This window comes from Myotis nattereri (assembly GCF_964212035.1).
Source record: "Myotis nattereri genome assembly, chromosome: 3".
Taxonomy (NCBI): domain Eukaryota; kingdom Metazoa; phylum Chordata; class Mammalia; order Chiroptera; family Vespertilionidae; genus Myotis; species Myotis nattereri.
The window spans coordinates 99,720,841-99,792,929 of NC_138077.1; positions in this window are offsets into that span (position 1 = coordinate 99,720,841).

The following is a 72,089-nucleotide window of genomic DNA, read 5'->3' on the forward strand; positions in this document are numbered from 1 at the left end:
TAACCAAAAGTCCACATAAGTTATTTTGCAGCCAAAGCCAACCTTAAATATCTTTTAAAGACAGAATCTGATCTGACAAAAATTCATGGTGTATACCTGTTTCCTTTGTTGTAGGTTGATTTAAGTGATGCCATCAGAACCATAGGAAACATGAGAGCTGTCAGATGCTACATTGCCCATGCTGCACTTGGAAGAAGCCAGCCTTTAATACTTCCATTTTCACATGTCCCACAATTCTGAAGTTGACCATTAAGTCAATTTTTATTGAATGTGCATTTAAAAAAAAATCTTTATTGTTGAGAGTATTATAGATATCTACCTTTTTTCCCTCATTGTCCCCCTCTACCCGGTTCCCACCCCACCTCAAGCCTTCACCACCCTATTGTCTGAGTCCATAGGAAATGCATATATACATATCAGATGTTTGGTTAATCTCTTCTTGTCTGTGAATCTCCCTTCCCTCTGAGATTTGTCAGTCTGGTTCATGTTTCCATGTCTCTGTTTCTATTTTATTTACCAGTTTATTTTGTTCATTTAGATTCCTTGTTCTTTTATTTTGCTTTTTATTGATAGATATGTATTTATTGCCATTTTATTGTTCACATTCACATTTTTTATCTTCTTCTTCTTGTTCCTCTTCCTCTTCCTCTTCTTAAAGAATACCCTCCAATATTTCATGTAATACTAAAATGGGGTGGTGATGAACTCCAGTTTGTTCTTGTCTGTGAATCTCAATTCAAAATGATAGCTTTGTTGGGTAGCTTGTTTGTAGGTCCTTGCTATTCATCACTGAATATTTCTTGCCACTTTCTTCTGGCCAGCAAATGTTTCTGTTGAGAAATCTTTGACAGTTGTATGGATGTTCCTTTGTAGGTAAATAAGTGCTTTTTTTCTTTCTGTTTTTAAGATTCTCTCTTTGTCTTTAACCCTTATCATTTTAATTATGATGTGCCTAGGGTGGGCCTCTTTGGGTTCCACTTGTTTTAGAACTCTCTGGGCTCCCCAGACTTGTAAATTTATTTTTTTCACCAGGTATGGGAAGTTTTCTGTTATTCGTTCTTCAAATAAGTTTTTAATATCTTGCTCTTTCTCTTCTCCTGGCACCCTCATAATGTGAATGTTGGTACAGTTGAAGTTATCCCAAAGGTTCCTTATAATATCATCATATTTTTGGATTATTTTTTCTATTTGCTCTTCTGATTGGATTTATTTGTTTAGTCATATTCCAAATCATTGATTTGATTCTTGGAATCCTTTATTCTACTATTGAATCCCTGTAAATTATTCTTTATTTCAGTTTAGTATATGCTTAATTTCTGACTGGTCCTTTTTCATGTCTGTAAAATTCTAAGATCCTTAATAGTCTCACTAAGTCCCTTGAAGCTCTCATTAATACAGGCAGTCCTTGGGTTACATCAGACTTGACGTACGTCGTTTGTGGTTACGTTGCCATCTCCCATTTATTTATAAAAAAAAAGTTCCAAGTTCCATCATTTCGATGTATGTACATATGTGCTTTATGTTTTTTTTATTATTTATTTACCACAAGTAAAGGTCAGGAATTATCTTTCTTTTAAATATTTTTTTTACTGTTTCACTTCATTACTGCTGTATATGTGCTCCATGTGAGTGACATAAGTGCTTAGGTAGGTGAGTTCTGATTTATGGCGAAAATCGCGTTACGTCGTGCTGTAGGAACGGATCTCCGATGTAACCCAAGGACCTACTGTATCCTTGAGCAACCTTATAACCATTGTTTTGAACCCTTTATCCAATAGTATGCTTGCTTCCACTCATTTTTTTTTTCTGGAGATTTCTTTTGTTCTTTCATTTGTGACGTGTTTCTTGGTTTCCACATGTTGGCAGCTTCCCAGTGTTTGTTTCTATGTACAGTGGGGCCTTGACTTACGAGTGTCCCGACTAATGAGTTTTTCAAGATACGAGCCATCTCTCTGCTGATTTTTTGCTTTGAGTTGTGAGCTAAAATTCGGGTTATGAGCCAGCTTCAGATACCCTACCGCTAGTTGGCACAGCGAACGTCACAGTGAACGCCACAACATCAGCCCAGCATCATGTATCTCACTTGTTCACTTTAAGATTTGACATACGAGTAATTTGAGTTACGAGCTTCATGACGGAATGAATTAAACTCATAAGTCAAGGTTCCACTGTATTAGGTAGTATGCTATATCTCCTGGAATTTGTAGAATGACCTTGGGTGGTAGTTGTTCTGTAGGGTCTAGTGGCTCAGCCTCCCCAGTCACCTGACCTGGGCACTCCAGGTGTGCCCCTGTGTGGGCTGTGTGTACAGTCTTCTTATAGTTGAGCCTTGATTGCTGTTGGCATCACTGGGAGGAGTTGACCTCCAGGCCCATTGGCTGTGAGGTCAAGCTGTGACTATGGTGGAAGAGCTAATGTGCAGAAGGCACCCTTATGGAGCAGGACTTGCTTCAGTGGGGCTTTGGTGCTCACTAAGCCGGCCCCTTGAATGTGTTGCTCATGGATGTATAGAGCTGTAATCTGGTATTGTCTAAAGCTGTTCACCAGGTATATTGGCTCTGGGACCTCCCAGAAGATGCAAAGTCAGTCACTGCCTGGGGCCACCCAGCAGGAGCTACCTAGTAGAGAGTAATCAGCAAATGGCTGCTACTTGCTACTTGTATTGGTTTTGGAAGTGCCCAGGCAAGGCCAAGTTGTGGAGCAAGGCAGGCTGGTACTTATGCTGGATCTTAAGCCTTTTATTGATAGGTATGGGGTGCATTGATGCTGCCAGCTGATGCTTGTTTGAGAGATTTTTTAGGAGAGTCTGAAGCCTGAGCCAGGACAGGACATTCATATGGAAACGCTGCTTCAAATAGTTCGGTTGGGGCTATGAGTTGGATGGGGCAGGGTCTCAGGAAATCACCAACACTGAATGAACAGTGTGCTCCAGGATGATGGAAACTCAGAGCCAGTTAGCTCTGAGATGGGGAAGGTCTCAGCACAGGAACAATAACCCTTGCGAGCACCCTCATCTTAGAGAAAGCTGCCCCAGTGTTCCTAACCCACTGTCAGACAATCCAGTTCTTCCCCATATGTCCCTGACTCCCCCAAACTGTTGTCCCAGTGCCGGAGCTCAGAGAAAGTGGAACCATGTAAGTGTGTGTGCTGGCCCTTTAAGAGGAACTGTGTGGGATTCCAGCAGTCTCTGCGTCACTCAACCACAATCCCTACTGGTTTTTACAGCCCCAAGTTCTCTTTCCAGCTTTGGAACCCTGGGCTGGAGGTCTGGTGAGGGGCTGGGACACCTTGCTCCTCATTGGCCTCATAGGAGGTCTCCACAGCCAAGATATCCCTCCCCATTTAAAAAAATGCCACATGTGGGTGTCTGACCAGCCCTTTCCAGGCCTTTGCCCCTCCTACCAGTCTCAGTGTACTTCTTCTTTACTCCTCTAGTTGTAGGACTTACATTCAGCTAATTTTCAGGTGGTTCTGAATGATGGTTGTTCTGTTTTAGTTATAATTTTCTTGTGGTTGTGGGAGGCGGTGAGTACCTGCATTTACCTATGCCACTATCTTGGTTCTCTCCTAAATGTGCATTTTTATTATAGACATACAAGCTTTTTTGTTGCTGTTGGTAGTGGTGGTATTTTTTTCAACAAAAGTATAGCATCAGCTACCTGACCTATAATTTTAACAAAGTTGTCAGATTCAAATTAGATCCTATGAAAAAACTTAATAATCTGGGTCTGAGCCTCTAGTCATTTATTAGACATGGAGGAAAAGGACCTTTTCTTTTTCTGTGTTTAATCAGACTTTTGAAAAATCCTATCTAATAAAAGAGAAACATGGTAATTGGCATACGACCGCTACCCTTCCCATTGGCTAATCAGGGAGATATGCAAATTAACTGCAAACCAAGATGGCGGCTGGCAGCCAGGCAGCTTGAAACTAACATGAGGCTTGCTTGCTTCAGTGACAGAGGACTGCAATGTTCCCCGCATGCTGCTGCAGGCCTCTGAGCTGCAAATCTAAGCAACTATGTAACAAATATAGAAGCTAAACAAAACCCAAGAAACCTGCTTTAGTCACCAGGCTTCAGTCAGCAGGATAGCAACATTATAAGCAAAGGCCAGAAACCTACTTTCAGCAGCGGAGGCCTAAGAGCTGGGGCCAAGCCTCAAAGCTAAAGCTGGCCCAGAATAAAAAAAAGAAAAGAAAGAAAGGAGCAGTTGGGAGCTTCAGTCACCCCCAGCCTGAAAACAGCCCTCAGCCCCTCACCCAGACTGGCCAGGGATCCCAGTGGGGACCCCCACCCTGAAGGGTGTGTGACCAGCTGCAAACAGCCATCATCCCCTCACCCAGGCTGGCCAGGCCCCTGAGTGGGGACCCCCACCCTGATCCAGGACACCCTTCAGGGCAAACCAGCCGGCCCCCACCTGTGTACCAGGCCTCTATCCTATATAGTTAAAGGGTAATATGCCTCCCAGCACCGGGATCAGCGGAGCCGCGAGGCCTCCTGGCACCAGGATCAGCGTGACAGGGGGCAGCGCCCAAACCCCCTGATCGCCCTGTGGCTCTGTGTGTGACAGGGGGCGGGGCCACAACCTCCCTATCTGTCCTGCTCTGTTCGTGACAGGGGAAGGTGCCCCAACCCCCTGATCAGCCCTGCTCTGTGCCTGATAGGGGGGAGCTCCCCAACCCCCTGATCACCCTGCGGCTCTGTGTGTGACAGGGTGCGGCGCCCCGACTCCCCCACCCCATGGGCCCTGCTCTGTGTGTGACGGGGTAGAGCCATAACCTCCCCATCAGCCCTGCCCTGAGTGTGAGAGTGGTGGCGTCCCAACCCCCTGATGGGCCCTGCTCTGTGCTTGACAGGGGACAGTGCCCAACCCCCCGATTGGCCCTGCTCTGTGCATGATAGGGGGTGGCGCCGCAACCTCCCCATCAACCCTGCCTTGAGTGTGACAGGGGACAGTGCCCCAACCCCCAATTGGCCCTACCCTGAGCGTGACTGAGGTGGCATCACAACCTCCTGATCTCCCTGCTCTGTGCATGACAGGAGGCGGTGCCCCAACTCCCCAATCAGCCCTGCTCTGAGCCCGACCAGGGGCTGCACCTAGGGATTGGGCCTGCCCTCTGCCACCCAGGAGCAGGCCTAAGCCAGCAGGTCATTATCTCCCGAGGGGTCCCAGACTGCGAGAGGGCAAAGGCCGGGCTGAGGGCCCCCCCTCCCCCCCCGCCCCGAGTGCACAAATTTTTGTGCACTGGGCATCTAGTATATTATATAATTAATTATTGTACAGATACAAAGTGGCATTTTATCATATCATTTAAATCATGAGAAAGAAGAACAAAGTTGGGGGGATTATAATACCAGATATCAAGTTATACTATAAAACCAGTGTACTTACAACAGTGTGGCACTAGCACAACAACAGATATATAGATCAATGGAACATAACAGAGAACCCAGAAATCAATCCAAGCCATTATGCTCAATTGATATTTGACAAAGGAGACAAGAGCATACAATGAAGTCAAGGCTGTCTCTTCAATGAAAAGTGTTGGGAAAATTGGACAGATAAATGAGAAAAAATGAAAGTAGACAACCAACTTACACCATACAGAAATATAAACTCAAAATGGATAAAAGACTTAAATGTAAGGCGTGAAACCATAAAAATCTTAGAAGAAGCCATAGGCAGCAAAGTTTCAGACATCTCTCATAGCAGTATGTTTACCCATACATCTCTTAGGGCAAAGGAAACTAAGGAGAAAATAATCAAATGGGACTACATCAAAATAAAAGGCTCTGTACAGCAAAAGAAACCACCATTACAATGAAAAGGGAACCCACTGGATGGGAGAACATATTTGCCAATGATACATTTGATAAAGGGTTAATATCCAAAGTATATAAAGTACTTGTACAACTCAACAAAAGAAGACAAACAATCCAATTAAAAAATGGGCAGACCTGAATAGACATTTCTCCAAATTGGTCAAGAGATATATGAAAAAATGCTCAATGTCACTAATCATCAGAAAGATGCAAATTTAAAATGATAATGAGTTATCACCTCACACCTATCAGAAAGGCTATCATCAACAAATCAACAAATGACAAGTGTTGGTGAGGATATGTAGGAAAGGGAACCTTAGTACACTACTGGTGGGAATGCAGACTGGTGCAGCCACAGTGGAAAACAGTATGGAGGTTCCTCAAAAAATTAAAAATGGAACTCCCATTTAATCCAGTGATCCCACTTCTAGGAATATATCCTAAGAAATCTGAAACACCAATCAGAAAGAATATATGCACCCCTATGTTCATAGCAGCATAATTTACAAAAACTAAGATTTGGAAACAGCCAAGAGCCACTAGTCCTCCCAACCCAGTTGATTCTGAGCAAGTAGTGGGAGGGCCCACACAGGAAGGGGGACTCAAAATCTCTGCAAGGAGTTCACAGAAGACAAAACCTTTGCAAAGGCAAAGTCTGCATCTTTGAGAAGCCCTCAAGGCCTCTGGCATGAGAGCTGGTACATGCATCAGTGTGGTTCCCATGCTGAGTGAATTAAAGAGACAGCACCTGAGACAGCAACTGCACTAAACCTGGGACTTATGTTGGGGCTGGGGCAGAGTGAGATACCTGTGCCAAACATTCACTCTTCCCCTCCCATAGTGTGGGTTGTCATGGGGAGGTGGCTTCCCAGATGGGACTACATTTCCCAGCACTCCATGCATCGTGAGTGGATTAAAAAGTGGTAGTGCATTTATACAATGGAATATTATGCAGTTGTAAAAAAGAAAGAACTCATCATTTGCAACAGCATGGATGGACCTGGAGAATATTATGCTAAGCAAAATAAGTCACTCAGAGAAAGATAAGTACCACATGATCTCACTCATTTGAGGAATCAAATGAACAAAATAAACAGATGAACAAAATAGTTTCAGAAACATAGAAGCATAGAACAGGTTGAGGAATTTCAGAGGGAAGATGGAAGTGGGTGGGTGGGGAATAATTAGCCAATTAACTGGGAACTTATATGTGTACTAGAGTCCTGGTGCACAAAATTTGTGCTTGGGTTGGGGGCGTCCCTCAGCCCAGCCTGCACCCTTTCCAATCCCAGACCCCTCGGAGGATGTCTGATGGCCAGTTTAGGCCTGATCTTGCAGGGTATTGCAATCCGGGACCACTGGCTCCTAACCATTCGCCTGCCTGCCTGCCTGATCACTCCAACCACTCTGCCAGCCTTTCTGATGCCCCGAACTGCTCCCCTACCTGCCTGATTGCCTCTAATTGCTTCTGCCTGCCTGCTTGATAGCCCCTAACTGCTCTCCTGCTGGCCTGATCATCCTTAACTGTTCCCCTGCCTGCCTGGTCACCCCTACCACCTCTTCCTGCTGGCCTGGTCACCCCTAACTGCCCTCCCCTGCTGGCCTGGTTGCTCCTAATTGCCCTCCCCTGCCATCCTGGTCGCCCCTAACTGCCCTCCCCTGCTGGCCTAGTCACTCGTAACTGCCCTCCCCTGCCGGCCTGGTCACTCCTAACTGCCCTCCCCTGCCATCCTGGTCGCGCCTAACCTCCTCTGCCTTGGCCCCCGCCACCATAGCTTTGTCTGGAAAGACGTCCAGATGGATGTCTAGAAGATGTCTATTCTAATTAGCATATTACCCTTTTAATAGTATAGATATGGACACAGGCAATAGAGTGGTGAAGGCCTGGGAGGAGTGGGTGCAGGATGGAAGGATCAATGGGAAAAAACAAACAAATAAAGGGGACATCTGTAATACTTTCAACAATAAAGAAAATAATTACTAAATAAACAGATCAAAAGCTTAAAATGTTTCAGGGCTGGTAACAGAAGAAAGAAATAGTGTTTAAAGAGCTTGGGTATCACCTATTGCAAAATAAGGTCGACAAGATGAGGAGTTAAAGCTCTAATATTTTTTGCCTAACAGACACTTTGTGGACACTACAAAGACCATGCCATAGTCCCGAAAAAAGAGCTAACAGACTCTTTGACATAACCATAAATATCCATATTTCAGCTCAGATGCTGGCTCATTGCAAGAAAAATATTTATTAAAAAGTTCTCAAAGTCAGTGCCATTGTCAAGAGAATTGGGTATTATTTGAATGCATATGCGTATTCTACTGCAGTCCAGTGCTAACTTTGGAAAATTGCACTGTGTGGCTATAGCAGAAACTGCTGTCTAAATTCTGAGATATTGGTCTCCAGCAACTGACAGTACTGCGCTACCCTGTGATTGGCCATTAAGATTTCTGTTATGTGAAAGGAGAGCACTGGCTGGATACATGACATTCTCTGGACACTAATGTATGACTTGGTTGGCTTTCTTGGGCACATGTTCTCAGAATTCCCTCTCTCAAAATGAAATTTTTTTAAACTTTCCTCTTCAGTTCTAGCTAGTATCAAAGTTGCTAGTTTTTCAATGGGTTTGAACCATTTTTTAATAATGCTACTTTTAGACACAGAACCATCCTTCCATATCTGAACTGTGATTAAGTCTATTTTTTTATACCCTTTGAACAATTACCTCCTACAGCAAAGACTTCATCTATTTCCTCCCAATGAACATAAGCAGAAGCACCACTTATTATTTTAAAACTTGATGTAGTTGCTAAAAGGAAAAGGCATAAACAGTGTAGAGATAAAAGTTTCCTTTCTAATTTGAAGGCATATTGCAAATTTCTAAACAAGATCATTTTTTCCATGATATAAAACAAAACAAAAGCAAACTTGTGATTATTAAAAGACTTCATTCCTTTAAGGAGAGTAACCTGTTTTCTAATATACTAATTATGCAGTTTTCTGTATATTTTTTCTAAAGTATAGTTTTCTATATTTTCTGAAGTCTTAAATTTTTTACTTTAAAAATTCACAGTTCAAAACCTATCACTTAGAACTATCCTGATTTAATCTGATTAAGCAGAGCCTCATCTATTTGCTTCAATTTATGTTACCACCTTACAATTTTTTTTACCATCATAATCCTGCCTGTAGAATTGTGCTGAAATCCATAGCCAAAGTCCTCCCTTTTGGCTTTCCTAATCTGTGTCCTCAGAGGTGCTGTTTCAGAAGGAAGGGATATTTCTGGTCTGGCTGTCCTTCTCATTGGCTTGGTGATAGGCATCCTCACATTACAGTAGACAGTGTGGCCTCTGCTTGTTACCATGTCACTTCAAATAGTTGGTCCTTTTGGGTAGGTATGGAGATGTTTTTACTAATTAATGATTAATTTATCTTCACAAGTATACTTTATTTTAAAAACAATTAACCTGAAAATTAATTATTCTGTTTCTGGAAAATTTGGAACTGATGTAATGAACACTACAAGCATAGTATTGCTAGACTCACCGTCCTTCTTAATGTCAGACACTGCGGTTACTATGAAACACCTCTTCACCCCCTCTTTATGCAGTTCTAATCCTTATTTTGTTGGAACAGTAATCTGGCCAGTTAAAATCTTGTTTGCCCAGGTTCCGTCCAGGAGACACAAGGGGAAAGCTGGGAATTCTGAAGAAGCTTTTCCTTTCCTGACAAAAAGGAACAGTTGAGGCTGGTAAACCTCCCTGCCCTTTCTTCCTGCTGTGAAAGTGGGTGTGATATCTGGAGCTCCAACTGCCATTTTATGACCATGAAGTGGCAACTATGAGGGAATAATCTACAAAATCATAGAGATGTAGAACCTGACATTGTTGAGCTGCTGAACCAATGCCAGCAGCCACAAACTTCCAGATCTTAAGTTTTATATGGCGTCTAGTTGTGTGCTTAGGCATCTTAATTTCCTCCCCCGCTAGTTCTCGCTGGGTGCATGCATATCTAATTTTCAATGACTCTTTTATTCCCATCTTTTCAAAGTGCTAATAGATATTTCTATCATGCTCTTTCATAGAAATCTGAAATTTAGGTATAAATATAGAGTTATTATCTTCATCTGCTCAAAATTAAAAACAAAATGTCCATATTTTCCTTTTGAGTTAATGGCACCATCATTTACACAACTGCTCAAATGAGAAAGCCAGGATTCACCCTGATTGCCACTGTCCCTGTAATTCACACATCCTATCACTCCCTAAGGCTTGCTGCTTTGATCTAGCCAATATCACTTAGATGCTTGCCCTTCTTCTACTCCTTCTGTCACTAAATCCTTTGGTTGAACATCAAACCGCCACTTTGTCCTCTTATTTCCAATCCCCTCATTTTCACCCACTCATACCTGTTTTATCAGAGTGATTTTTCTAAAACTTGGATATAATCCCACCACTTTCCTCCTTGTAAACTTTCAGGAAATTTCTTTACCTATAAAATAAAGTCAAAATTGCCTGGTATGCATACAAATTCCCATGATCTGTGATGGGTTTTCTGTTCTGCTACATCTTTAGCTAACACCTGATGAAAATGACATGATTTCTGGCTGACAGTCTGCTGTGCTGTTTTTGCTTTACATTTATTATGCAAATAATATATAAATGTATTAAAATAGAGTAAAATTAGAAAGATATTCTTAAACTCTCAATTCCTCTTAACATTCCACTTCCAAGAAATAATCTCTATCAAACACTGAATGCAGGTCCCATCATGTTCGATCTTCCCTCCTCATTGCTATGTTTCTGCTGAGAATGGCTTTCCCCTTTTGTGTAGTGAACATATGGATCTAATAGTCCAGACTCAAAGGTAATTTATTCAAGAGTTTATTTCCTCAACTGTGTGAAAATGTAGGGAAAATACCCTCATGTGTCTCTAGGCTTAGGCTAGTCTAGGCAAAGAAAACTGGAAACTGGGTTAAAGGATATGTCTTGAATGTAAAAGAATGGATGGATAGACAGCAATCTTTAGAGATAGATAGAGATTTATCTTCTCAGAGCTATACATAGGCTTCTATTTTTAAGGAGAAATGAAATCTGAGAGACATCCACTTATATTTCAAATTCAAGTTTACATTACATTTCCAAATAATAAAACATTTGCAATGTAAGGTTTCTCACCCTCTTGAAAGAGAGGATGGTAGCAGCTTTATAGCAGGGCCCATATAAACCTTAAGATTCATAATTATGGAGTTCCTCTCCTGTGGCATAACTCTCTTTGTACACACAGGCATAACCAACAGGCTCTCATCTCTTTGTCTTAGATGGGGGCAGGGTGAGTTTAGGGAAATAGTTTGATATATACATATATATCTTACCTAATAATAGACAAACATGTAAATTAACCATCCCTCTGCTATGCTCACCAGCCAATCAGGAGAGTATGCAAATTAACCCAACAAAGATGGCAGTTAGTTTGCAAACATAGGGGTGAAATGGCCGAGCGAAGGCTGAAGGCTCCGTCCAGAGCCTCAAAGGCTGGAGCGAAGGCCTGGGTCCCAGGTGCCAGAGGAAAACCGGTGCCGGCAGCCAGGGGAAGGGAAGGCCTATTGCACGAATCTCTTTGTGCAATGGGCCTCTAGTATATATATATATATATATATATATATATATATATATATATATATTGATTTTAGTGAGAGGACGGGGAGAGAGAGAGAGAGAGGAGAGAGAGAGAGAGAGAGAGAGAGAGAGAGAGAGAGAGAGAGAGAGAGAGAGAGACTCCTGTACATGCCCTCATCAGGAATGGAAACCATAACATAACCTAGGTATGTGCCCTGACTGGGAATCCAACCTGCAACCTTTTGGTATATGGGACAATGCTCCAACCAACTGATCCACATAATCCAGGGTGGAAATATGCTGTTTTGAACTGGAAACTTATGTTTACTTTGAGGATAATAAAGATAAATATAAATATTAGAAATTTATCAAATTGAGAAAATTAAAGCCTTCTACTCTGTTCTCTCATAAGCACTTATTCATACTTCTAATAATGAACTTAACACATTGGTTTATCAATATATTCATATATATTTTCGTTAATTCTCACCTGAGAATATATTTTTCATTGATTTTTAGAGAGAGTGGAAGGAAAGAGGAGAGACAGAGAGAGAAATATCTATGTGAGACACATTGATTGGTTACCTCCTGCATGTATGTGGGATGGAGCCTGAAACCGAGATATAAGCCCTTGACTGGAATCGAACCCAAGACCCTTCAGTCTGCAGGCTGTCACTCTATTCAGTGAGCCAAACTGGCTAGGACTATCAATATATTTTTTTTAAATATATGTTATCATGTAAATGTTAGTTACAAGATAATAGAAGCTGTCATCTATTTATTTTTGAGTCACTAGTTACTTGCATGTCTTACTTCATTGGAAATAATAAATAATTGAATAATAAAATTATACAAATAACAAATATTTAGGTATAATTTAATTCCTTGGGAATATACTACAATGCTTCCAAATAAAAATAAAATTGTCATCATATAGCTTCATAGCCTATCATATTTTCACCTAGAAAACCAAATTTTGTACTAAATTTATAACAAATTTATAACTGAAGCTTATATTGAATTTATGTTAAATATCTTTGTAAAACTTGAAAAAAAAAAGGCATCTATCAACCAAGTGACATTCTATAGCACTGACCTAAACTGGAGAGAGGGTTGGGAGCTGGAGAAGAGTCAGGAGGAGCAGGAAGAGGCAGAGAAACAACAATTCCCACCCACCCAAAAGTGTCAACATAGGGTGACATTTTTGAATTTTGGGTGACAGAAGTAGAAAGATTAAACCAATTCCAATAATATCAAATAATCACTGCAACAAAGTAATTATAAACCATGTAAAACCATGAGAAATATTGATTTCTCTAAACTTGTTTATATTCTAATATTTAAGTTAAAAATCCCATTTTGTTTTTGTTCAGAGTAGAAATCAGAGTAGATTTTTTAAATTCTGTCTTGAGATAGTTTTTGTTATACTTGAAATAAAATACAACTGTTATGACAAAGTAATAAATATAAATATTATTATTACTTTATGGATTATTGCAAAAAGTTAACATATGTTTATATCTGTGACTAGAAAATGAAGTGGATTAAGAAATTATGTCAATTAAAGACTTCCCCACCTTCTTTTAAATAACTGGATTCTCTATTTGGGAGAAAGTCATTGACTTTACTACAGAAAGATTATCAGTAAATTTGTGCTGCTGACCCAATAGCCTAATCATTATTGTCAGGAAGTCAATTTGAGATCACAGGTCACAGCTTTAAATTCAAGTGTGACACAGGGAATTTAATCAATAAATGTGTACACACAGAAAAGAAATGCTGCAGGGAAAGCTATTTTAGTAATACAGTTACTTAAACTGGCTGAAAATTATTCTGTAAAGGTGTTTAAGTGAAGATAATATTTTGTTTGAGTGCATTTTAAATTAACATGTTTCATATAAGAAATTCTGCAAAGCTTATTATTATCAGGCCTAAGTACTTTGCATTTCAGTTTTTGCCTTAATGATTTCATTGAAACCACTTTCTTGAAGGTCACCAATAATCCCCTAATTGCTAAATCCAATGGTCTATTTTAGGCTCATCTTTTTTGACATTACTTCATCATTTCATACCGCTCATGTCCCCTCTCTGTCACAGAATAAAGTGAATGTAAGTCTGTGTACCCTCTGCATTTTCTTCACTGAGTGTTCTATTTTTGTCCTTTTGGAATCTTTTTTCAGTAAATATAAGCATGAACAAGGTAGAGTTTATGAAAAGTTAATTAGCAATTGTATTACTCAGGCATTAGGGATATCTCCTTTTCAAATGAACAATTATAGAGGATTTATAACAAAACTAAAAGGGAAACATACATATAGGTAATTCATTAAATCTGAGGTTGGCAAACTACTAGTATGTCTATGGCCTAAATCCAGTTTACTGCTTTTTTTTGTAACTAAAGTTTTATTTGATCACTAGTAGCCTGGTGCGCAAAATCTGTGCATATTAAAAGGGAATTAATTAGTGGAGATATTTTAATATTGCTATTTGCCCTTTCTCTATAATAGAAGTGTGAGAGATGAAAGGAAATTAGTAAAATGTGTATAAAAATAATATATAAACTTATTAATAAATAAAGAGTAACAAAAGGATATAACAACAACAGAGGCATGATATAAAAACTACAAAAACATGATATGAAAACAACAAAAACATGATATAAAAACAACAGTGATGCAAATAATGACTGATAAAGTGATTCAACTTATTCTAATATCTCCCTGTACACCACATTAAGAGTAAAAACACTTTCAGAGTGCTTACTAATTTCCCTTGTGATGAAGTATTTAGAACTTTAACTATAACATCACATGCTCTTCAAACTCAAGAGAAAGCAACATAATTGACCATGTGCAAAAACGGGTTCAGGTAGGAATATGCCTACTCTTTCTAGAGTTTGTCCTTGTGATTTATTAATAATCATCACAAATGCTGGCATCACAGGAAACCATCATTGAATCAATTTAAATGTGATGCCAGTGTCAGATGGGGACAAATTAATTCTTGGAATCAGAACAACCTCTCCCTCTGCAGATCCCGTTAATACTTCAGCTTCGATAATGTTAGGTCATAATCTTTTGATAATAAATCTGGTACCATTACAAAGACCCCATTTACTATTGAGATTTCTCAATAGCATGATGATTGCACCCACTTTCAATTTTAATTTATGACATGGCATTCCCAAAGGAGTAATACTATTAAGAAATTTGAAGGGAAAATTTTCCTTTTTAGCATCATCTGTGGAATCAATGGAATCATCACTCAAATATGTGTGAAAATCTCCATCGAGTATATCCAAAATTTCTTCATTTAATTTTTGAACATGCTCCTTTTTTGGACAAAGAATTGCATATTTAGATATATTTTTACTATTATCTATAGATATAGTATTTCCAAAGGTAGCTTCAATAATAGATCCATTACAAATCATTTCACAGGGGATTTCAATAATATCCATTCCTAAATGAAAACTGCTATCAAGTTTGCCATCTCCAAGTTTTAGTAACCATCCATTGTAAGCAGAATCCTCTGATCTCATATTTGTTGCAAGAGACAACTTTCTGAAACATCCCCAAACATTGAAGTACTTTAAACTCGTTTGTACTATGGCTGATCACATAGCATGTGGTACAATACTGAGACATTGTCGAAAATCTCCTTCAAGAAGGAGAACTTTCCCACCAAATACAACATTCAAATTTCCCTTAGTAATTTGTCTATGGCATTTATATCATGACTGGATGCCGTGGTGCATTCATCAATAATGAGAAGTTGGGCCTTTTAAATAGTTTTAGCAACTTCACTCTTTATATTGAGTCTAGAAATTGAAGTTTCATTTAATGGAATCGGTAATTTATATTGGGAATGAAAGGTGCTTCCACCGAGAAATAAATTTGCAGCAATTCCTGTAGACGCTGTGGGTGAAACTGTACCATCACAACCTCTAATATAATGTATTAAAACTTTATACAGATATGCAGGTGATTAGGATTCCTAGATGGCAGGCCCCTGACAGCAAGCTGGCCACCATTCTGTGAGGAATGGGGCTCCCTCCTCCCTCCTGTCAGGGTCTGGGGTGCAGGTGAATGGGGTTCCTGGCTGGCAGGCCACTGACAGCAAGCTATCCAACAGCAGATGCTGTGAGAAATGGGGCTGCCTCCTCCCTACTGTCAGGGTCTGGTTTGAAGGCCGGACTCAGTACTTCCACACTCCCTTCCGAGGGCGGGTTCCTGCCTGAAACCTCGCCCGCCGGGAAACAGCTGGGGAAGGGTGCCGCTGTTTCCAAGATGATCCCTGCAGGACTGACTTCCTTCTGCTTGGTCATGCTTCTGGACGTGATGTTACACCCAGGCTTTTTATATAAGTAGACTAGAGGCCCGGTGCCCAAAATTCGTGCATTGGAGGGGCGTGTTCCTCAGCTCAGCTTTCACCCTCTCCAATCTGAGACCCCTTGGGAGATGTCCGACTGCTGGTTTAGGCCCGATCCCATTGTGATCAGGCCTAAACTGGCAGTCGGACATCCCTCTCACAATCCAGGAATGCTGGCTCCCAACTGCTCGCCTGCTTGCCTGCCTAATTGCCCCTAACGTCTTCTGCCTGCCAGCCTGATCGACGCCTAACTGCTCCCCTGCTGGCCCGATCACCCCCCAACTGCCCTTTCCTGCTGGTCTGATCACCTCTAACTGCCATCCCCTGCAGGCCCAGTCGCCCCCAACTGCCCTCCCCTGCTGGCCTGGTTTCCCCTAACTGTCCTCCCCTGCCAGCCCGTTTGCTCCTAACTGCCCTTCCCTGCAGGCCTGATTGTTCACAACTGCCCTCCCCTGCCATCCATCCTGTGGCAGCCATCTTGTGATAACATGGGCATGGCCATCTTGTGACCACATGGGGTGGCCATCTTGTGAGGGTGTGATGGTCAATTTGCATATTACCTCTTTATTATATAGGATAGCCATGCCCATTCAGTTACATATTATCTATTGGCTGCATTTTGCTACAAAGGAAAAGTTGAGCAATTGCCATAAAGATCATATATCAGGCAAAGTCTGAAATATTTACTCTCTATCTTTAGGTAAAAAAAAAGTTGACAGACCCCATAGGTTAGAGAATTAATTAAGTGAACTGAAAAGGGAACCATCAATCTTTTTTTTTTTCTTTAATAAAAAGAAAAGCTGTCTCTATTGAAAGCTTTATGTTAAGATGAGAAGATGATGTAGGACTAATTGCAGTCATAAGATTTTTCTAAAGATGTCTATATTTTAAAATATATTTTTATTGATTTCAGAGAAAGGAAAGGAGGGGGAGAAAGAGATAGAAACATCATTGATGCGAGAGAATTATTGATTCGCTACTTCCTGCATACCCCACACAGGGGATCAAGCCCACAACCCCAGAACCAGGCATGTTCCCTGACCGGGAATTGAACTGTTACCTCCTGGTTCATAGGTTGATGCTCAACCACTGAGCCATGCAGACTGGGCATTAGAGATGCCTTTTTAGATATGACTTTCATTTCGGCATCTTCCCTCAAGACTAAATCTGTGGGCCCAGTATAACTGGTTACCTACAAGGATTCTCCAAGATGTCATGTCATTTCATCCACTGTTCTGGTTTCAAGAGTACACACAAGCAGGCAGGGCTCCATGTGGGGAAGGTCCCTTTTCTAGTACACCAGTCTCTGTTTGAGAGTCTGCATGTTGTGAGTAAGTTGATCTACTTTATTCCAAAGGAAAAGAATGCTAGAAACCATGCTAAATGAAGTTTCTGCAAGACTTGTTGCCCCTAGTTTCTTCTTGAATTCCATTATACCTCTATTATCCTTATTATAACCAACTCTCCCATATCCATCCATTATTTGGGCCAATCTAAGTGGGTTTGTCTCTCTTATAACCAAAATGTACTTCCCCTGACACCAAGGAAACTGATAGCAGACTCTTGCATGGTGCACTTCATAAGAAAGAATATCAGAAAAAATTTAAATAACCAAAGAAAAGCTTAGCACATTCATATTTGTCTTAGTAATCTTAGACAACAAACAACAGGCATTTATTTCTCCTAGTTCTGGAAGTCAGGAAGTACAAGATCAAGGTGCCCACAGATTAGGTTCTTGGTGAAGGTGCTCTTCCTGACTTGTAGTCAACTTGCCTTCTCACTATGTCCTCATATGACCTTTCTTCGTGCAAGTTAAATTGTTCATGTTATTCAACAAAATAATATTTTTAGGTAGAATTTCTATGGTACATAAGTAAAACCCCATTAAAGATTTTAAGAGACCTTGATTTCATACTGATATCTAGCTTTCTGTTCATGTATACATAATTTTAACACATTTTAATAAACATATTAATTTATGTTAATTAATTGTTTGAGATTTCTTTGACTTGAGGTTATAAAACAAAGTTATCTGTATCTATAGAAGACTGGCAGAAACAGTATTTTTAAAATAATCTAATTTAATAATTCCTTTCATCCTATGGAACTATATTCTTTTTATTCCTGAAAATCTATTTGAAGACTTTTCATCAAGAATTAACATTCAAACATGTAAAATAATAGAATGGAGATGTAAAAGGATATATTTCAGTTATACATCTAACTAGCTTATGACCATGGACAATATTTAGAACCTAAAAGAAAGAGACTTACTAAGCTGTTAAATGAAATGAGGTTATTTCAAAGGTCATTTCAAGCTATGACATTTCATGATTGATAGAAGACTTTCATTAGTGATCTAATATGTAGATTCACTGTTCTCTAAAGCTTGTTATATAATTTCTTAATTGACATTATCAACAAAAAAATGTTACCATACTTTAGTCAATCTTTTCACAGTAGCTCAAGTCATAGCCATTTAATAATCCTACTTTGAGTCTCTAATTTAATGGAAAGATGAAGAGTTTTACTAGAATTCTGTATTTAAAGTGGTATTCCATGTATGAGCAGTCTTTAATATGCATAGTTCTGGAATGCACAGATTTTAGTTATCATGGCTTAGTTAAATAACTCCAGTCTCCCAACAAAATGGTCAACATCTCAGTTACCATGGTATAGTAGTTATGAGTAAATTCATAAAATGCAAACTTCGCTGCTAGCTCTTTAGCCCATAAGTCATGAAAGAAAGAAGTGCATCATAATTAATGATGATTTAGGTCACTTCTTCCAAGTCTGTCTGATTGGCCACTGTGCATCTGTTATTCAGATCATACACAGACAGCAAGCTTGTAGTTGTGTTGACTCCTGATCTCCCACTAATAAATCCAAGAGTCTTTTATAAATCTAGTTCGTTATTATTATAAGAATGTCATTTAAGTTTATCCTAAAAATAGAAGGCTTATACTAAGTTGAAACTTGTAACTAGAGCCTGAATAGTTCCTTTCCAATAAATTCTTGATAGAAGATTTTGATCAACAAAAAAAATGACCCATACCAGTCAGTACTGCTATTATCAAGAAAACAAAAGACAACAAATGTTGACAAGGATAAAGAGATTAGAACCATTTACACTATTGGTGGGAATACAAAATGATGCAATCATTATGGAAAACAGATTGGAGATTCCTCAAAAAGTTAAAAATAATGATACAACAATCTCACCTCCTGGTACATATTCAAAAATGTTGAAATCAGGATATCAATGGGAATGCTAGCACCAGACATTAGCATTCCCATGTTCATTGGAACATTATTCACAATAGTCAAAAGGTGGAAAAACCTAAATATTAATTGACAGATGAATGGATAAAGAAAACATGGCATATACATAACATGGAATACTATTAAATCTTAAAAAATGAAGGAAATTCTGTCATTTGCAACATCTATAAATCTTAAGGACATTATGGCTAAGTGTAATAAGCCAGTCACAGAAAGATAAATGCTGTATGATTCTACTCATGTGAGGTACCTAAAATAATTAAATTCATAGAAGCAAAGAATAGTATGGTGGTTGTCAGGGGTTGAGGAGAGGGAAAATGGGGGATTGTTGTGCAATGAGTATGAAGTTTCAGTTAAATGAGATGAATAAGCTCTAGAGATCTGTACAACAGTTTACAATAATGTATTATTATATGCTAAAAATATGTTAAGATAATAGATCTCATGTTAAGTGTTTTTACCACAATAGTAAAATTTAAAAGTCAAAGTTTAGTCACAAATTGGAAAGTGATGATGCTGGAAGTGAAATTCAAATTGAACATAAATGGAGTTTGAGAAGCAATAGCTGTCTGTGCAAATGACAACACTGCCTCTCTTCCGGAGACTCTATACATGCAGCCAGAGCTATTTTAGTGAAGGCAAACCTGCTGACATAATGAGGAGAGTGATTGTGAAGAAAGTGATGAAGATGTCCCAGAGGAAGTGATGCTGGCAAAATACTTCCCATTAAAGGAACTCTCACAGATATTTCATTACATTGAAAGCACAAAGAATAAATTGTTGGAAGCTGAGCTGAACTTGGAAAGAATATGACAATTTACAAAGGCATATAAAGATGCCTGCTCTGCGGCATAACTTGTATAACAAGAAAAAGGCATAACTGTTTAAACTACCTGATCATTTTTCATAAAGTAATAAAGCACTTTAATTCTCAGTGCTTCTGATGTTTTAAATTACAAGATGTGCTAAATGAATATTAGTTTTACTATAATTTTAATTTCCCTGTTCATTTATGACAGACAGTAAGAGATTTTTTAATATTTTGGCTAAAACTTTTAAGGGTCATGAGACAATCATAATTTTTCTCATTAAGATTTTTACACAATTTCAGCTTGCATGGCCATTTTACAGTCAGGTATGATCTTTCAAAGTAAAGATTGCCTGTGTTAGTTTCAGTAAATTTTACTGACTAAATGCTGTAAGAATTTTCAACACAAATACTGCATTATATGTTATTTGGGAGGTAGAAAGAGTTGAGGAGAACCTCTTACTATAATTAATTCTTCAGTTGATTTTCATATGACCTTTAACTTCTCTGTGCTCTGTCATAGATATTATCCATTTTAGAGGCATAGTGATGTTTAAAAGTAAAATAGCAGGAGATGGGCTCTAAAGGATTAAATAAGCTAATTATCATCTCAGTAACAGTACCATTCTAAAGCTCAGGGTTCAAATGACTGGAACCCTGGTATCTGAAGCTTCACTTCACCTTCTGAGCTCTAGCGTGTCTTGGAGTCTGACTTTTCTCATTTCCTTACCCACATGTCTTATTTTTCTTTCCTCTTTCTTTCTTTCCTCCTTCCTTCCCTTGACTCTTTTCCACTAACTAGCCTTAGAATGGATCCATATCTTTATTTTTTTAAAAAAAATAACATATATCCTATTATTTGGCAAACTTTGATTCAACATCTATCATCACATGATACCTCTATTCAGAATCCTATATAATAAAAGGCTAATATGCAAATTGTCCTCTTGGGAGTTTGACTGACCAGGAGTTCATGCACTGACCACCAGGGGGCGGTGTGGAATGAAGGAAGGCCCCAGTGGGCAGCCAGCAGCCGGGGAAGGAAGGCTCCTATCGGCCCTGCTCACTGGCCAGACCTAGGGACCCTTTCCATGCACAAATTTCATGCACCGGGCCTCTAGTTTTTAATAATTTCCAATTCTGCTCTCTTTCTCTCTCACACACACAAACTAACAAAATAAATAACATCTCAGAATAAGTGTTTTTCCTTGTACATAACCCTCAGTTTATTTTTCCTCCTATGTTTTCATAGCACTGAAGTTATGCACATTAAATGAAACTCATTTCCCAGCATTAACTCTTCAATACTTAAAAAGTCTCCTGATACACAGGTTAAAAAGTTCTTAATTGCATACATCAGAGTTCAGTTCATCATAGTCTCCAAATCCTATAAACATAATTGGTTTCTGGGAACATGCACAGTATTAATTTCAAAATAATTCACTATGCATCTTGGCAAACAATTATGTTTCTAATTTGTTAATTGAAAGGAGAAAGACATGAAAAAATATAAATGTTGAAATACTAACTATAAATTCCATTAAAATTTTATGATATGTGGTCATATTCTGGAGAAAATACACCATTTATTTGCTAGTGCAATTTTAAGGAGGAGGGGCACTGTATGATAAATTGAAAAAATATATAGAAATTGTTTTAGAACAACTTGCATTTCATACTCTGGTGTATGTAACTTTCAGCCTCTTTTTGTCTGAAGAATGAAAAGACAAACTTTAAGAGCATCTAAAATCTTTTCCATTTCCAAATACATATGGTTCTCTGAACAACTTCTATAATTAATCAAGCAAATATTTTTTTCCCTCAATTCTCACACACTGGCTTTTTTGGACAATTTTTCAGCATGGAGTTTTAACAAAAGAAAGGGTATCTGTACCTCAAATAAATCTAAACCAAAATTATAAAGTAAAATGCTTCTAGTTAATTTTGTCCTTTTAATATACCTTGTAGAAGAAACTGCCTTTAATATAAGATCTTCTTTAGGTTGTATTCTATTAGAGGAAATTGGACCAAAATTGATCTGGGTAGAGAAATTTATCATTACCTGCATAAACTGGACAAAAAAAATGTGATTAGGCTACACGTGCCCATCATAGCCTTTTTTGAAGAGCAAGCCTTGAACAAAAAGCCAGGATTCAATGAATCAATAACAGTAAAAGCAAAATTGGAGGGCTGTCAAATCAACTTAATTTCTCTCTTCTGAACTAGTGACATCCAATCTACCTGACCCACAATGCTAATAATCAAATTAGATTGCCTTTGACTCCTTTTACCCAGAGTCAAAACACAAATCTGACTGTAACATTTTATATACTCAACTCTGAAAAGCCACTAACATACCAATGTATACTCCAAATAAATGCTTGTTGAATTCTCAGGATGAGGCAGAGGACAACATTATTTTTGATTATGCTCTTAAACTAAATGGAACAATTAAAATAATAGGTTGCATTCACCCATTCAAAAATATCTCAAACCTAAAGATATTTTCAAGCATCAGGATTGATATGGTGTATCCCTTTCAATGGCATTTCTTTTGCAAAAAGCAGGCATTTTTCATTCTATGCAGGTATATAAGACCTAAATATAATTTTCCTTCAATTGGATCCTATTATTTTCCATCTGGCCTCTAGGTATCTTTCTTATGGGTCCCCTTAGCAATTTATATAACACAGGCCTTATTACACTGTGCAATAATTTCCTGTGTATAATAACTGAGAGGAATCATGACTCCATATTCTTTCAAATGTAAATGTCCAGTACAATGATACTTATTGAGTGAATTAATGATTATAAAAGGATAATATTACAGATATGGCACATTCTAAAACTGTGGGCCTGTCTCTATAGAGATACAATTGGCCTTCAAGAAGAGTTATTTTTAATTCCTCTTTAAGAGGAGAGTTTTTTTTCTTTGCAACTATTATAGGAGCTATCCATAGATCTGAGGCTTTATTACATCACATTATCCAAAAACAAGATTTCATTCAAGAAGATGGTCAAGATGCCCTCAAAGGAAGCAGTTCCCAATATGGATTCTAGGAAGAGATGGGTATCTTAGTGGATGCTACAGTGCATGTCTTCACACTGTCAAAGGAGCTCATCAAGGCTGTTGGAGCCCAGCCTGCCTTCGGGGATTAAGAAAATCAAAACAAAACAAAACACACACACACACAAACACACACACACACACAGATGGTACTCAGCTAAAATTTTTCTTTCCCAGCAAATACACTTATATTTGTAAATATTTGAACAATTTTTCAGCTGGTGTTTCTCATAGAGTTTTACCAAAAGAAAGGATACCTGTGGTCAAAGATTCTAAATGAAGAGAGAAAGGATAAAGAGGTGAGTTAAATAACAAATGTCTAATAAGCCAACTTTCTTCATTTGAATAATTTGAAATGAGATTATAAAGCTATAACACTGTCAAATAGAGTACAAAGTGTAAATTAAGCCAGAAAAAAATATGAAAGAAGATAAGCAACATAAAAGGATGTGTAAAAGACAAAAGTAAAATGATAAGAAGAATAGGAGGGAAAGGAAGTTTTTGGTAGCCAAATAGAACGACAGTGTTAGGAAGGAAAATAATTCCTTCTTTGAAAGCACTTCCAGAGGACCCAGATTTAAAATCAAGTAGTGCCCGAGGTCATTTCCCCTTTGCTTTTCTTCCTTTTCTTAGTCTTCCAGAATATGACACACTTTAAGGGACCTGAGGTCAGAAGTTACATTAACCAAGCTCTGTGACTCTAGAGGGGCATTAGTTTAGCCATTCTGGGAGGGAAAACATTCCCTACCCTTCTACATTCTCTTGCCTACTCTAATGATTAGACATGAGGCAGGTTAAGAGGAGAAAAACAAAGTTAATTTTATACATATGGAGGCCCCATAGGTATAAAATCCCAGAACTGAACAAAGCAAGCTGTTTATATATCTTTTGGACAAAGAAACAACTATTTGTGAATATTTGACAAAACAAGGGGGTTTTGCTTTGGGTAGCAAATTAATAAAGAAGTAACAAAGTTTGTTTATGCAGCTTCCTTGCCTTGCATTCCCCATCTCTGGTGATAAGGACACCTTCGCTCCTGCTGGCATAAGGAGGATATCTTTACATGGGAGACTTATTTCCAGCTTTGGGGGTGGACAACAAAGGAGGGTCAGAGTATTCTTGCACTGACTCTGTTTCAAAGGAACTTTAATTCAGAATAATCAATATGCCAAACGGGCATCCGTTGGGTCAACCGGCCCTGAGTCCCTAGAGCAGCAATATCCATAGTGTTGTTCATCCTGAATCCTTGGCTTTGGTGTGGAGAAATCCAAGGCCGAGCTCAGCACATCTTCAAGCACAGAATTACATACAGAGCGATGGAAAGGGGAAGAGAGAGAGGAGGGTGGGAGCTAGCTATGCAGTTATGGAAAGTGAGTACCTGCATTAGGAAGTGATCAGCACCTTGCAAAGTCCCGCCTTTAAAAGGCACCAGTGGTTCAGGGCTAGAAAATGATGTGTGTTGTGTTAATGGCCGTGTGTTTTAAACGAAATCTGGAAGCATATTTAAACATGAGCAGATGGGACAAAAAAGAAAACTGCATTATGGGGATTGCACTGCTGTGGCCGGGCACTGATCTAAAAAAAGAAAAGGCAGGGGTTAGGAGGAGATTTAATATCTTACCTGATTTTTTGTATAGACACACAGGTCTGACTTCACAGGGACCAAAGAAACCTGTTTATCGGGATGTCCAAATAAAAGAGAAGAACCTCTGGGTGTGGTGAAGGCTGGGAGAAGTCTGGTATAAGTTCAGGGAACTTCCCTTCTCATAGACTAACCTCCAAGCAAGAGATAACTGAAGAATAAAGCACTTTTCTCAGATGAAGAAAGCTTGTCCCGGAAAGCTGGTTTATTCAAGAAGCCCTGGGCAAGCAGCAGATCTGATCAGTAAAGGAAGCACCGTGGCTGCCCTGCCAAGGGTTTGAAAAGACCTCAGTACAGTAGCTGAGATGAAGCTGGCACCTGATAACAGCAACTGTTACCGTCTTTATTCCCTTTTTCTGAGTGGCTCAAATTGACAGCCTGGAAAGCGAGTGCTTAGCAAATTTGTTATGATTTATTTGTATTTAAATTTCTGTAGATGTCATTTGTGTCATGTAAGAGCTAGACTGATCTCCGTAGGGATTTTATTCCTTTGTCACTAAAAAGATAAAAACTCGACACTTTGGGGAAAGTTAACAATTACTTTCTAGAAGAGAGCAAGCACTGGACATCAAAACAGTTATGGAATCTAGAATAAATTTTATTTTCATTATGAGTATAAAATATAAACTATTTTTTAAATACATCCATTAATAACCAAAAAAAGAGTAGTGTTTTTTATTTTGTTTTTTCCTTTATGGGGAGGGAGGGTGAAGGGAAGAGGTATTCATTCTGTAGCATATGGAGAGATAAATGGCTTCCTCTCATGGTTAAAAATAATTCTGAGTGGTCTCCACACAAGGATCCCAGAGAGACCTTGGAAGCATTGCAAATCTGCCAGGGCTTCTGGGGCAGATTTGATGACGTCAGTGCACTTGAACATACCACTCTCAACTGGGCTTCAGAACGGCCACTTCGTTTCGAGGAAAAACACCTGCCACTACTGGTGTGCGGGAGCCAGCTCACACGGGCTTGGCTCCTGGGAGCTGACTGCACGCCTTTCCCAGTCCCACCACGGGGCCATTGGGCTGTGCACAAGGGAAGGGGTTTCATGGAAAGTTACCTCTCAGACTAATCTGATCATAGATTCCTACTTTTACTTTTCCAGTAAAAGTTTAATCTTTGTCTTAAGCAAGCCCACCTTTTAAATGAACATCACCACCCTCAAGAGAACACATCGTCTTGTTAGCTATCCTGTAATCCAATCCCACCTTGCTTTCTCCCACTTTCATGTAATCTCCCTTACTTCATTCACTCTTAATTCCAAACGCATAAAAATCATAAGCTGCAAAACTGTCATTCTTCAGAGCATTTGAGATCTTTCTTCCTGGCAATTGTCATCATCAGTTTGGGCTCAAAAAAACTCATAAAAATTATTTACAGATTTGGACGTTTCTTACATTGACAAGGTTGGTAGCTTGAAATTGGCCTTGGGAATTGGCAAAAGCTACAAACCACGGCTCCCCCCACTTTCAGAGCCAGTTATTAAACATTTACCAACATGCCACTGTCACTATCCTCGCTCTGACTTTTGTCATCTATCTGAACAGTGTCACTTCACAGTAAGTCATTAACACTTTGCCAGGGAACTTGTCAATAAGACATTAGTCAATGGTCAATGTTGATTTTTTTTCTGCCTATAGCCCAGAACTGCAGTCCTCAGAGCTACCCGCCTCCATTCTCACCCGCCTGTCCACAGAACTGACTCCCTGCCAAGATGCCGAACCACAGGCAGACTTGCACAGGTGGGAAAGCCCAGCAGAGGATTAAGATAGCAGAGTTTCTACAGGCACTCTACATCTAATTCTTTCAGATTTTTGAAGACACAATTCAAATTCCACCTTCTCCATGTAAACTGATTCAGTCATTTATATTGTTTTTCCCTCTTCGCTCTTTGTAGGTGGTTTTTATTTCCATTGCGATGGTCATCTCATTCTGGTTCATAATACCAAATGGAATCATAGAAAATACCATTAAGTAAAATGATTTGAATATCATCAGTTTTATATAGTTTAATCTAATAAATTTAATTGTTTCATGTTTTTGTTCTCCATTATAATGTAAAGTCTTTGAGAGTTGTAGCTATGTTTTATTCATCATTTAACTCTCTATTGGGACAAATAGCTCACATCTGAGTATTCATAAAATTTTAATTAAGTGAATGAGAATAAAAAAAATATGATTAAACAAAGAACAGTTTAAGAATTCATATTTCAGATAAAAATAAAACAATGATTTACTGTTTTCAATTGCTTTCTTATGCATTTGAACACATTTGACAGGTCTGGTTATGACAATGCCAATAATACAATCTGTCCGGGGCATTCATATGGGTAAGTGTATTTATTCTGCCTAGTAAACACTCAGCCCTTCATAAATGCCATGAAAGTCTAGCTATAACTTAGTCTACATGAAAATCTGTACATGAGACATTTTAATAATATAATTTAATTTATATTCTTGGAATTATCATATCAAAGAGACTTTATCTTGGTCCTAATGACAATATCCCAATCAAGCATTACTGTTCTACAAATTAGTAAAAATTTATATAATTGGTAGTTTATTCTTTACTATTGATACTATCTATCTGCTTTTTCTGCTACCTTTACTTTATCAAAGTAAAGAAAAAGAGGAACAGGATACCTAGAAGCAAACAAACAGTAAAAATTATTTAACATTTACAAATGTAAAATGAGTAGCAGCCCTGTGGAAGAACATGAAACAGAGGAAAGGCAATTAAGAATCATGATTTCTCCCTTGTGACAATAGAAAACATGGCCTAAAGTGGAAATTGACAGGCAATGATTTTGAATTAGCTGTTAACATATCAATAGGTGTAAACTGCAGTAGGTAATGTTGACTTAAATTGGAAGATCCCTATCCTAGCTCTGACTTTAGATTTGAGACACACATACAAGAAGGCATTTTATTCTGTCAGTTTGTATCAGAGCAGAGATAAAGGGCAACAAGTTCAACCAAGACAAACAGGATATAAATTGTCACTTTATCTGAGACCTCCAAGAAGGTGGTTCAGTGCACTGACCCAGTCAGGGCAGGTGTTAATGATTTCTAATGGTTCATTAAAGATAGGGACCCATGTAAAACTGTGTTTAGTTTGACAGAAAATGTCTAGGACTAACTAGGATGAACAAAGGGAGAGGCAGGAATAAGCAAATATTGCCTCTTCATTGATTAGTAGTTAAAAATCTATATAACACAGTATGTCTAGAAAAAAATGTCTTCACTACAATTTTAGGAAAGCTACATTGGTTAATATTTCTCCATTCATCCCATTAATACTTAGGTCACAGGGCAAAGTCAGAATTAAATATCATAATTAAAAATGCGAAAAACTAGAGGAAAGCAATTTGATAAGATATCATAAGGGAAAAGAAAGGGGGAAACACAATTTAGCTGTTAGTGAATTATGTAACCATGGTTCCCAAACTGGACTGTGGACCACCTAGGACAGTGGTTGGCAAACTCATTAGTCAACAGAGCCAAATATCAACAGTACAATGATTGAAATTTCTTTTGAGAGCCAAATTTTTTAAACTTAAACTATATAGGTAGGCACATTCAACTTTAAATTCAAATTTAAATTCACGGTTTTCATCTTCCGTTTTTCTTTGCTTCTTTGTAGCCATCTCAAACAGGGCACCTAAAAAAAATGTTTCATTTTATAATAATAAAGCCACCAACACAAAAGAATTACAATTCTTAAATTGATGACAAAAATACATGTAGGATTTGCAGCTGGTTGGAAAAATACAGGTAACTTTATGCTTCGTGTAGGTACTTTTGTCACCCGCGCGCGATCTGTGGACGTGACTAGCACTAACAACTGCACAATGAGACTGCTGGCTGACTGGCTCACTCAACTCGTGCATGAATCGCGCGCCTCCCCTGAGCTGCAAATCCCGCGGCCCGCCTGCGCTGCGTCTCCCGTAGCCCGATTGACCGACACCCCCTACCTCTTCTAACGCCACTTCTTCAAAATAGACTTGCCCAGACTGAAAACCGACTTCTGCGCATGGGCCACGAAGTTTCAATCTCACTGTACGTGCACGCCCGCATGTGGTATTTTGTGGAAGAGCCACACTCAAGGGGCCAAAGAGCCGCATGTGACTCACGAGCCGTGGTTTGCCGACCACTGACCTAGGAAGTAAAATGTTTTAAGTATGTAGAAAGAATGAAATGACAATTCTTTCAATAGATAAGCAAAGCAACGTACACTACTGTATGGAAATTTATGTCTCACATGGAGAGGCTGTAGCATAGTGGATAGGCACATGGACTAAACCCAGACTAACTGAGTTCAAATTCCACTTCCTAGCCATGTGACTTGCCCAAGTTACATAAACTCCTCTGAGAATCAATTCTATATAAAATGAGGAAATGAGTAGAAACTCCCCCAGAATTTTTATGAAAACTAAATGAGTTTAAGCTAAAGATTTTGGAATATTACTTGGTACATAGCAAATACTATACAAATGTCTACCATTAGTATATACTCAGGACAATTAGCAGTTATAAAATACAACAGAATACAAACGAATTTAAAAGCTTTATTATATTTATAGTAGCCTTTTTTCATTATGCATCTTCCTTATCAGCACATACTTGTAGTAAAACCATTTTCAAGAAGTTCATATTATTTTTTTCTAAATAAGAAGAAATGAGCCTGAGAATTTTATAAGTAAGTACAATTAATTTTAAAAATGGCCTACTAACCCTAGCCAGTTGCTCAACTGTTAGAGCCTCAGCTCACAGGCTGAAGGGCCCCAGGTTCGATTCCGGTAGCGGGCATGTACCTCGGGGGCAGGCTTGATCCCTGGCCCCAGGTCGGGGTGCATGCAGGAGATAACCAATCAATGTGTCTCACATCAATGTTTCTCTCTGTTTCCCCCCCTTCTGTCTAGTCTCTCTAAAAAAAAACAAAAAAAAAGATCCTCGGGGAGGATTAACAACAACAAATGACCTACTAACAAACAAACAAACAAACAAACAAACAACCCTTTAATCTAGTTCCCTGGCAGAGATGCCAGATAAGCATATAAAACAACAACGAAAACCTCTTAGGTCTCTGGGTCTTAGCATCACTCACCTTCTCTATATACTATCTCCCCACTGATTCCAGAATACTGGGGTCTTCAAAGAGATGAATGAATAACTCATCACTGTGGAGGTTTAGGGTTGTTAACTTGTGTACAAACAAAAATTCAGGGCTTAGGGTCTTGATACATTAGACTCATCTACATTTGAAAAATAAGTATTGATAAAACTAAAGAAGCCAAGTATCCTATATAATAAAAGCCTAATATGCAAATCAACTGAACGGTGGAATGATTGGTCCCTATGATGCGCACTGACCACCAGAGGACAGACGCTCAATGCAGGAACTGCCCCCAGCCCGCAGGCCCCAGGCCAGCCAAGGCAGGTGCCAGAGGGCCCTCCCCCCCGCTCGATAGGTCGCTGATCACCCTGCAGAGGAAGGTGACCAGCAGCAGTGGTGGGGGATGGGGCCAGCGAGCAGGCAGTGCCAGGCCGGCCAAGGCGGGGGCCAGTAGGTGGCCCCACAAATAGGCCCTGGTCACTGGCTAGGCCTTGGGACCCTACCCATGCACGATCTTCATGCATCAGGCCTCTAGTTAATTATTAAAAGGCCAACCTGGCAATGCTCATAATAAGGAACGGGGAAATCATAAATTGCATTGCTTCATGAAGGTTTATTCCCTGTAACATTGTATGCCTTGCATAGATTAGAAGCTCACTTATATTTGCTGAGTTTATAGAAGAAAATTTGAAAATGAAATAGCTAACAAATGTGTTTTTCTTTACAGGGTTGGAATACTTTACTTACTATGTTCCTTAGTTATTAGTAAACAAATGACAAAAATTCTTTAAAAAACACTGTGAGTTGTCTACATAAAGATAATATATCGGGTTTAGTCTCTGAGAGACTTTGTACGCGCTTTATGATTGGTGAGAAAAGTCCTAAAGCTGCATGTGAGTACTAAGAGATTGACCTCTTTTAGCTTATGTGGGCTCTTAATATAACAGTCACTGAACTAGCTAATTAGCTTGGCACAATTTCAAGTGATTGGATCCTAGAAAGTCATACAGTACAACAGAAGGCATCTCTTGGCAAGAATAACTATAACTCATCCTTCTCTTGGAGTCATTCTTGTGGAAAGGACTTTTAGCAGCTTTTTTTTTTCCTCTGCCACTAATTTATAAAAAAGAAAAACGCCCATTAAATTTATCATAGTAACACTCAGTGTTGTGCAAGCAAAGTGAGGAGACAGCGATGCATGATCTATGTAAATGAGACATAGAGGCAAGCTACTGTATGCTGTTGTCCAGGAACTAAGCCTTTCTCTTCAGATAAATATTTTGGAAATTTTTATATTTAGACAAATTACATTGGCATATGGAAAATGTTGGCAAGTTGAGAGCCCTTCATAATTCTACTCCATTAGAGAGGAAATATATATATATATATATATATATATATATATATACATACTAGGGGCCCGGTGCACGAAATTCGTGTGGGGGGGAGAGTGTCCCTCAGCCCAGCCTGCCCCCTCTCACATACTGGGAGCCCTCAGGCGTTGACCCCCATCACCCTCCGATCGCCTGATCGGCCCCTTGCCCAGGCCTGACACCTCTGGCAGAGGTGTCAGGCTTGGACAGGGGACCCCCATCTCCCCCCGATCACTGGCTCTGGCCCCCGCCCAGGTCTGAGGCCTCTGGCCCAGGAATCATGCCTGGGCAGGGGACTCCCATCTCCCTCTGATCGCTTGCTCCACCCCCCGCCCAAGCCTGATGCCTCTGACCCAGGCTTCAGGCCTGGGCAAGGGGACCATCATATCCCCCCAATCCCCGGCTCCGCCCCCCACCCAGGCCTGATGCCTTAGCCAGAGGAGTTGACCCTCATCACCCTCCGATCACCAATCACCGGATCGGCCCCTTGACCAGGCCTGAGGCCTCCGGCAGAGGTGTCAGGCTTGGACAGGGGACCCCCATCTCCCCCCGATCACTGGCTCTGGCCCCCGCCCAGGTCTGAGGCCTCTGGCCCAGGAATCATGCCTGGGCAGGGGACTCCCATCTCCCTCTGATCGCTTGCTCCACCCCCCGCCCAAGCCTGATGCCTCTGACCCAGGCTTCAGGCCTGGGCAAGGGGACCATCATATCCCCCCAATCCCCGGCTCCGCCCCCCACCCAGGCCTGATGCCTTAGCCAGAGGAGTTGACCCTCATCACCCTCCGATCACCAATCACCGGATCGGCCCCTTGACCAGGCCTGAGGCCTCCGGCAGAGGTGTCAGGCCTGGACAGGGGACCCCCAGCTCCCCGCGGTTGCAGGCTCTGCCCCTGCCCAGGCCTAACGCCTCTGGCCTAGGCGTCCGGCCCAGGCAGCGGGGACCTGCAGTGGCAGCGGGGGGTGCCGCGATGGTGGGCTCCGCTTTAGGCCCAGGCAAGGGACCCCTAGCTCCTGGGACTGCCAGCTTCAACCTTGCCCAGCTCCCATCGCTGGCTCCACCCCTACTTCCTGCTATCACTGGCCAGGGCAGCAAAGGCGCCTGATTCTCCGATCATGGCTGGGGGGCAGGGCAAATGCGGCCCCAGGGCTGCCTTTGCCCTGCCCCCCAGCTCTTAGCTCCCCCCTGGGTTTCCGATCACTGTCAGTGGCAGGGGGCTTCTTCCTGCTTTCCCTTTCACCTCCCTGCATTGTGCCTACATATGCAAATTAGCCGCCATCTTGTTGGCAGTTAACTGCCAATCTTAGTTGGCAGTTAATTTGCATATAGCCCTGATTAGCCAATGAAAAAGGTATCGCCGTACGCCAATTACCATTTTTCTCTTTTATTAGTGTAGATAATTTTTTCACCCTAATAGGCAAATAGACCTAACTGCGGAACACCTGAACAACAGAACAACCAGTCGCTATAAATGTGCTGACCACTAGAGGGCATGCATGGATTGGCAGCAAGCGGCAGAGCACAGAACTAGATGGGCATAGACCATGGTAGGGTGGTGGAACAGGTGAGCGGTGGCGCCAGACCAAGGCAGGGCGTCAGTCACTGTCACTGAAGTGAGCCTCTGGTGGTTACTGAAAATTCTTTGCTCCCTCCCGCATGCCACCGTCCTGCCCCGCACTCACACCTGCTGCCAGCACTGGCCCCACTTGACCCATTGCCAATGCTGGAGCTGCAGCTCGCACCTGCTGCTGGCACCCAGCAACGGCCCCCATCAGTTTGTGCCATCATTGGGTGCAAGTGGTGGCTGCAGGCCCCAATTGCCTCTCAGGGCTTCTCCACCTCTCCCTGCTCCTGAGGGACGAGTGGGGCCAGCAGCCACCTCTCGCACCTGCTGCTGGTGATGTCCCTGCTTGCACCTGCTACCAGCCCCGGAGCTGCTGCTAGCACCCACTGCCAGTGCCGACCCCACTCACACTCACAGCCGGCACTGGAGCTGCTGCTCGCACCCGTTGCTGGTGCCTAGCGCCGGTCCCAATGCCTCGGTGCTGTCAGTGGGTGTGAACGACGGCTGCTGGCCCCAATCACCCCTGAGGGCTTCTCCACCTCCCCCTGTTCCTGAGGGGCAACTGGGGCAGCAGCTGCGCTTGCACCCACTGATGGCGTCAGTCCTGCTCACACCTGCTACTGGCACTGGCCATATTGCTCTGTGCCATCAGCAGATGCAAGCAGGGCCAGCACTGAGTAGCGACGGATGGAGTGGGGCTGCTGGCAGACAGGGGACCTGGGGCTGCAGCGGGAGGGGCTGGGCGGGGGTGCAGAGGATGGGCCAAGACCCACCCCTATGCCCACCACAGCCTTGTGGTCCACAGTTCCTTTCAAGGTGCACGAATTCATGCACTGAGCCCCTAGTATATATATTATATATATCCCCCCAAATGACTCAAATGATAGATTCCAGAAAATTCCACTTGTTTTTTTCTCAAAAGCTGAAGCCTTGGTTTAGCATGCTTCCTCTTGAAAACATGGATTCCCAAATATGTCTACTACAGGAAGAGAGGCCCCCTGTCAAGCTCACTCAGATGTCTAAGCTGCCAGGTACATGTATTTATAAGTAAAAATTAGTGAACTGACCAGCTCAGAAGTCTGTAATTGTAAAAATTGTTGTGTTAAATCACTGTCTCACATGGGAGAACTGGCAAACACCAGGGATACTCATGATGAATGGAAACATGATTCTTTAGAAGCTGTATTGGTTTATGTCCTGTTTTTGCCGGAGACAGTCAGTGCCTTTTGTCACTAGATTCAGTGTACACACACCAGGCTTGTGACCAGCACTGGGGAACTTGTGTGCTAGGGTTTCAAGTGTAGAGTTCACCTGATCAGCCCAAATTTGACTCCTTCTAGAGCAACCAGAGTCTCTTTGAGTAGTAACTTAGAAATTTTCTTGGAAGTGACAATGACAGGCTAGCAAACATTCTGAGATCTAAAGTGTTTCCCTTTCTTCCCTGGTTATCCGATGGCATTGGCCAGCTAACTCCATGTTTCTCAACCCCATTATTTTTGGTCAAGGTTAAAATCACCTAGGCCCATGGTCGGCAAACTGCGGCTCACAAGCCACATGCGGCTCTTTGGTCCCTTGAGTGTGGCTCTTCCTAAGCCTTAGGAGTACCCTAATTAAGTTAATAACAATGTACCTACCTATATAGTTTAAGTTTAAAAAATTTGGCTCTCAAAAGAAATTTCAATCATTGTACTGTTGATATTTGGCTCTGTTGACTAGTGAGTTTGCCAACCACTGATCCTAATCTCTTTTTCACTCTTATACTCTATCTCTATTCTTATTCTTCCGATTACTAATTTTTCCTTCTCGCCCTACTTTTTAATTGTATCTTCTGGGACAAGGCATAACAATCTTTTCTGCAACTCAGCTACTTCTCTAAACTCCTTCATCATTTTCTCAACTTGCAAGGAACTCCCTGAAAAATATTACCTCTATGGTCTTCTCTACTGGTGGCTGTTTATCATCAGAATCTATACACTTCAGATTTGGAAGTTGGTCAGCACCTCTTTGATGCATTATTCACAACTGTCTCCACCCCAGAATATGCTATCGACCTGAAGTCATGGTGTTCTCCCTGTTCACTGATCTAATGATATCCCAAGATGTTCACTTCGTGTTAGCCATTCCCTCTTAGGTCCAAATTCTGGGTTTTATCAACATCATCAAAGAACTGTTTCACATTTGAATCATTGTTTTTAAATTTATCCATTCTCTCATAAAAGTCTCTTCCTCTAGCTCTACTGACCCTCTCTTCTCAAAAACCAGTGATATTTTTAGTTCCTTTGCCTTTTATTTTTCCCTTTCAGCCTTCATTAATCCTTGATCCCTTTCTAATATAAGTTACCTCATAAAGTATTTCATCTATTTTCTCATGTGCACTAAACTTCCTTGTCCCACTCTCATATCTATCAGGGAAGTCTCAATACTGGATAAGTCTACTGTTTTTACAACTGTATCTAGGGCTTAAATATGCTATAAATTTATTGTTTACCAAAATAATATTTTTTTAATTAATTCTAGGTTCTACATACTGATTAGACACTAGGAATACAATAGAGAACAAATCATTCGCAGGCTCTACTGCATAGCTCTTTCCATCTAGAGGGGAATAGAAGCATTGATTAAATAACAACACAAACAAATATTAAAATACAAATATGTTAAGGGCAAACTTGTTAATGTGGCTCAATAGGTACTCTATAATGGAGCACCTACTCACCACTTTATGTTCATATAGAGGCATGGTCTCTTTCTCTGTTGTTTTTACAGGGGTCTCTTTTTGCTTAGAAAATGTTCTGGATGACCCCTATTTATCTGTTTGGTCTTCTTCCAGTTCCAGGTAGGTGCCACAATGTATTCATATGGCACTGGCTATGTCACCTACCAGGTTGGTAATAGATTTTACTAACCAGGTTGATTTCAAGAGACAGGCAGTAAAATGGAAAATAAACTACATTTCCAAAGGAAACTTATTTTACATGTTGAAAAACATGATAAAAAGTAAAGAAAGTTTAGAAATTGAAAAAGAATGTGGCAGACAGGGGACTGACTACATGCACACAGAGGGGGAGACTGGCTATACAAAAAAGATAAGAGAAATTTAATACCTGCTCCCAATGAGAGAATTTAGAGAAAAGGAGTGATGCCTAGACACAACTACAGGGAAGCTTTCTGTGTGATATCTATATAAATGCTCTTTATCTGTTTCTTAAAGCCTCTGATAAGTTAAATAATGTTTCATACATTTTCATTTTGGGAGAATGGGAGGGGGAGAAATTTATGTGCAGACACAGTTTGGAGGAAGGTGAGCTACATTTTCATTATTTGGTGCTTAGTACATTGCACTGCAATTGCTAGTTTAACTGTCAGTTTCCCCCAATAAATTTTAAGTTCCATGTAAGCAGAACTCATAATTAGCTTGGTTAGTACAGTGCCTATTATAGAGCAAGTGATCAAAAAGAATGTTTATTAAGTAAATCTAAAAATTAATGAATAAATGTATGGAATGAATATGTTATATATTATGACATAATTGAAATTTCAAGAAGATACCAGAGGCTAGCAATTCAAAGTTGTATAATACCTAGTAGGAGTACAGTAATTGCAACTAATTTTAATTCTCCTTTAAGAAGAAATACAAACATTTAAGCATAACCAATGGACAACAGCTAATAGGAGGGGTGAGGGCCTATGCTGGGGGTGGGAGCAGGTTGGGAGAGGTCAGTGGGGGGAAAAAGAGACATGTAATACTTTCAACAATAAATAATTAAAAAACAAAAGACAACAAACATTTAAAATTACGTATCATTTTACAATTATTTGATTTGGTTATGAAAAGATCTATCCTTGGATTATATTAAAACCAAGGCAAATTTATTTTATCACTTTTTAAAGTTTATATGATTATGTGTGTGTATAATAGACAAAAAGTTATAGTCAATAGCCTGGCCTGTGTGGTTCAGTGTTTAAGCTTTGACCTATGAACAAGGAGGTAGAGGTTCGATTCCCGGTCAGGGCACATGATCAGGTTGTGGGCTTGGTCCCTACTGGGGGCATGCGAGAGGCAGCCAATCAATGATTCTCTCTCATAATTGATGTTTTTATCTCTCTCTCTCTCCCTCTCCCTTCCTTTCTAAAATCAATAAAAATAAATTTTAATTTAAACAAAAGTTGTAGTCTATAGATTGATTGATTTTTCACATTATATTTATAAAAGGGGATGGGGGAAGAAAGAGAAAGAGAGACTAGATATTGGAGAGAGAGAATACAAAACTATTGACAATTTCAAATCGTATGAAAGGCATGTGAAGTTATTAAAAAATAATTGAAGCTGAAATCGGTTTGGCTCAGTGAATGGAGTGTCGGCCTGCGGACTGAAGGGTCCCAGGTTCGGTTCAGGTCAGGGGCATGTGCCTTGGTTGAGGGTACATCCCCAGTGGGAGATGTGCAGGAGGCAGCTGATCGATGTTTCTCTCTCATGGATGTTTCTAACTTTCTGTCTCTCTCCCTTCCTCTCTGTGAAAAATCAATAAAATATATTAAAAAAATAATTGAAAAGATGTTTACAAGAAGTAAAATAGGTCATTAGTAGGAAACTAATGACTTAGTTTTATTTTCATAATTATTTTATTTAAGAAGTAACTTCAAAGGATTAGGACTGCCTGATTCTTGGCCTCTTTTATACACATGTGTGCACATGGGGACACAAACACAGACAAACACATACACCAGTTAAAGCTCACCTTTTCATCTACCACAGAGACTATTGCCTTTCTCATCTTCCTGTTTTTTCTTCTAAAATAATGATTAGTTACTTCAAATTATAATGTTATTAAATACTAGAGGCCTGGTGCACAAAAATTTTTGCACTCGGGGTCGGGGGGGGTGGGTGTCCCTCAGCTCAGCCTGTGCCCTCTCGCAGTCTGGGACCCCTTGGGGGATTTCCATCTGCTGGCTTAGGCACGCTCCCCGGGTGATCGGGCCTAAGCTGGCAGTCAGACATCCCTCTGGCAGCCAGGGATGTCCACTTGCCAGCAGGGAGCAAGCTTAAGCTGTAGTTGGACATCCTTAGAGCTGCTGAGGCAGTGGGAGAGGCTCCCACCACCACCACTGTGCTGGCAGCCATCAGTCTGGCTTGTGGCTGATCACAGCTCCCTCTGTGGGAACACACTGACCACCAGGGGGCAGCTCCTGTATTGAGCATCTGCCCCCTGGTGGTCAGTGTGTGTCATAGTGACCAGTCATTCCCAGTCGTTCTGCTGTTAGGGTCAATTTGCATATTACCCTTTTACTATATAGGATAGAGGCCTGGTGCATGGGTGGGGTCCAGCTGGTTTTCCCTGAAGGGTGTCCCGGAACAGGTTGGGGATCTTGCTGGGGTGCCTGGCCAGCCTGGGTGAGGGGCTGAGGGCTGTTTTCAGGCTGGCCACATGCCCCAGCGACCCAAGCTCCCAGACTATCCTTCTTTTCTTTTCTTTTTCTTTTTTCTAGGATTTATTTATCTTCTATAATTGAAACTTCATAGGCTTGAGCGGAGCCCAGGCTGCCAGCCCCTCCTTGAGTAGAGGCCAGGCTGGCTGGAAGCAGATGTCTGGGATTTATTTTTCTTCTATAATTGAAACTTTGTAGCCTTGAGCGGAGCCATGGGCCAACTAGGACAGGCAGGAAGCTTGGCTTCCTCCATCGCGGGGGGGGGGGCAACCCAAGCCTCCTGCTTGCTCCAGCTCTGTGACCACCGCCATTTTTGTGATGGAGTGATGGTTAATTTGCATATTACTCTTTTATTAGATAGGATTTTCAATATTTGACTTGATTTCCCTTGAGAGAAAATAGCCCAGAACCTTTCTTTCTAAACAATAAATACAACACCTTGCTTCCTTGCTTAGTCTTTTAATTCTTTACCATCACCTGATTCAGTTATGAACTCCTTTGCATGGCTTGTGTGACTTAACCAAATCATATCTCAGAACTACAGGCCTGGTGCACAGGTCCCTCAGCCTGGCCTGCAGGATTGGGCGGGAACTGGCTCTCCGACCCTCCCCTAAGGATTGTGAGAGGGCACAGGCCAGGCCAAGGGCCCCCACGGGTGCACTAAAGTGGCCAAGAAAAGATGTGGGAGGTTGGCCAGCTGAGGAGGGACCGGGTGATGGCTCCAGGACATGTCCGGCCCATCACGCTCAGTCCCAATCAACTGAACCCCAGCAGCAAGCTAACCTGCTGGTTGGAGCGTCTGCTCCCTGGTGGTCAGTGCACGTCATAGTGAGTGGTTTAGTGGCCTTAGCATGTCATTAGCATATTATACTTTGATTGGTTAAATGGACACCAGATGACCGGACACTTAGCATATTAGGCTTTTAATATATAGGACTAGAGGCTCGGTGCATGGAATTCATGCACTGGTGGGGGCGTGGCCTGTGGGGATTGTCCCGCTGTGGGAGTACAGCGCATCCTGGTCAGCTGAGTGGCTGTGGACCAGCTCTCTTAGTGGCTGCTCCTGCTGTTGGAGCGCCTTTCATCCTGGTCAGCCAAGCAGTGTTCCCACTATGGGAGTGCACTGACCACCAGAGGGCAGCTCCTACATTACACGTCTGCCCTCTGGTGGTCAGTGCATGTCATAGTGATTGGTCCACCGGTCGTTCTGCCATTTGGTTGCTGAGCATTTATTATATAGGACTAGGGGCCCAGTGTACAAATTCATGCACCTTGAAAGGAACTGTGGACCATGAGGCTGTCATGGGCACAGGGGTGGGTCTCAACCCATCCTCTGCACCCCTGCCCTGCTTCTCCTGCCATGGCCCTTGGTCCCTTGTCTGCTGGCAGCCCTGCTCCCACCACTGCTCTCCCAAGTGCTGACGGGGCTTGCCCTGCTCACACCCGCTGATGGCGCAGAGCAATTTGGGACTGTGCCAGTAGCGGGTGAGAGCAGGGCCACTGCTGTCAGTGGGTGTGAGCTGCGGCTGCTGCCCTGTTCACCCCTCAGGAGCAGGGGGAGGTAAAGTAGCCCTCAGAGCTGGCACCGGGCACTGGCAGAGGGTGTGAGCACCAGGTGGGACCGCGGCATGCAGGAGCAACGAATTTTCAGTAACCACCAGAGGCTCACCCCAATCACAATGACCAATGCCCCATGCTCACCTGCTCCACCATCCCGCTGCAGCCACTGCCCACCATGTTCCACACTCTGCTGCCTGCTGCCTACGCCTGCCATGTTCCGCACGTGCCCCAAGTGGTCAGCACACATTGTTTGGTTGTTCAGTTGTTCCACCATTCTGCCATTTGGTCTATTTGCATCTTAGGGTTTTATATATATAGATGGCCTCAGCCATAATTGCATTTGGAATTTATTACTCTAATAATTCTGTCACAATGAACTTTTTTTTTTTTTTTACCATTTCCTGAAGCATGCCTTGCCTTTTCTTTAATGGGTACTGTGGCAGACCCTTGTTTGCCAAGTCAACATAATGAATGTGAAAATGTGTATGCATGATAAAATGTTATGCAAGGTGCTTCCTTTATATGATTTATACTTTTTTGACAGGGCTATTTGATTTTAAGTCATTGATATAGTTCTCCTATAATCTTCTTCATGAAGTGTTTAATAGCTAAAAAGGAGAAAAAGAACTATAATCTTAACTGTGAACATTTCATCTATTTAGTAGAGATACAAATAAATGTTTTCATAGAAGGTTGAATAAGTCAAAAATATATAAAAGCCCATAGTTTAAGTTCCCCTTTTAAAACTAGTGTTTAAGGAAATGGAGAATATTCCATTTTAAAGGACACATGGCTCTCCTTTGCTCTTAATGCTGGTGAAGAACACAGAGACTCTTTCCTATCTGGCATTAATTTGACATTTTTGGCATTTCATGGATTTTTTTTTAGAATACTAAAACTTTTTAAAATGACCAATTTGAAAAAAAAATCACTAGTAATGTTGCCTAAATTGTCTTCTCTTTTAATTTCTTGCCTTTTAAGGTGGATCACAAGGAATGAAACTCAACACATTTTTAATGAATCAGTCTTATTATTGTTACACTAGAGGCACGGTGCATGAAATTCGTGCACCTTGGGTGGGGGCCCTTTAGCCCAGCCTGCACCCTCTCCAATCTGGGACCGGGCCTAAACTGGCAGTTGGATATCCCTCTCACAATCCAAGACTGCTGGCTCCTAACTGACCCTCCCCCCCCCCACCAGCCTGGTTGCCTCCCCCAGCCAGCCTGGTCACCTCCAACTGCCCCCCCGCCCCGACAGCCTGGTCACCCGACACAACCTGCTGTTCAGTCATTTGGTCATCCCTCACTAACCCCCCTGCTGGCTTGGTCGCCCCACACAGCCTGCTGTTCAGTCATTACTATTACTATGATGGTGTCCTGGTCAATTTGCATATTCCTCTATTAGTAGTATAGATTATGTTAAATATTAATACCCTTAGAGGTTATTGAGGCCATTAGGGCTATTTTCCTTAGTTTGTCTGTTTCTTACATTTTTTAAATGTCTATTTCGTTAATTTGTAAACCTTTGCTTTTGATGCTTAACTGTCATCTTGTAAAGCTTGAGGAATACTTATGTTTTTACTGATGCCGAGGCTGTCAAGGCATAATAATGATACAGAATTGTGTAATGTAAACTGTGTATAAGATATTTTTCTAAAATCTCTATGTGTATTAACTCATTTATTCCTCACAAAAATTTATGTACATTTTATATATAATGAAATGGAGGAAGAGAGAGAGGTTAAATTATTTGCCCACTATCATAAGACTAGTAGGAATTTGGCCCTAGTTGGTCTGACTTCAGAGTCTGTGGTTTTATCCTTTGTACTATGATGCCTAGGTAAAAAGGTATTAAAATTTTAAACTATATTATGAATGTGTATAATAAAAGAGGTATATTAAAATTTTAGAAGTCAAAGGATGTGTAAAAAGAAGAGAGTTAAAACCAAGATGCAATGATTTAACTCATATTTACAGTGTAGCTAGTATATATCAGGAAGCTTGAAATAATGTGGGAGTAATAAAGACATTTTCCTGCCCTCATAGAACCAATAATCTAATGGGCAAAACAGAAATGAGTCCAGCAGGAGGCTCTATCCTATTCCAGCAATAACTATGGTTAACATTTTGTATTATAAAGTTAAAGATTTCTCTCTATCCTCAGGAAAAGTAATTCTATTTTATACACTTTCCTCAAATATGCTTATATTTTAAGAACTATAATTTTCTTGTAAAATGTACTAGCAATTATAAGATTTACAAACTCCTTACTCTTCAGTTACTTTGGTTAAATATACAAAGAGCTAGAAATCAAAATTGAAGGAAAAATTTTTAAGTTTTTTCAGATTAACCCGAATAGCTAGAATGCTTTTAGGCTAACCCATGTGACTTAAAGTTGAGGAAAAGGACGATAATACCAAGACACGGATTCTTAAGGCCACCCCGAGAAAAGCACAAAGTTGAGTGCAAACTCACTTGAAAAATCTACTACTCCAAATTATACATTTTCAATTACATACTAGTTAATTGTACTGTTCTCTTAGATAATCACTTGAGACGTAGTTTATCTTATTCCTAATAATACCTTGGTGGTATGAAAAAGCTGTAGCTTTTATATTACAATATTTATTGTAAAATAGTGTTTGGTTTGGAAATTTCTTTCCTTGTCAAACAATTAGTATTTGGATATCAGTTATGATTTCTAGAACAAATAGGGTTTTGCAAATCTCTTTATAGATGTTATGGAATTTATGGAGACCATGAAATTGTAAGCACATTTTAGTATTCTTGCTTTTTTGATGGAGACTCAGCAGGATCTATGACCAGGAAATTGTTAGAATCATTGGTCTATGGAACTTTAGTTTTACTGTATTTTATTCTTTGATGGATTCTTTGTAAGTAAAATATTTTCTGATGAAATGTATCTGGTAAGCAAGATTACTTTACTTATTGAAAGAGTAGACTCAAGATTTGAGAATTAACACCAAACAATTAGCTTTCTAAATGATACAGTAGAATATTATTTTATTAGAAAATATACTCAAGTATTAGTGGGTTGTAAAGTTATTGTAAGAACCTAACTCTTTGTTAATTTCTTTTCTCTTCTAAACTGACTGATTCAACCAACAAGCTAATAGGAAACTTTTATGTCAAATAGGTTATGACTATATCTTCTCACTAGAGTAAAGATCAAAGGAATGGTCCTTTCCCCCAACTTAGACTGTTATCACGCGCTTCCAGAGATAAGGAAATGAAAGCCCAGACTTCCTTTTGGAGGCGGAGGATGTTCTTTGTAGCCCCAGTTTCTCATTAACCTTTAGCTTACTCTCTCAAGGCCATTTGTCTACCTTGCACTCAAAGTTAAACAAGACCACAAAAGGATGGATATTTCCTGCTAAAACTTGTAATCCAGGAAAGATAAATGTTAAATTACAAATTATATCTATCTAAACTACTTAAATACAATAATCATTATTTAGTATTACTATATATAAGTATTCATTTACCTTGTCCAAGGATATTGTAAAGGAACTATTTAGGCTCCAGTTACAAATTTAAACTTAGAATGAACCTTCTATTTCTAAGATAAACCTGAGTGATTTTTTTTTTTTTTATAATAATGGACTAGTTTCATTTACCAAAATTTTGTTGCCAAATGGATCCAGAAACTTCAATTTAAAAGAGTTTTTAAAGGACAGGGGAAAACACAACATTCACAAAGTAAAACTAAAAGAGGGTTATATAATCAAATCATCAAAAATCAATAATGTGTGTCTAAAATCTGAAGTATAATTCACTACTCTATTTTTTTCTTATTTTTCATACTTTTAAAAGTTTCTCCAATTTTATTAGAGAGAAAATTTCCAGCAACTTTAAAACTTTGTGCTTTACTACAAATGTGTTTTTCCCCCCATTATACCTTGAACTTAGCATAATTTGAAGCATAATGTCAAAATTGCGAAGCAGGCTATGTTGTAGCATTTCCTTTTTCTTCAGTATCCACTCTGTTCAAACCTCTTTGGGATTTGTCTTCCTTTGTCCCAGATATTTTTTGGTACTCATTAAGCTAGAATCACTGGCAAAAAGAAAAATAAAACCCATAAATAGTTTTGAGACTGGGTGGTCTATGATTTCAAGAATTAGTTATGGTTTTACAGATTAACTCCTTTGATTGTTCTGCATAAATTTTATTGGAAAAAATGTCCTATGTGGAGACTTTTCCTTCTGGGGGTGTGGAAACTTTTTTCCTTTCCTTGTGTGGGTGGAAAGACTACATTTATAGTGCAAATGTTACAATTTATTTAAAATACTATCACAAAATGTTGCCTGGAGTTTTCAATTTTACTTTAATCAAGTGATATCGAAAATAAATACACATACAAGTGATTTTCTTTACCTGAAAACATGGCAAAAAGTAAAGAAAGATACATTTGTGTGACACTGATTAAAAGTGACAAGATTTTAAAAGAACAAGAAACATATTTTTGATGCCATCAGTTTTGCCAGCCTGAGGTACCGCTTGAAGAAAACACTCTTATTTAGTTTTTGGTAGTATCATAGTGGAATATGTACACTGTTAGTCAATGATAATCTGGGAACTAGAATATAGTTCTTCTGTTCTTTGATTCATGACAGAATCTTTATATATTGTCTATATAAACCCTTGCTGTAACATGAAATTAGTATAGAATTAAAGCAAAATTCAAGGAAACTAAGGAACTAAGTAATGGACAACAGCCTCCTTCCCCCCCAGACTAATACCAATTACTAAACTCAGTTTTATTCTCCTCTTTCTCCTTTCAACATCTCCTCCTCCCTGAAGGCTTTGAGTAGAATTAAAATACTCTACACATATGACTAAGTTTTCCTATACATTACTCATAACTTCGAAAACTCAAGCTGTTTTCTTGTCAAAAGCCCATAGAAGCACTGTCTTAATCTAAAAGCTTTTCTTGAACTCTGACTAGGTTGCATAACTTCTAAACCAGGGAATACAGAGAAACAAAGGAGGAAAGTAGGAAAAAGGGAGGAAATGAGCTGGGCATTGTTATGCATGAAACTCCACAATATCATGCTTGTTTTAATGGTCAGAGTCATAATTTCTTCTCCTAACTATAAGTCTTCTCTTTCCAGAGCCAGATCTAGTGATGTCCTAATACACATTCCTTTCCAATCACTTCAAATAGGCATCTAAGTTCTCAGCAGCCTCTAGAAAATGAACCCTAGTCAGATTTGCTAAGTCTTTTAGAACATAAATTATTGAAACAAGTAGAATTGCATATGATTTTTTAAATGAAAAAATACACATTTAATTTTATTTTTTTCAAATGGGGACTAAACTTGATTCCGGTATTGCCCAGCTCTTTGTTTTAAGGTATGTTATGTTCCTATTTAATAAAGTAGCTTAGGAAATAGATAAAATCCTGGAATATTCTAGAAAAGAGGTTCTCATAACCATTTGAGATGTTTGCCCAAATCGAATCTTTATTTCCTGGTTTATTTCAAGTCCAAATAAATGTATAAGGGTTTGAGAACTACCTCAAAAATATGTTTCAGAAATCCCAGTCACATGAAATTATAGATGTAAATAAACATTCATAATCAACTGGAGAACCACAACATAAGAATTTGAAGAAATAATGCTTGATAGACACCAGGTGACATATGCATGTGTGTTTTCCAGTTTTGGGGGGTTACAGTTTAAAAATAATTTTATCATCTAAGTCTATATTAAACAGAATTATATTATACTGAAGCAACTGGAACTTTAAACATTTTGTCATCTATAAAAAAGTTAGCAAGCTCTCAAAACCAAGGAGCAATGTATAATATTAAACTTAAATGTTTTTTTTTTTTTTGATCAAATATGGGTTGGTTCCAATTTCTCAATATGTGTCTTAGGTTATTTTTAAACTGATTAAATAACAAAAATATTACTGTACTCTAATTTCATTGTCCTTGGTAATCATGTTTTCTGGTTTAAAATTCTTAAATATGCTCAGGCTGCCACAGTCACTCTGTTGTTCATTTTCCTTATAAAATGTATAAAGCTCAATCTAATTTTTATGAAATATTTGTTTTGATCATTTATCTAATGATGTAGGGGGTTCTTTAAGGCTCAGGTCTGTGCCTTCCTCTTTTCTCTATCAAATCTCTCTGCCTCACTAATCTCATAAAATTTCATTTAAATTCCTTTTTTTATGTTAGCAATTTTCAAATTTAGATCCTCAGTAAAAAAGACCATTTTTCCGAACTCCAATCAACCTATGCAATTGCTTTCTTGACGTGTCCTCCTGTTTGTTCTGCAGACATATCCAAACTAAGGTGCCAATAAATAATGGTACACTCAATTTCTACTGTTACAACTCTAACCATTTCCAGCCTTCCTCATGTCAGCTAACAGCATCTCCTTCCACTGAGTTAGTCAAGCCAAAACGAGTTTCATTCTTTTAAAAAAAATTCATAGAGTTTATTTTTTAGAGAAGTTTTAGGTTTATGGGAAAATTGAATGGAAGGTACAGGTTTCCTATAAACCCCTGCTCTCCATGCCTCCTTTAGCAACACCCCCCACCAGAGCAGAGCATTTGTTACAATTGATAAATCTACACTGACACTGCATTATCAACTCCTCAGTTTACATTAGGGTTCCCTCTTAGTGTTTTCCATTCTATAGGTTTTGACAAATATATAATTAAGTGTTATTGTAGAAATATTCCTTTTCTCCTTCACCTCCATCCCTAGTCCAAATTAATCTACATGGATTTCACCTACAAAAATATTTTCTGAATTTATCCTTTTTACCGATACTGCCTCGCACATCACATCTGAAATAGAATACTAGGCTCCAAAATGCCTTTCCAACTTCACTCATTCTGGTACACACCCTTCCATCAAAAAATGTATACTCTAATAGCAACCAAATCAGTTCACTTATGGCTGGATGACTTTTGATTGTGCCGCATATAAAATTCAATCTCTTTTAAGATATCTGCCAATGATACATTCAATAAGAGGTTAATATCCAAAATTTATAAAGAACTCATACAACTTAACACCAAAACCTCAAAACAATACAATTAATAAATAGGCAAAGGACTTCATTAGACACTTCTCTAAGGAGGACACACAGATGGCTAATACACATATGAAAAGATGTGCAATGTCACTAATGATCATAGCAGTGCAAATTAAAACCACAGTGAGATATCACCTCATACCTCTCAGAATAGCTATCATGAATAAATCCACAAACAGGTTTTGGCAAAAATGTGGAGAAAAGGGAACCCTTGTTCACTGTTGGCTGGAATACAGATTGGTGCAACCAATATGAAAAACAGTATGGAGATTCTTCAAAACATTAAAAATGGAACTGCCATTCCATTTTTGGAATGATCCAGCAATTCAGATATATCTGAAGAAACCCAAATCACTAATTTGAAAGAATATATGTACCCCTATGTTCATTGCAACACTATTTGCAATAGCCAAGATATGGAAGCACCTCAAGTGCCCACTAACAGATGAGTAGATAAAAGTTTAGTGGTACATATGTACAATGAAATATTACTGGGCCATAAAAAAGAATGCAATCTTATCATTTGCAACATGGATTGACCTAGAGGATATTATGCTAATGAGATAAGTCAGAGAGAAAAAGACAAATACCATATGATTTTACTTGCATATAGAATCTAAAGAGCAAGATAAACAAATAAAACAGAAACAAACTCATAGATACAGAAAACAGACTGTTTATTAGCCAATTGGAGGAAGGTTGGGGGGGCTTAAGTGAAAAAGTTGAAGGGATTAAGATGTACAAATTCGAAGCCACAAAATAGTCATGGGGATGTGAAGTACAGCATAGGAATCCTATATAATAAAAGGGTAAATATTCAAATTGACCCTAACAGCAGAACATCTGGGAATGACTGGTCACTATGACACAAACTGACTACCAGGGCGCAGACGCTCAATGCAGGAGCTGCCTCCTGGTGGTCAGTGCTCTCCCACGGCGGGAGCTCTGCTCAGCCACAAGCTGCCAGCACAGTGGTGGTGGCGGGAGCCTCTCCCACCTCCTCAGCAGCGCTAAGGATGCCTGACTGCAGCTTAGGATTGCTCCCCGCTGGCAAATGGACATCCCCTGAGGGCTCCTGGGCTGCCAGAGGGATGTCTGACTGCCAGCTTAGGCCCGATCCCCTGGGGAGCGGGCCTAAGGCAGCAGGTGGACATCCCCTGAGGGGTCCCAGACTGCGAGAGGGCACAAGCTGGGCTGAAGGACCCTCCTTTTATCACTCAAACCTTCACACTCTGGTGGCTTTAGCATGTTTGCACAACTGTTTTCTCTCCTGGATGCTCTTCCATTCGCCTCATCCTTTATGTGACCAGTACCCTCGTGACCTTTAGGTCTCAGTTTAAATGTTCACTCTGGAAAAAAATGCCTCCATTGGTCACCTAACCCAAAACAGGGTTATAATTCAAACTCAACCACTCCCTAACTAACATTGGGAAATTTTAAAAACTTCTCTGAGGCTCAATATTTTTATCTAAAAATTAATAAATTGATGACAATATGTATACACTTCATAAGGTTGTTGAGAGGCTAAGTGATTAATGTGTACAAAGTGCGAGAGTACAGTAGCTGCTATGTGGGGAGCTTTCAGAAATTATCTTGCTTCTTTTTATCTTTTATTAACAAGTTTAAATTTTCTTTTTTCTCAAATATACTCGACCAACAGCATTAGGTTTACAGTATTTGGATTTCAGATTTTCTCTCCCTATTCCTCCCAAACACCAAAACAACTCTTGTTAAATTTTGATTTTAGATTATCTTTTCTGGTACCAGTTTTATTCACTTGGAGAGATATAGATAATAATCCAATTTATTTAAAACATACAATATTTTCTATTAAATGCTGCACAGGGTACATACCATAATGATTACTTTCCCCAAATTACACTTATTATATTGACCAAAACTAGATTTCTAACATTCTCCTTAGGATTTTAAAACAAAAGTACTAAGAAAATTTTGAAAAAACATATATTACAGAAGATACTGAGAATATTTTATGTGGAAAAATGCAAAGGAGAAGCTAGTAACAACCTAAATCACCTGCTTATGTCAAGTATGTTAGCTTTGAAATTAATTTATCTTTTCTTGCATTTATCAACATCTGCATTCCTTATAGTACTGTGATATTGGCAATATCAAGAGCAGGGAAAAAGTAAATTTTAAATCAGCAGCTTTAGAAGGAAAAATAATAATAAACAGGTAATTATGTCTGACTTAATTCTCTATTCTTTAAAATATATTCATAGCAAAAAGTATATGAGACCATTTAATAACTAACTTGAAAATAAAAAAAAAAAGCAAAATGTTTCTAACGTATTCAGATAGTGCTTGGCTTTCAGAAGTAAGGATCATACACTTCATAGAAAATAATAATTTTCAGTATTTTGGTTTATTTTTGAAAGCATCACCAAGAGTTCTCTGTAAGTTCTTTAGTCTAAATAGATTTTTAAATGTGAAGAATGGGAGGTTAGATTCCTTTGTGAATTGAGGATTTCTAATCATCTTTCTCTGCAGTGTTTAGCTTTAATTACTTTAGAAAACATACCAACCACACACAGCAATAATTTTTATAGTTATGTTGACAAGAGCTTAACTATACTCTGAGCACCACAAAATCCATCCATCATCTCTAATCCCAATGGCTCTGGGGAAATAACACTAAAGAAACCTCAGCTAAATTTAAATCTGTAATAAGCCAAAGAAGGAATAAAGATAACTATCCCCAGATTAGTACACATTCTGACAATTTTAAGAAAATAATTACTACAACTTTCTTATGTGGAATTGTTAATTTCAAGGCACAAGTTAGGATAAAATTAAAGACAAGAATTTCACCACACAATTATATTTTACCTAACACAGCAAAATCTTTATCTGATTTCAATGCCTATACCAAGTGGACCAATAGTGTTATTTTTTGTTAACAGCTCTCACAATAAAGTATCCAAGTTGTAGGCTGAAGAAGTAGAATAAATTTCCATAGGGGAAAAAAACCTGTTTTCTTCCAAATTTAACTTATAAATTTTAGCACTGAATTGTGAAGTAAGTTGCATAAAGCTTTCCTATATACAGTTTTAAATATATGTAACTACACACATATCTTTTCCAATAGCTTTTGATTTTAGTATATATAATAGTTCAGTGTAATTAAAACTGGAGATTTAAAAAGGAGAATTGACTATAAAAATAAAGACACTAAGGTATGCATAAGATATTATGAAATAAAATAAATACCCTATGAAATTTTAACCAGGTTTTGTTTATTACAGATAATTTAAAACATTTTTCTTTATTTTTTTAACAGAAATTTAATTGACCAACATTTCTAGAAGCAAAACATAAAGATTCAAATGATTTAGATGATGTAATAAAATAAAGGGTAAATAAACCTGAAAGTATCCGGAGGTTTTGGAGTAAAAAAGACCTATGTTAAAGTTTTGAATCATAATTGGCAATATTGGTGACCACTGGCCATCCTGTCCCATCTGCCAAACAGACTTAATTATACTTCATAAGTAGAGTTGTTGCAGTAAGTCTACAAGACACGACTAGAGCTAGCCTGCTTATAATAATAGCAATAATCATTCTTGCAAAAAAAGTCAATAACACATAATCAGGATTTACTCTATGCCCAGTATTATTTTAAGGGCATTCATGAATTATTCCATTGAAAAGTTATATAAATTTTCCCAACTAACCACTTATTATTCTCATTTTACAAATATGAAAATCGACTCACTGAGAAATTAAGGACTTGCCCAACTTCATACCTATGTTAGTGGCCAAGTAAGAATTCTAGCCTAAGTGCCTGCCTCCAGATCTCCTCCTTTAAGCACTGCATATGATATTGAGTAAATAAATGTCAAATAAATATATACAATATGCATCTATACATATAAAAATACAGAAAATATTTTTCAGAAAAAGAGGAGTCTTAGAAACAAAAACAAAATCAGAGATCCAGCAATGTTTGAATTTAAAAGATGTATAACTTTGAGCTCACAGAACTCATTTGTCTTTCTAGTGAAGAACTTGAAACATGATTATCAATATATTTCCTCTCTGCCCTGTGTGCCAAGCACTACACTGTGGATAAAAATCAAATTTTCCCTTATACCAATTCTGATCCTATCCCATTAATTCCAACCTTATTATAAAAAGAACCCAGAAGAGGGTAGAACAGCTACCTGACTAGACTTCAAATAAATAAAGAGAAATTAAATTCCACAGATTAAGAGCATGGTTTCTTACTCTAACTATAGGTTAGCAATGAAAGGTCAGGAACAAATGATAGTTACAGAGAAGTCAGCAGAGTCCCAAATTTGGGAATGTGCTAGAAGCTAACAGGCACAACTTATTTTTAAGTCTCACAAAATCATTTCCCATAATTCAAACACACACACACACACACACACACACACACACACACACACACACACATATATATATATATGTATATATATACATATATATATATATATATATATATATGAAATAATATTCCCCTTTGTTATTACAAAAGTACTATATGAATAACACTTGTGTGCTCTGTGAAGAAATAATGAATCTTTGCTGCCTCCCACTCTAGGGCCATATGCCTAACAAAACTTTGCTCTTATGGGGGCTGCTAAGTGTAATCTGAAAAAATTTGAACTTGGTCCTAAAATCTTAAAAATCATTAAGGTTTGGAAATATTTTAAATTATTAATTGTTTTTTGTAGGACTATAGTTGAGGTTTTAGTTCATTTTTTATCTACAAAGGCTTTCATTATAGACTGGGGAGGTGGTGAGCTACTGAACAATCCTGGAATGAACACTATGTAGATAAATTGTGTTGCCAAACAAGGTTGCACATTTTGTCCTCTTTGAGAATAAGATTGCTTCTCTGCATATTATTTTTTAACTGAGAAGTAGAAATTAGACCAATGGTTCTCAATCTTGGCAACACTTAGAATCACAAGTCTAAAGGAACGCCTATTCCAAGGGCCTGAATTGACAAATTTTATTTATTTTTATTAGGATAGGCCAGAGACTTTACAATTTTTAAAACATGCTCAGGTGATTCTCTTTTGTACTAGAGTTAGGGACCATTGCCTTCAACTAAGTGTAATGGGTTCTTGTTTGCTTCTTCAATTCCCTGTCTTCCCCCTCTTCCTTTCCCACTTTTTCCTCTTCCTTCTGTTTCTTCTCCATTCTCTGAAACTAAGAGAACATCAGGGGTTTGGATTTTCCCTGGGTACACTACCTGGGTACATGATCAATGACATTTTTATTAAGGAACTAGAGGCCCAGTGCACAAAAATTTGTGCACTCGTGGGGGGGGGGTCCCTTAGCCCGGCCTGTGCCCTCTCACAGTCTGGGACCCCTCAGGGGATGTACACCTGCTGGTTTTGGCCTGCTCCCCAAGGGATCAGGCCTAAGCTGGCAGTCAGACATCCTTCTGGCAGCCTGGGAGCCCTCGGGGAATGTCCATTTGCCAGCAGGGAACAGGCCTAAGCTGCATTCGGACATCCTTAGCACTGCTGAGGAGGCGGGAGAGGCTCCCGCCACCACCGCTGTGCTGGCAGACATCAGCCTGGCTTGTGGATGAGCAGAGCTTCTGCCATGGGAGCGCACTGACCACCAGGGGGCATCTCCTGCATTGAGAGTCTGCCCCCTGGTGGTCAGTGCGTGTCATAGTGACCAGTCATTCCCGATTATTCTGATATTAGGGTCAATTTGCATATTACCCTTTTATTATATAGGACTAGAGGCCCGGTGCATAAAAATTTCTGCACTTGGGGGGGGGGGGGTCCCTCAGCCTGGCCTGTGCCCTCTTGCAGTCTGGGACCCCTCAGGAGATAACGACCTGCTGGCTTAGGCCCGTTCCCAGGTGGCAGAGGGCAGGACCAATCCCTAGGTGCAGCCCCTGGTTGGGAGGTTGCGATGCCACCCTCAGTAATGCTCAGGGTAGGGCCGATTGGGGGATTGGGGCACCGCCCCCTGTCACACTCAAGGCAGGGTCGATGAGGAGGTTGCGATGCCACCCCCTGTCACGCACAGAGCAGGGCCCATCAGAGGGATTGGGGAGCTCCCCCCTGTCACTCACAGAGTAGGGCCAATAGGGGAGTTGGGGCGCCGCACCCTGTCACACTCAGGGCAGGGCCGATGGGGAGGTTATGGCTCTACCCCGTCACACACAGAGCAGGGCCAGTGGGGGGCAGTTGGGGTGCCGCCCTCTATCACCCACAGAGCAGGGCTGATCAGGGGGTTGGGAAGCTCCCCCCATCAGGCCAGAGCAGGGCTGATTAGGGGGTTGGGGCTCCTTCCCCTGTCATGAACAGAGCAGGGCGGATAGGGAGGTTGTGGCCCCGCCCCCGTCACACACAGAGCCACAGGGCGATCAGGGAATTTGGGCGCTGCCCCCGTCACGCTGATCCCAGTGCCAGGGAGGCGTCACGGCTCCGCTGATCCCGGTGCTGGGAGTCATATTACCCTCTTACTATATAGGATAGAGGCCTGGTGCACGGGTGGGGGCTGACCGGTTTGCCCTGAACGGTGTCCTGGATCAGGGTGGGGGTCCCCACCAGGGTGCCTGGCCAGCCTGGATGAGGGGATGATTTCTGTTTGCAGCTGGTCACACACCCTTCAGGGTGGGGGTCCCCACTGGTGTGCCTGGCCAGTCTGGGTGAGGTGATGAGGGCTGTTTTCAGGCTGGCAGGTGACTGAAGCTCCCAACCGCTCATTTTTTCTTTTATTCTGGGCCAGCTTTAGCTCTGAGGCTTGGCTCCAGCTCTTAGCCCTCAGCTGCTGAAAGCAGGTATCTGGTTTGTTTGGGTTCTATAATCGAAACACTGTTGCAACTCCAGCTCTGAGATCCCAGCTGGCTGAAAGCAGGTTTCTGGGGTTTTGTTTAGCTTCTATATTTGTAACAATGTTTCAAACTGCAATCTCAGAGGCCGGCAGCGGCAGGCGGGGAACGTTGGAATCCTCCGTCACTGAAGCAAGCTAGCCTCATATTAGCTTCAAGCTGCCTGGCTGCCGGCCGCCATCTTGGCTGGCAGTTGATTTGCATATCTTGCTGATTAGCCAATGGGAAGGGTAGCGGAGTGACACCAATTTGCATGTTTCTCTTTTATTAGTGTAGATGTTAACTTATCCTATACTAGAGGCCCAGTGCACAAAAATTTGTGCACTCAGGGGAGGACTCCTTCAGCCCAGCCTGTGCCTTTTCACAGTGAAGGACCCCTTGGGGGATGTCCACCTGCTGGCTTAGGCCTGCTACCCGGGGGATCGGGCCTAAGCTGGCAGTCTGACATCCCTCTGGCAGCCCGGGAGACCTCGGGGGATGTCTACTTGCCAGCAGTGAGCGGCCTAAGCTGCAGTCGGAGATCCATAGCACTGCTGAGGAGGCGGGAGAGGCTCCCACCACCACTGTTGTGCTGGCAGCCATCAGCCAACTTGTGGATGAGCAGAGCTTGCCCTGTGGAAGCACACAGACCACCAGGGGGCAGCTCCTGTATTGAGCATCTGCTCCCTGGTGGTCAGTGTGTGTCATAGTGATCAGTCATTCCCAGTCGTTCTGCTGTTAGGGTTAATTTGCATATTACCCTTTTATTATATAGGATAGAGGCCCAGTGCACAGGTGGGGGCAAGCTGGGGTGCCTGGCCAGCCTGGGTGAGGGGCTGAGGGCCTTTTTCAGTCTGGCCACACCCCCTTCAGGGTGTGGGTCCCTATTGGGGTGGCTGACCAGCCTCATTGAGGGACTGATGGCTGTTTACAGGCTGGTCAAGCCCCTGCGGGGACTCTCATCCCATGGGGGTTTGGCCAGCCTGGGTGAGGGCCTGAGGGCCATTTTCAGGCTGGCCACTTCCCCCCGGTGACCCAAGCTCCCAGCCTCTTGTTTTTTCTTTTTTCTGGGATTTATTTATCTTCTATAATTGAAACTTTGTAACTTTGAGCAGAGCCCAAGGCCGGCCAAGAAAGGCAGGAAGCTTGGCTTCCTCCATCACCAGGGGAAACCTAAGCCTCCTGCTTACTCCAGCTCTGTGGCAAGTATTTTAGTTGGGTTAATTTGCATACTTGCTCCTGATTGGCTTGTGGGTGTCGCTTGTGGGCCTGGCTTGAGCCTAGTGGAGGGATGGTCAATTTGCATGTTTCTCTTTAATTATATAGGATAATAAAACTCTAGTATGCTAAGTGTCTGGTTGACCAGTCGGCCTTTCAACCAATCAAAGTATAATATGCTAATGATATGCTAAGGCCACTCAACTGCTTGCTATGACATGCATTGAACACCAGGGGGCAGATGTTCTGACCAGTAGGTTAGCATGCTGCTGGAGTCTGGCCAATTGGGACTGAGTGAGATGGGCCAGACACTCCCTGGCACCCCCCCCCCCCCCAGTCCCTCTCTGGCTAGCCAACCTCCCACATCCTTCCCCAGCCCCAGTCATGCACCAGTTGGGTCTCTCAGCCTGGCTTGTGCCTTCATGAAATCTGGGACCCCTTGGGGGATGTCGGAGAACCAATTTCGGCCTGATCCCTCAGGCCAGGCTGAGGAAGCCCACTGGTGCACAAATTCATGCATTGGGCCTCTGGTATCCTATAAACACAAGAGAGATAAACTCTGGAAGGGGATCTAATAATTCTAAGAGTAGTGTATACAGTTCTAATTTTAAATTTTCTTTTCAAAAGTATAATTTTTTTCTGCTACTTCAGGGCATCAATGTTTTATTAAATGATACAGTAAAATTTGTGGTGAAGTTTTGACAGGGCTCTATCTAGCCTGAGGTACAGTGGTGCCTACCCTGGTGTGGGTACTGATGCATGATAGTTAGCACAGGAAACAGGTCTAGGATCTACCCCTCATTTCCCCTTCTAGGTTAGAACACTACAGATGTGACTAGTGGCTGGATATCTGACCCCATCCCAATTCCCTGGAGTCAAAAATATAGTTGAGACAAATAAAAACTGGTGTCAGTCAGAGTTGACAGCCATGTTGATCTACATTGTGACTTTGAAGCCATTCTATTCCAAAAAAAAGAACTACCATCCTGAGAGCAGTGACTGAAATGAGCTGTACCAACAACCAGAGACTATGACCCACTCCCATTCCCTGCCCTTACTCATAGTTGGTAAAAGCCTCAACCCAGACCCCCTAGGTGCGACTCATTTTCTTTTCTTTTTTTAAAAAAATATATTTTATTGATTTTTACAGAGAGGGAGGGAGAGGGATAAAGAGTTAGAAACATTGATGAGAGAGAAACATCAATCAGCTGCCTCCTGCACACCCCCTACTGGGGATGTGCCTGCAACCAAGGTACATGCCCTTGAGCGGAATCCAACCTGGGACTCTTCAGTCAGCAGGCTGACACTCTATCCACTGAGCCAAACTGGTTAGGGCGAGACTCATTTTCTTAGTTCTCGCACACCCTTTCTTTGTCAGTGTGTACTGTCACCTTAATAAATCTGCTGTGTTTTGCTGAATCTCTTGGTTTCATTCTTGATTTTTTCCCCTTGCGATGGGACAAGTACTTGGACACAGCCATTGGGTTGAGGCCTCTCTTGGCCTCCCAGTGAGGAATCTGGCATCACTACAAACCCAAAGAAGAAAGCCCAAATGACAGCACAATGACCCAGAGGAAGTTTGATGTGGCTTTGAGCCAAAAGTCGCTGAGGTGTGTGGGAAAGGAGAAAATTTCCTTTTCCATCTTAGTTTTTCTGGCTGTTTTAATAATTGAAATGATGTAAGACATATTAACAGGAGAAAATAATCAGATTTAATTACGTGTGTACATATGGTATACATATGGGTGTTCCATAAAAATGCGGAGCCTGAGGATAAATTGGGCAATTGAGGTTTATATTCCACCTTCATATAAAGAGAAAGGGGGTAGTGGTTTGAAACTTCAAAGGGGAAGAAGGCAATTTACATGGAAATGGAAAAGTAAATGTTTGCTAAATAAAGGTTTGCTGGGCTGCCCTTTACAATGGGACACACAGAGAAGTTTGATCAGAGGCCTTTGGTAGGTTCCTCACTAGTTTACATTAACTATAGTTATCTATGATGATAGCTCCCTTCCTGGAGTAGCTCCTCTATCTAAGTCCCTTTAGGCAATTAGAAGGAAGGCTAAGGCTCTTCCTGAGTCTTCTGTTTCTTAAAAATAACCAGCTTAAAATAATTTATTTCAAAGAGGCATATTTTGGGTGGCAAATTCTGCTCCCCTTCAAGGGAAACAAGACCACATAAAGGGTTTATGCAACATGTCAGCCATCTTCAGAGATTTCCAAAGATGCAAAGGAAGCCTCACACTTGGAGCATGAAGTGAGCAGTCGGGATCCTAGGTAACGACTAAGGTGGGAATCTGCACAGTGTGGGGATATCTAGGTCACTTCAGTTCATTTTAGAAAAACACATGCACACACACACACATGCGCACACACATGCACACACACATGCACACATACAGGAAAGCCACAAGAAACAGAAAAGATACCTGCAACTCTCCCTGTGGAGACTTTGTTCAGACTTTGTTTCTTTTTATCCAACCGATATACAGTTTTGCTTTTTAAATTTCCCCTTTAAAATCTTAACAATATAGTACATGTTGCAAACATGTTAATGTGTAAATAAATTTACTACATCCACTTAAGGCAAGGATGCCTTTTAAATAATTAATTTTGAAACAACTAAAAACAAACCTTACCATCCTTTCCAGCCATAAGTTAATGAACTTATGACTCCTTCAACCAGCACCATGGAAAATTGCCTCCAGTAAATGCAGAAACAAGCATGAATTTATATATCCCCCAAGACTTTTGTATGTTTGGAATATTAAGAAAAAAATCCTCCAGAGGTTTTTAAATTCTGAGACGGAGGCAAAAGAAAAAAGTGTTTTTTTTATTTTGTTTTTGTTTTTTGCTTAAAGTTAGACTGTACATTTTAAAAGCCTTTGTTCTCAGCATTTCTGTAGAGTAAGGTCTGAATGAACGCAGAAGTTGATCCAAACTCCTGTAGGGCACACTATACAACTGAGTCCTGCCCAAGTCTGTCAATGCAAAGCTCCAGCCCAGGAGGGCTTCAAGTGCAGAAGACTCTAAACTAAGATTAATTTGGTGTCCATGTAATACCTGGACTTCAGTGCCTTCATGAACCACATACAGTAAATATAAAAGACATATGTTTGTACATGTGAATTTTTATAAGGAGAAATTATTGTTCTTAAAGAGAGTCATACCCTAAGAAAAAGGTAAGGAGGTCTGTTCTACAGTATATTGATGGCCTCAGGTATCTCTGATTTCTACTTGGGAATTACAGCAAGGAGATTACAAATCTTAGGGACTCTGCCTCCCAGGCTCATCTTTGTTAGATCAGATGGAAAGGTTTTAGTAATCCTTCACATCCTTCAGAAAAATTGTCCACCAGAAGAAACTCAGGGACCTTTGCCAGGTAGTATGAAACTCTCATTTCCGATGGACTGAGAACTAATCTTGAGACTGTGACTACAGATGGTTATGCTGTGCCCTTATATTATGAACAATAGTCTGAGGCTCCGGGGCACTTTTTAGCCCTTTTCTACTTGAAATAAATACAATAGATATTTGATGGCACTCTCAATGAAGCTATCAAGCTTTATTTTAAACAATGGAAAGGTTTTTTTAATTTTATTTACACTCAATCTCTAAATAAAATATTTAAACATCAACACATAGTGAATTTTGATTTAAAAGAAATGCCTGGACTTCCTTAAAAACAGTGGAGTGTGGTTCCCCAGCCTGAAGCAGTTCCTGGAAACATTAAAATGCACAGTCTCAGGTCCCATCCCAGTATTGCTAAATCAGAATCTGTATTCTTAAGATCATTAGGTGATCTGCATGAACATTAAAGTTTGAGAAGCATTATTTATGATGTATAATTTCATTTTCTATTGGTGTGTGTGCGTGTGTGTGTGTGTGTGTGTGTGTGTGTGTGTGTGTGTGTTGGGGAGGTGGAACAGGGTTGGGAGACATCATCCATCTTTACCAGAATTTTCTCACTTTATCTTTGTAAAGCTTTGACATTTTATTTTAAAGTCTTCAGTGATTGCTGTCAACTGGAATTGAGGATCCATCTGGATTCCCTTAGGTAAAGGATGATAGCCAGTGACTAAGAGTTGTGACGTTCCTAATTCACCTGGGACATGGGCACACTTGCAGCATCCTGCTACCCAGCACTAGAAGTGTCTCCACCTAGCCCTGCCCCCATAAGTGCCCTTTTAAGGTTATCAGTGTCTCTTGGGTTGCCCTGTGGTTTTTTAAACAATATATATTTTTTTTGATTTTTAGGGAGAGAGAGAGAGAGAGAGAGAGAGAGAGAGATCAATGTGAGATAGGAACATCAATCCGCTACCTTCTGCACCTCCCTCCATCTGGGCATGTGCCCTAACCAATAATTGAACTGACAACTTTTCAGTTCATAGGATGACACCCAACCCACTGAGCAAAACTGGCCAGGGCATTGCCTTGTCATCTTAAAGAAGGCATGGGCTCTCTAAATGTTGTTTCTTTAGGATTTTAATTTTTTTCATTTCACCTTTTGAAAGACATAATGATAAGGCTGTGGCTTTGGTTTTTAGTGTACAACCATTGTCTTTTTGGCTTGTAGAATTCCAATTAAAATGTAAATTTCTGGAAAATGCTAAGAATAATCACTTATTGAAATTTATAATTGGCTAAACTACATAAAATATCTCTATAAAATTTTAATATTCAAAGCCAGTTTTCAAAGGGTAGTTCTGATTTGAAATGTCTGTAAGATGGCATTGAAACTAGCTATTAAACATTTTCTATATTATGATAAAATATTTTTAATCATTCATTCCTTTCTATTCTATTTTATAGGTCACATTGTGAGGATAAAGAATAATAAATAGATAATTTGTTTTCTGGTAATTAAAGGAATATATTATTCATGATAAAAATCTGAAGTTAAAAGGAACTATTTGCAGGCAACCTGGTTATGTATTCTCGAGTTGCACAAACAAATCTTTGAATTTCTTGCCTACTTCCAATTTTGTGTTACTCTAGAAACTATCCTATTGGGTTCTAAAAAGTTATAACACTGAAAGCAAATATTTCTATCTGTAATCTTATATTTTTCCCCAGAAAATGAGGTCAATGATAGTTGCCATGTAATTCTGTTGGGTATTTTTTAAAGTTAACATTTCTTGATTTTTACTTAACTACATTTCAAGCATTTTATCATATGTGAATGGGGGTTGAAGAGTATTTAAATTTTGCACCTAACATTTTTAAAATCCGAGAGAGAGAGAGAGAGAGAGAGAGAGAGAGAGAGAGAGAGAGAGAGAGAGACATTGATTGTCTTTTGTATGTGCTCTGCTCTGACCAGAATCCAGCCTGCAACCTTCTTTTAGGGCAAGGGATGCTGCTCCAACCAACTGAGCCATTCCAGCTGGGCCCATGAAATAAGCCAGTCAGAGAAAGATAAATATCACATGATCTCACTCATTTATGGAATATAATGAACAACATAAACTGATGAACAAAAACAGATCCAGAGACAGAGAAGCATTGTTCAGACCATCAAACCTCAGAGGGAAGGTAGGGGAGGGTGGAGTAAGGGTGAGAGATCAATCAAAGGACTTGTATGCACGCATATAGCCTAAGCAATGGACACAGACACCACGGGGGTGAGGGCATGAGTGGAGGTGGGGGTGGGGGCAGTGGGAGGATAAGGACACATATGTGATACCTTAATCCATAAAGAATTTTTTTTTTTTGCTTATAAAATGGCCATAAGAGTCCTGTGCAGATGAACTAGTTAATGTATTGCTGACTCTTTAGGAAGGCAAACTCTTAGGCCCTGCTCCAGAAATTTGGGCTGGAGCTCAGTCCTTTGGTTTAACAAGCTCTCCTGGTGTTCCTGATGCACAATGACGTGTGAGAACCCCTGTTCAAGGTAGAGTGCCTAAGAATCGTTCACTGGGGAGGTAAGGACCATGACCACATTACATTGGCTTAAGGAATGAAAAGGGAGAATACTGGAGATGAAGGGGTGTCAAGAACACATTACTATTTTAGTAAATGCAGTTGAGAAGGAGACCGGAGAGAATATTAGGATAAGTATATTTAGGAAAAACTGTAGGCTATTAGTTGCTGTTTTTTCCCCAATGTAACCACTTCGTGTGCTGTTTTAAAATATATATTTTTATTGAGTTCAGAGAGGAAGGGAGAGGGAGAGAGAGATAGAAACAACAATACTGAGAAAGAATCATCATTTGGCTGCCTCCTGGATGCCCCCTACTGGGGATCGACCTGCAAGGTGGGCATACGCTCTGACTGGGACTCGAACAGTGGCCTCTGGTTCATAGCTTGATGCTCAGTCCCTGAGCCATGCCGGTGAGGCTTCATATGCTTTTTAAAAAATTATTTTTCATTTGAGGCACATGTGTAGTGAAAAGAAAGAGCACAGAGTTTGCAATCCAAGCGAAAGGATAAAATTTATACAGGAAGAAACATATATGGTAAACAAATTGGAAAGGTTTAAAGCTTCTGAAAATAAAAATTGTATATTAATAAATTTGCAATACTTTTCAATTTATACATAAAAGTAGCCATTTCCTTTTTTTTTTTTTTAAAAAAAAAAATAAGTATAACACCCAATATTTGTGAACTTGTGAAGAAAGGAGCATAGTCTGCATACTGCTGTTGGCCACTGAAATTGGCATACTCTTTTATGATGACTAAATAACAAAAAGTATGAAAAGTCAATTATGGTCATTGTGTTTGCTTCAATAATTCCATCTCCATGGATCTACCCTAACAAAATAATTCAAGAGTAGCAAATGTCTCTGTATAAAATGTATTGTTGTATATCCTGTCTTCCTTCCTCAATTGTACACTCTTGGATATTTTTACTTATGTGCCTCTTATATACCCTATGGGTACACCAGCATAGATCTTTTCATATTGCATTATAAATAGTTTCATTTACATGTCTATGGTAAGAATCCTTAAAATCTATTTCTTTTTCTTACAATGTAAGTAGAATCTAATTTTCTTTCAACTGGACACATGTTCTCCCAGAATGAAAATGTTGTCTAGCATCCCTTAATGCTAAGTGTCACCATGACACCTATGACACCTGGCCAATGGAAAGTAAAGTATTGTGTGGCAGTTTGGGGAAATATTTTGTAAAATATGCTGATATAAACCTATTGCCTTTGTTTTCCATTCCAGTTCCTGGAAAGTAAGTGTGGGGTCTGGAATTATTTTAGTCTACAAAGAAGAATGCCACTCTCTAGAGATGGCAAAGCAGAAAGCTACAAGCTAAATAAGCAGCACTGAGATTTCTACATCTGGATACTTATTTGAAAAAGAAATAGACTTCTTTCTAAATAGAAATAATATGTTTAGGGTCACTTATTCATAAACAATCTTAATAAAACTAATATAAAATTTATTTTGTGAACTACTTGAGGGCAGAAACTATAGTTTATTCACTTTTATCTTTAGTACATATTACATAAAAATATATTGCAAAAATCAGTTTTTATAAGCCACAATAGATTCCTGAAATGTCCTAAAATTAAGTTGTCAAGTAAAAATGCATTAGAACATTAACATACTTACACTGAAAATGATTCATTACTTACCTTACTTTTTTTAAAATTTTTAAAAGTCATTTTAATATCAAGATATAGAGAGAATATTTCTTTTTTCAGTTTTTTTATTTCAAGAAAAACTATTTTAAATATAATAATGTTACATGCAATAAACATTAATATCTCAAGAAAAATGATTTTCAATATGATAATGTTTCATGCAATAAACACCAATTATTCAAGAAAAATGATCTTCTTACATATAATAACTAGAGGCCTAGTACATGAATTTGTGCACCAGTAGGGTCCCTCAGCCTGGCTTGTGGGATAGGTCCAAAACCGGCTCTCCGACATCCCCCGAGGAGTCCTGGATTGCGAGAGGGTGCAGGCCAGGCTGAGGGACCCCACTGGTGCACAATCGGGGCCTGGGAGTGACACAGGAGATTGGCCAGCTGGGAAGGGACTAAGGGAAGGCTCCAGGGCATGTCCGGCCTGTCTCGCTCAGTCCCAATCAGCTGGACCCCAGCAGCAAGCTAACCTACCTGTTGGAACATCTTCCCCCTGGTGGTCAGTGCACATCATAGCAATCAGTTGAGTGGCCTTAGCATATCATTAGCATATTACGCTTTGATTAGTTAAACGGACAACCAGAAGACCTGACACTTAGCATAGTAGGCTTTTATTATATAGGATATTACATGCAATAAACATTAATATTTCAAGAATAAAAGGATTTTAAGTATAATAATATCAAAACTGTACTAACATAGTATGATATCACAAAAGTTGTAGGAACTATTAAAAATCTGTAAATAACAGGATTACTTCTATTATATTCTAGCATATTTTTTCCCCTCTGGCTATATTTTTGTTCATCAGTTTATGTTATTCATTATATTCCACAAAAGAGTGAGATCACATGATATTTATCTTTCCCTGACTGGGTTATTTCACTTAGCATGATGCTTTTAAAGTCTATTTTGTCATATGTGAGTATTGTTACTCCAGCTTTTTCTTTTCTTTTCCATTTGCATGGGAAATTTTTTTCCATCCCTTCACTTTCATCCTGTGTGTGTCTTTTGTTTTGAGGTTGGTCTCTTGCAGACAGCATATAGTTGAGTCATGTTTTTGTATCCATTCAGCTACCCTTTGCCTTTTGATTGGAGCATTTACTCCATTTACATTTAGGGTTATTATTGAGAGGTACTTATTTATAACCATTTTAATTCTGAGGTACATGCCCTGGACTGGAATCGAACCTGGGACCCTTCAGTCTGCAGGCCGATGCTCTATCCACTGAGCCAAACCTGTCAGGGCACCATTTTAATTCTGTATGGCTAGGTTTCTCTCTGTTTCTTCTTCCCAGCAATCTCTTAAAACAAGCCCTTTAGCATTTCTTGTAATGCTGGCTTGGTGGTGATGAACTCCTTTTGCCTTTTTTTTGTTTGTTTGGGAAGCTCTTTATTTGACTGTCTATTTTGAATGATAGCCTTGCTGGATATAGTAATTTTGGTCTCAGTTCCTTGCTTTCTATTACCTTGAGTACTTCATGCCAGTCCCTTCTGGCCTGTAGAGTTTCTGATGAGAAATCAGGTGTCAGCCTTATGGGAACTCCTTTGTAGGTAACAGTTTTCTTTTCTCTTCTGCCTTTAAGATTCTCTCTTTGTCTTTAATTTTTGGCATTTTAATTATGATGTGTCTGGGTGTGGGTCTGTTTGGGTTCTTCTTGTTTGGGGTTCTCTGTGCCTCCTGAGCTTGTGTGACTTTTTCCTTTACCAGGTTAGGGAAGTTTTCTGCCATTATTTCTTCAAACACCTTCTCTATTCCTTTCTCCCTGTCTGCCTCTTCTGGCACACCTACTATTCTAATATTGTTATGTTTCACATTGTCCTACAGCTCCCTGAAGCTGTCCTCCTGTTTTTTAATAGTTTTTTTTTTTCCTTTTTGGTTCTCTAATTGAGTGATTTTTTCAACTCTGTCTTCTAATTCACTGATTGGATCCTCAGCTTCCCCTAATCTGCTGTGTATTCCTTCCAATGTATTCTTTATTTGTGTTATGTCATTCTTTATCTCAGACTGTTCTTTTTTCATAGTTACTATATCTTTTTTCATACTGTTGAGCATTTTTTTAAAAATATATTTTATTGATTTTCCACAGAGAGGAACAGAGAGGGACAGAGAGCCAGAAACATTGATGAGAGAGAAACATCAATCAGCTGCCTCCTGCACACACCCCACTGGGGATGTGCCTGCAACCAAGGCACATGCCCTTGACCGGAATCAAACCTGGGACCCTTGAGTCTGCAGGCCGACGCTCCATCCATTGAGCCAAACCAGTTAGGGCACTGTTGAGCATTTTTAATATTACTCTGAACTCTGTTTCAGATAAATTTCTTATCTCTGCTTCATTTATCTCTCCTTCTGGAGAACTCATTAGTTCTTTCATTTGGGGGTTGTTTCTTTGTTTCCTCATTTTGGTTTCTTTTTGGATTTGTGACTGTGTATTAGGTAGATCCCTTATACCTCTCAATCTCTAGTGCAGGACAGTGTTAAAGGCTGTTTCTGACTAATTGGATTAGGCTAAAACTCAAAGCCTCCAGAGACTGCCTTTGTCTACAGAGTAATAGGATGCCTACTTGAATTGCCCCAGGCAATCATCCTCAGGTGTGGCAAGAGTTTTTTCAACAGAGTGGGGCAGTTGCTTCTGCCTTAAGGCTAATTGTTACTTTTAATCTCTTAAGTGTCCTCAGGGCAAAGTTTTTTCCAATAGGGTGTGTCAACTCTCTTCCCCTCAGGCAAGGCAGATGTCTATGTGAAAAAGATGTCCTCTGCTGGGTGAGGGAATGACTCAGCCCAGGAAACTTGGGGTGTCTGCCTTCTGAGCTCTATCCCCTGAGACCCCACTCCTAGGTTCTGCTTTCACAGCTCCAGTCCACTTCACCCTCTCTCTGCTGGGGCACAAGGTGGGTGGCTCCACAGGGAATTTTTGTGCAGTGGTCCTTTATGAGGGTGCCTGAACTTTCAGCTGCCACTCCCTGGCAGATTGCACCCCACTGCTTTTCACAGCTAGATGTTATATGGGTACCCTCCTCAGTTTGGTGTTCTCTGCTGGGGAGCCCAGCTTGGGGATTAGATCCCAGAGTTCTCAGTGGCTCTCCTCACAGCTGAGATATCTCTTTGGGACTTCAGTTGCTGTCTGTGGGTGCCCAGCCAGCCCTTTCACACATCCACCCCTCCTACCAGTCTCTATGCAGTCTCCACCTTCAATTCTTGGGTATCAGGGTTCTCTCTTGTGAGTTTTCCATTGATTATTCAGGAAGCCTTTCTGTATTTCAGTTGTAATTCCAGCTTGTTCCTGGGAGCATGTATGTGCAGCATCCTCCTACTCTGCCACCATTTTTAATCTTCCTTACCTTAATTTTTAATTTGACTGAGAATCTTGAATTTTTATTTGTTAAATCTGGTAACCCTAAATTAAAGCTTTTTAAAACGTTATCTTTATTAGATACTTCTAAATTTGCCTTTATAATAAAATCTCAATTAAAGCTTAAAGTTTTTAGGAAATTTGAATTATACAAAAAGGTTGTTCTATTTGGTGTTCATAGTTCACTGAAAATTATTTTCAAAATACAAGTATATGTATATGTTTTTTAATACCTACATAAAATTTTGTGTTTATTTTTAATATTTTCCCAAATATCTATTTCTAAATGAAATATTTATATACTGATGTCTAATAAACATCAGATTCTTATAAATATTGTATGATTTTTAGTTTTACTTCAGAATTTCCTCTTCTATATCTCAATATTTTATTGATAAACACATAAATTTCACTTGTGATCTTAATAAGGTTCAAGAGTTTCAACCAAGAATGAACATGTTCTTTCACATTTTCTACAGGTTTTATTAAATGAAAGCAAAACAAATAGGCAGAAAATAAAATTCAAGAAAAAATAAAACTAAAAAATCAATTGAAAAATAATAAGAAAAATGTGTCTCAGGAGCAGGGATCTTAGGATATTTAATAGCATATCTCTATAAAACCTGAAAAGTTAAATAATCATGTGATTAATGTTTGAGACATGTCATGTCTTCTGAAAGCAATTGATAAACATTAAGAATTATAGAAATAAAGACATTTCTTCTTTCTGTTTTGAAAACACCCCACAAAACAAAGAACCCAAAAACAGAAATTAGGAGGTTTTGCTGTTATGAACAAAAATATATGGAAAGAAAGACTGAGAACAATGATGAATAACTTCACATAAAAGAAGAAGGTGAAATCTCAGGATCTAGAGAAGAAAGAATATTGCAAGAAGCAAGCTGTCTTGCCTGATAGATCTTAGAAATTCTCAACAATTTGATGCCCCAAAGGAAAGATGGAGTGAAGATAAAAATAGATACAATTAAAAATATATATATTTTAAAAAGCAATTAGAACCTCTGGTGCCCATCCTTAACCTCTTCCAGTATCATAGGAGACCTGCAATGTCTTCCCTGCCAAAACTTCATCCGGGAGGTTGTAGATGTAAAACATCTCAGGGGGTGAGATGGGCTGTGGGATTACCCTTCAAGGTAGCTTCCCAGGCTAATATCAAAGTTTCAAGCTCTTGGGCAGGAGATTAGAATGTTCTTCTGAGAGAATCTGAACCATCACTTAGAACCATCACCCATAGATGCTGGAGTTGGGGAGTTAGAACCCAAACCAGCATCGATCAGAATCATTGGCTTAATGAGTTTATGGAGTCGCCATTGCTTTTATTTCTTGAAATAAATTTTCTTTTTTTTTGTATTGCTTTATTTTATTTTTAAATTGTACTTTACATTCAATATCACTTTTTTTCTTTTTTTTCTGTTTTGAAAGATCTTTTATTATTATTATTATTTTTAATCTTTAATTTCTTTATTGGTTAAGGTATTACAAGTGTGTCCTCATCCCCCCATTACTCCCCAACCCCCCCCCCCCCCGACTCATGCTCTCATCCCCCTGTTGTCCATGTCCATTGGTTAGGCTTATATGCAAGCATACAAGTCCTTTGGTTGATCTCTTCCCCTTACCCCCACCCTCCCCTACTTTCCCTCTGGGGATTGATATGCTAAGTGAAATAAGCCAGTCAGAGAAAGTTAAATACCACATGATCTCACTCATTTGTGGAATATAGAGAACAACATAGACTAATGAACAGGGACTGATCCAAAGACAGAGAAACAGCAATCAATATCATTTTATATTAGTTTCAGTTGTACAGCATAGTGGTTAGAAAATTATATATTTTACAAAGTGTTCCCTTAATATTTCCAGTACCCATGTTATTTCAAAATTATAAAACAGCAATTTATGAGATTAAATGCCTGGAATTTTCAGATTCATGTTTTGAAATCACAAAGTTGATTTCCTGAGCAGTATTGTGCATGCATGCTGTTCAAATGACAATATAAATGTTAGAACACATTCAAGTGAAGTGAATTGCTTTTCAAATCAACAGGTATAATACTCCAATATCAAATAAGAGGTGAGTTTTCACAGGGGAGAAGGCAAACATTGTTTTCTGAGTACTCACTGAACCCGATATTAGATATTTTAGATGGTGTAAGGAGAAAAGAAAAGCCCTAAATAAATATATGCCCAAAGTAACATTCCATTTATTTTTCAGGAGTAATCTTATGTACATTGTATCAAAAGATCCTCAATTATATGCTTCCATTAAGTATTCTTGCTTTGCCTATTTAAAAAATGATATGTCACTTAGTTAATTGTTTAATACTTTATGACTTAAGTTTTCTTTTATTTGTTTTTAATTATTTTCACAAGTGTATAAACTGAGGACAAAAAAGATATGTTCCCCATGAATGACTCATAGCATATAGAATAAAACCAAACAGTAGATTAAAAAAAATTTAGTTCATCTAAAAGAAATCATTTGATTTTGGGGTTCATAGTCAAACATATAAAATCCACAATTTTTAACATCAGCACAACAATAACAACAATAGAATCATCACTGCAGACTGAATACAATGGTAGAATGACATGAATTTACAAATAGAAGTGTAAAACAACAATTTTTCTAAGTACTGTAAATACATGTCGTCTTTATTGTGAAATACTTTCATTCATTGTGACACCATGAAAGGCTCTGGTTATATAGTGGTGGGCAAGACAGCAACAGCCACTCCTTCATGCCCCTTTCAGTATAAAATACATCAATATGAATTAAGGATGCAGATTTACCCAGGGGATAGAAAGCTTAGTGAATGGAGCCAGAGAGATTTGAGGCTAAATCCCTGCTTTGACACCAGTTGACTATTATGTAGTACATTAAATATTGGGGACATTTCTGAAAGCCTTACCAGAAGCTATTTGATCGCCCATTCTTCACAAACGCATAGGATAAGGAAGGCCAAATGATTTGACTTTTGCTTGGCAAAACTAGCCTAGAAACACAACTTAAAAAACTATTTAAAAAAAAGCAACTACAGGATTCATCTGGCTCTTTCATTAAGTAAAACGTTATTATAAACATGGAATTTATGAAATGTATGAAAGCTAAAATACATAGTGTATTGTGCATTTAAATGAAAACATTAAAACTAACTTGCATACAAATTTTATGAAAGTCTAACCATTTTCTTAGGTATGTGTATATAAGTATCCTATATAATAAAAGCCTAATATGTTAAGTGTCCAGTTGTCTGGTCATCCGTTCAAGTTCAATCAATCAAAGCATAATATGCTAATGATATGCTAAGGCCACTCAACTGCTTGCTATGATTGGGACTGAGCAAGACAGGCCAGACATGCCCTGGAGCCCTCCCATGGTCCCTCCCTGGCTAGCCAGCCTCCCATGTCCCCCCTTGGCCCTGATCGTGTACCAGTGGGGTCCCTCGGCCAGGCCTGTGCCCTCTTGCAGTCTGGGCTGATGGACCCTCCCTCCCGAGTGCATGAATTTTGTGCCTCTAATGTGTATATCCTATCTATCATCCATCTATCTATCTATCTATCTATCTATCTATCTATCTATCTATCCATCTATGTGTGTGTATCTATCCTATATAATAAAAGGCTAATATGAAAATCGACCGAACAGCGGAATGACCGGTCACTATAATGCGCACTGACCACCAGGAGGTAGACCCTCAATGTAGGAACTATCCCCTGGTGGTCAGTGCGCTCCCACAGGGGGAGCGCCGCTCAGCCAGAAGGCCTGAGCCAGGCTCACTGCTGGTGAGCCCAGCAGTGGTGACAGGAGCCTCTCCCACCTCTGTGGCAGTCAGACATCCCCGAGGGCTCCCATACTGCGAGAGGGTGCAGGCCGGGCTGAAGGACGCCCTTCTCACCCTGAATGCACGAGTAAACAAGTGACAGTTACTGACTGTATATAAAAATCATAAAATATGTAGCTTCAATACATTCATCTCACATAAGACAGTCTATCCTATGTAATAAAGAGCTAATATGCTAATTAGACCAAACAACCGACCGACCATCCAGATGACATTTCAGACAACTGTCCAGATGACCTTCTGGACGAAGCCTGGGCTGCACAGGATGGCCAGGGCTGCGATGGCTGGCTGAGGCTGCAAGGGCCAAGTCCCTTGCATGAATTTTGTGCATCAGGCCTCTGGTTTAGCATCTTCAACCTTAATTCTATCAATAAAAATGAGTATGCGCATGATCATTGGAAAAATATGATTATAGGAGGCAAGTTTTAGAAATTATTATTATATATTGAGTAGTGTGTGAGAGACAATCTCTTTTAATTAAAGATTCTAATTCAAATTAGGATCCATAAGATATAACAATAAAAATGTGTGCTGAGAAGAAACCTTGAGAAGTTAATATATTGATAAAAATAAAGATTTAATTAAATTCATAAATTGTGAACAGCAATAGAAATGGTAACAGCTCTGAGCTGTGGTGGTTATAGCTTTCTGCATGCACCGCATCACTCTTACATAGTCCAGAAGAGAACTGGTCCCCTGCTGACAGACCATCAACTTACTAAAAGCAAGCTAAAACTGCACTTTAGCAAATAAAGTTCCCAGGACTTCTCTTATAAGGGTTGGGCATGGTTCTAGCAGGGCAGCAGTGGAGCTAACCTGGCCAGACTTGTGTTCAACAGATCCTTTCTCCTGGCTTTCTCCTCGCAGCATCCCTTTAAGGTCCCTCTCTCTCTGCCTCAGAGCAGGTCAGCCCACCCAAGGACTCCCTACTGTGGATTTATTCTTGTGTTCTTTGCCTAAATGAAAGTTTTTTTGCAATGTTAAAGGGGGAAATGTGTTCTACTTTTACCTTTTTATGAAATTTTGGGGGTTATAAAAATATTTCATAAATACATTTGAGTCAGAGCAATGTTAGGAGAAGCATTTTATCTTCCCTGAAACATCCAAAATGTGCTATCCTTTCCTCGTTTTTAATATAACCCAGTGGGATTCCCTTTAGACACAGAAATGACAATAAAATGGAATGAAAAGACACCACTTAAGGACTGCTTTCATATTTTTAACATCATGATCTAGAATACTAACTTTAGGAGCACAGTTTGTTCCTGAGGCAGGCGCTTCCCCCATTCCCCTTTCTTTTTTTGTGTTTTTCTTAAAAGAACACCATCACCTGTCAATTTGCCACCTAAAGCGCCTTGTATTCTATTTCCCATGCGGACGATTTCTAGATCTCTTCTTCCTAGCCATCCTCTACCTCTGGAGAAGAAAGGAAGAAAACCATTCAACCTCAGTCACCTGCTTTTTCACTTTGTTCTCCAGCTACACTTTAAAGTCCTCAGAAATAAACCATAGGTGGCCAACCATGCCCAGATTGACAGCTTACTGATTTTTTTCTCTGATTTTGGAAGCTCCAAGCTAGTTAGAATTCAATTTGTTTTAACAAGCAAACCCCATCTTATTCGTGGGAGTGTGCTAAAATCTATGTCCAGTCTTCCTAGGAGATTTTCCTTGGTAAAGCAAATAAATCTTTCATCAAACTTTGTAGAAATGGAGTATTAGGGGCTAGACTGAGTGTTTCCTGGACCAAGTCACAGAATAGCAGCTTTGTGCTTGGCCAGTTGCACAGGGTTTTGCTTGGCCTGCCTCCAGGTTTTTCATTTTTAAATCGAATGTCTTTAGTTGGGGCCTAAATTCTCCAGACCTCTCAGGTTCTACGGGTCAGGTTGTTTTCCACCTGGACCTTCGCATGTATAAGTTATCTGCTTAGTTCTAAAGGTGTTTAAGTTTGCAATTTCCATATTGACTACTAATAATGTACCATCATCAGGAAAGAAAGAGGAGTATTTTGGCCTATGTCAGGCTTTTTGAAATCCATAACTGCCAAAGTAGTGAAGTTAGTACAATTTTATTTTTTAAATTCATTTTTATTAACTTTTAATGGAAATAAATGCTCAAGAAGATTACAAAATTTTTGAGATTGCAAAATTTTATGTTGGGAAAAAATCCATGGATTAAAAATTTTATATATATTTTTAGACTTGCTGTACCTTATGCAGTAATGTATAAAAGCCCATTTTTATCAAATCATGTCATACAATAATTATTATAATTATTGTCCTTTTTATTTCATCTCATGAAATATGTGATATTTTCTATTTTATTATAATACATGAAAAATTAATTTATATATTATATGATGAAGCGAAGATAATTTAACAAACTGTATAGAGGATATATGAGCACAAATGGTTAGCCCACAGCAAAAAATTATCTTAAAACAATTAAAAAACAATAGTACATAAATATTAACAAAAATGCTTATTTATTTTTGATTATTTGGA